Raw genomic sequence first — 72089 nt, 5'->3', positions numbered from 1 at the left:
CTTTATAATAAATGCCTTTGTTTCTGGATACCAAGGTTTCTAAAATAAAGATTAGTTTTATATCTTTCCTTGAGGAAATTCAGAGTCTATTGTAAGAGATGTATATTTGTAATGGTATGAAGAATGTGTATTTTTAATTGCATGACAATTTTTTAGCCTACAGAAGGATGTTAATTTATTATAGTTATTTAGGAATTTTGTCTATTGTTTATGGGCAAAATGTACTGTTGAGAGTTTCAAAACTAAGAAGCACATAAGATTACCCAAGAATGGTAGTAAAGTTTAGAATAATAGTCTGGGGCAAAACTGAAAACAAGAATGTAGGAAAATGTAAACACTGTTTAGAAATTATTGGTGAGGGGTAATTAGTGTATTTACCTTCATGTAAAACAGAAATTATATGATTATAATTTACTTAATGAAAGAAAAAAGAGAACCCCTGAGTGCTGGAGAACTTGGGACTACTTCAATAATCTATCCCCACAATTTTTGGCTTCAAAAAATGAATGCAGAAGCAACAAAGGAATACATTAATCATGACAATTTGATTGTAAATAATTAAGAATCCAATTCAAAGTTAGTTTTTTTATAGAAAGGTAATTATTGACTCATAAAACCAAAGAACATTTATGAATTCGACTTTAGACACAGCTTGATCAAGGAGTTAAAACAACCTTTCCCACACGCCTCACAACTTTTCTTTTATCTTTCAGTTAGGCTTTCTCCACATAAGGGCAATGATTGGCTCCAGATGAATACTCTACCTGTTTAACAACTCTAGCAGAAAGAGTTCCCCTTCTTCTTCAAACTGGGACAGAAATCTTGGATTGAGTTTGGTTAGCCTGAATTAGCTCACTTGAAATGCTGAATGAATCACTGTGGCAGGAAAGATTTTGTTTTTAATCAATTAGGCCAATGTTCATTGCTTATACTATTTCCAAAATATTGGATTAGTCCTGTCCAGAACCACACAAACTCAAATGGATGGACTGGTGTTGACTCATCAAAAGAAGAATACTATTACTGAAAAGAGGGTGACAGACCAAAAAGACATACATGTTCAACTTTAAATAACTGAGAAAGGAGACTGAGAGGACAAAAGAAAGGAAGAGAGATGAAATAGATGAAGGAGGGAGGAGGAGAAGGACCAAAAGGAGAAGGAAACAGGAGCACAGAGAATGAAAAATGAGGAAGAAAGAAAAATAGTAGAGACGAGATAGCAGAGGGCAGAGAGGATAAGATTCATATGATGGAAAGGTGTATAGGGACTAATTAGAGGAGCTGTGCACATACAGGGACTGCAAACAAGACAATATTCAGAAGCTTTATATGAGCATTCCAGATTGAAAAGAACGGAGTCCTATGTATGGCCTTACAAGCAGACTTTTTCTGTGACTATAATACACCTGATCTGATCCTGTGTTGAGAGAATCACATGTTTCAAGGCCTTTCATATTTTTGTTAGATGCAAGTGTCTTTTCAAAATTTTCTTCAGAGCCTCTTTTACTTCCTTATTCCTCAGGCTATAGATGATGGGATTCAACATTGGGGTTATCACTCCATAGGACAGTACAATGATTTCATCAGATACTTTGGTGTTGTTTGACTTGGGCTTTGTGTACATAAAAAGGGCTGACCCATAGAATAAGATCACCACAGTCAGGTGGGCTGAACAGGTAGAAAAGGCTTTTTTTCTCCCCTCAGCAGAATCAATTCTTAGGATGGAAGAGAGAATGAAAATATAGGACACAAAAATTAACAGCAGAGGAACCACCAGTATAATAATACTTGCCACTGTCATAATAAGCACATTCATTGATATATCTGAGCACACAAGTTTTAGAAGAGCCAGGATCTCACAGGTAAGATGATCAATAACATTGTTACCACAGAAAGGCAACACCATTGTCATGACTGTTTGCACTAAGGAGTTCAGGTAGCCTATAGCCCAGGACCACGCAGCCAAGTGCATGTATAACACCTTGTTCATGATGATGGGGTACCTCAGTGGGTTGCAGATGGCTACATACCTGTCATAGGCCATCACAGCCAGGAGGATACATTCAGTGGAGCCCAAGCCAAGGGAGATAACCATCTGCAGGGCACAACCAAGAAAGGAGATGGATATTCTCTCTGACATAAACATAACAAGCATTGGTGGAATGAATGATGATGTGTAACAGATGTCTAAGAATGAAAGATTTCCAAGAAAGAAGTACATAGGGGTATGGAGGCGAGGATCCAGGATGGTGATGATAATGAGGAGACTGTTTCCTAGTAGGATAATCTTGTACATGATGAGGCAGAGCACAAAGAGAAAATGCTGGAGTTCTGGGTATTGAGAAAGCCCCACCAGAAGGAATTCAGTCACTGCAGAATAATTCCCCATCTTCATGTGTCCTTGTCATCTACAGAGTTCATATGAGGACATGACTCAGGGAAATCTGAATTTTTGATGTAGATATATCTATTCATTTCTCTTCCATTATTTATGTATTTATTTATTTTGATTTTTTAGAACATGGCCTGTAATCAGTAACAGCAGGGATAGTATATTAATTTTACTAATGATGAAAGAGACACTGAAAGATAGGTAATACTATGTAGCAGCAAACAGTAGCAGAGATTTGGAATCGTGGTGAGAAGTGCCAAGCTTTCCGATGAACACATAATCTTAGGGCAAACTTCATTGAAATCTGGACATATAAAAATCTTCTTATTATCAATATTTTGAAATGATACCATTCTAATAAAGCTCATTTTAATTTAAAGTACCATGTGGATTTTGTGCCATCCCACTTAGCTTTAGTGTTATCCATTTTAAGTAGCTTAACTATTTGAGTTTCAACTAGCTAAGCTACTAGTCTCAGATAGGAGAAAGGGGGATTTTATTATTTCTTTGGTAGGTTTGTGTGAGAATTAAATTAGATAACATCCATTAGGTGGCAGGAACAGTAGACCATTTCAACATGTCATCTAAAACTATATGTAAGAATACAACATAATAAAATATAACAATATTAAACATATATTTCTATATTCATAACTGTTAAAAATGACAATTTTTATGTCTACATGTTTTTCTTAGAAGGAAAAGTTGATTTAAAAAATGAGGATTTAAGTTGTGAATTATAATTGATGAACATGAATATTTTCTGATCTGTGTGACATGTCATCAATTAAGATTCTGATAATCACTGGAGTGTGGTTTCTAGGAATTTGTAGGCACTAAAGAGTCTGGGCTGCCATTATGCACAGATTTTCTTTTCTTTTCTTTTTTTCTTTTCTTTCTCTCTCTCTCTCTCTTTTTTTTTTTAAGGGAGGATACCAGAGATTGAACCCCGGGGCACTTAACCAGTGAGCCACATTCCCAGCACTTTTTATTTTTTATTTTGGACAGGGACTTGCTAATTGCTGAGGATGGCTTTGAACTTGTAACTTTTCTGCCTCAGCCTTTTGTGCTGTTGGGAATACAGTTGTGCACCACTGCACCCAACTATGCACAGATTTTCTAGGGCCTATAATTCACCGTCCTTCACTTTAAGTCACAAAACATTACCTTTCCTCCTAACTTTTACACATTTCCAGTTGATTTTAAGTATCTAAATTCTCCATTCTTTTTTCTCTACCACTTACCTTTTAGTTGCATATTTTATTTTTTTCTAGACATATTCCTATAATTTCATATCTATTACTTCATTTTTTATATTTGATACTTTGGAATGCATCCCTGGATCTTCCAAATTATTTTTATTTTTAGCCATAAAGTTTACATAAGTGACTAGACTGATTTTGGCTAACATTTATTGAGCACTTTGTTGTAAGCATATTACACTAATGTAAGTTCATTGACTGTATTAACTTACTTAAACTCAGGGCAACTCTATAATTAGTACCATTTTAAACTCATATTTGATGTGGAGCAAACAAAGATACACAAATTGAAGTAACTTTCACAAGGTCACAGATATAATAGATGATCAAATTAGAATTGAATATTTTAGTCCTGGTTCTAGAATCAACCCTCTTAACCACCAGACCAGACTATATGTCAGAGATTCCTATACTGATTTTAAGCAACAGAAACTATTAGAAAAATGTGTTACATTTATATAGGAATCATCACAGTTTGTTTTATTCTGACCTTAAGTATTATGACAGAAAGCTCTGAAGGATGGATTATAGCCTCCTTAATTTTCCACATATAGGGAGGAATTTCACAATTATGAGGATTAGCATAATCAGGAATAATGGCCTGAGAACCCTTACCATTTTATTTGCCTCTAGCAATCACACGCCTGGAATTCTTAGCATTTGGCTTTCCTCTCAAAATCAGTATATATACTTCAAGAACTTCAGTTATCTCAATTTTGGCCTTTTGTTTTCTTCTCTGAATATTGTATTCTTTCAATTTTCTTCACAAATTAACTTTTTCCACATTTTTTATTGGTGTATTATAGTAATACATAATAATAGATTTGCTCATATTTGGACATGCACACAATATAGCAATATAATTTGGCCAAAGTTTTGGCCTTTTCTATCTTTTTCCTCCCAATTCATGTTTTTTGAAATTCTGTCTACTTATAACTTTAAACTATATCATTAGAACTTAGTTGTGTTCCAATTGTTTCATACTTACTTTTAAGATGCTTAAACATGAGTGTAAACCTATTATATAAAGGATTTCACCTTTTATTATTTTATCCCTTCACTGTTGTAGTTGTTTTCTATGGATTGTCATAATAGAAAGAAAAAAAAATTATTTCTGATCATATCCATCCCATAACTATAGATTTCCTTTTGTCTTATTTGTACCCCAAGAGTTTGAAGATGTAGATGAAGGACTTACAGCTTGGCTGGTCACAGATAACAAGACTGTCTTCCTACAAGGGAACACAGGGCTGGAAAAATAGTTTCATCTTCATTTTTTTTCTTTACATTTATCTTCTTTTTAGAGAGTATCCCTTGGACAGTGATTTTTTGGTGAGGCTAAAAAAAATTATAGTACCAATATCAGTATATTGGAGAATAATCCCTTCTTCCTATACCTTTCCTTTCCTATTGGCCACATGGACTTATTCCACAAAGGAAAGAGTTAAGACAGCTGTTTTATTTTGTTGTAAGGGATTAGTGGAAGAAGAGAGGGAGGATGGGGAAGAGGGAAAGAAGAAAAGTAGAAAAAGTGGTTATTATTTACTATTTAATAAAATACACTAAACATTTGTATTCAGGAGTGAGGTTCTTGGATAAAAATGGTTTTTCTTTTGCTCTATTCAAAAAACTTGCAGGTACTTGTGCATATTTTTTTTTTCAAAATCAAGGATGAATAAGAGAAAGAAAATACAGTCATGTTGTCAAAAACATAGTTAACCCATCATAAAAAGTCTATCTTGACTCCCTCAGTTTTCTTTCCTCCTCTCAGTTCTGATTTTTCTCCTCCCATGATGGTGTCCAGTAAGGAGTTACTGGGTAGGTTTGCCTTCAAATAATCTGCATCGGTATCCTCATAAAAGTTACATCGACAGAGGGATAGAGTCTAAGGAAAACAATGTGCTGCCTATGCAACACAGCTTAAAAGACCTACAGCTCATCCTCCAATCATTCTTTGGTCCCTTTGAGGTAACAATTCTGAAACCACTAGTGACACTTCCAGTGCTCTGCAACGACCAATCTGAGATTCTTTTAGTTATCCTCAAGCACAATAGCCATTTATCTTTATGCATTTGTACTGTTTTCTTAAACTGGAAGGACTTCTTTCAATTCAGATATTATATTTTCTAGGAAACTTTCTCACCTCCTGTTATGAGGGTTATGCTTCTGCTATGTGCTGTCACCCAACCCTGTGCTTCCTGCTCTCACAGCATACTTCATTTACTTATTTGTTCAACACACACCATGCCATTTATACTATGATATATAGTGGGTTCCAATGTGATACTTTCAAAATGGGCACTGAATGAAGAATAAGTATTGTGATTTTAAGAAACAAATAATTTATATGCTATCTAACATTTTAATGTGAAAAATTATTGCAAATTATTTTATCAAATTAAAATATCAATTTTACCCAAATGTATTAGAGCCAAGAAAGTGTTGGTCAATCCAATTTATGAACATATTTACAAAGAATATAAAGTACACCCAACTATACAATAAAGTGATGTTAATTACTTTTTTTAATTCTTGGAATTCCACTTTAATTTCTGAAAATTTGTCAATATAATATATGAAGTGATTTGGTTACAAAAGTAAAATACATTGGTATCTAACTAGGTGTTCAAGAGCATTTAATAGAGCACAGTATTCATTCTTCATACAAACTTTTGGTAATCTAGACTTAGGATGATAAATCATTAAGATGATAAAAATCATCTCTCTCAGACTGTCAGTCAATATAATTTCAAGTGTTGAGATGCTGGAGGTATTTTTTTAGAAGTCATTAAAATGTATTATTTGAGTTTTTAATTGAAAGTTCTAACAAATGGGAAAATAAAAATATTTGTCACTTATTTTTATTATATCATAGTTTAAATTAAATTATGCTTTATTAATTGCTATATTATTTCCTCTAAGATAGTGAAATTCTGGCATATAATGGCCATGGTATTAAGAATGAAAAGACACAAGTCCCATGTTATATCACCAATGCAAACTGTAGTCTGAGAGAAGTGTTAAAAAAAAATGGAGGACAATGTCATGACATATTGCCTGAGAAAGGAAGTGTCTCAAAAGCACCTAAATCATTGCAATTTGGTACCCAAAACTGCAGTTTTATTAAAAAAAAAAAAAGCTGCCTAAAGAAATTATCCCTGGGGCTGTGGCTGTAGCTCCTTGGCAAAGTGCTTGTCTAGTACTTGATCCTTAGCACCACATAAAAATAAACAAATAAAATAAAAGCATTGTCCATCTACAGTTACAAAAATAATTAAAAAGGAAAAAAAAGAAATTATACTGTGTTGATTGAGGTTTTCTCTGGGACAAGAAACTTGGAGCATTAACAATTTAATCTCCATATTTTCCAAATAATTCTTAATCAGTCTATATTTAATTATTATAAATATAAAATATGTACTATTTCCTAATTTTAATAATAATTTTAATAAATATAAAATATGTACTATGCTATATTTAATAAATATAAAATATATACTATTTCCTAATTTTTAAAGGAAGGGAATAGTAGAATTGACACAAGAACTTTCACACCAGTGTTATTTCAAACCCAAGTAGGAAATAACACAGTCAATGGTCAGGAAATTGGAGAGAAACTTTTTGTTGCTTTATGTCATATAGAGAAATACAACATTTAGTGTTCTGATTTCAACCAGTAAATCTCACACAGATACCCACTGTTAGCATACAGCCTGACATAGCCTCAATTATTGTAAAAGGATTCCATTTAGAATCTCAACATCATGTATATCCACAAGACTGGGATCCTAATTAGAATAAGATATACTCCATGTTTGTATAAATATGTCAAAATAGAGTCTACTGTCATGTATCTAAAAAGAACAAATAACACACACACACACACACACACACACAGGAATGTGATCTAGTTCAACAGTGCTCATAGGAGGCACTGTAAATCATCCTGTAGTATCTCTCTCTCTCTCTCTCTCTCTCTCTCTCTCTCTCTCTCTCTCTCTCTCTCTTACACACACACACACGCACACACACACACACACAAACACATGCAGAGATACTTGGTGGGCAAATGTAGGCATAATAAAAAAAAAGTAGGCATCGGGAAAGATCAAGGGCTTCTCTTACTATCTTTTCTTTCTGTCAGAAAGCAGTAAATTTTGGTTATTTGTCCTCCACATTTTATTCATCTCTCCAAATACTTGGACATAGATTGGTTCTCAGCATTGTGCATCATTTGTGGAAAGAAAGCAAACTGTTGATCATGAAGCATTCACTCTTTTTCTCTGCATGTTTGCATGTTTATCAAGAAAGAATAGTAGTTGGAAAAGGATACGTACTCACCCAGACTCTCTGATTTTAACCCATAGAATGTTTGAACAGTATATGACAACAGTCATCTTGCTTAATCCAAGTTTTCCTAATGTTTACAAAGTGCCTTTGTTCCTTACAGTATGAAAGATCACTGGCAGGAGGCTCCTAATGCTCATCTAAATAAATGACTTCCTAGGAGCCCTAAAAGGGGTTGATAATAATCAGTACTGGGTGAGTTAGAATTTAGCCCTTTTTTTTTTAGTCTTAAAATTATTCTGTTTTTTAATTAACATCATCATGTGAGTACAAAATGCATCCCTCCCCGACAGGAATATCGTGGATGGTTTAAACTCTTACATTGTTGGAACTTCTATCTGTGCCATAGGCTCTCTGGGATTGATTAGCACATGCAACTCATTCAGTTATTTCTAAGGCTCTGCCATGTAAGCCTATTTTGTCTGATCCTCTTCTTTGTTCTTATTGTTAGTTATGTATCTTTATGGAGAAGGACAATGTTTTAATAAAAAGAGCAGTTGACTTAGAGTCAGGATTCCTAGAGTTCAGTTTGTGATTTACCAGTGATACAAACTTGCATGTCATGAGTGTCATGAAAAATAAGATAATAGTACACTCATTGTACTGATAAGATGATTAACATAACATACCTGAAAGATTTTGGCACAAAGGGAGTGCACAGTACATAGTATGTCAGTTCACTCTGAACTCCTAAACTGCCATTTTTAAATTTTCCAAGGTAAGCAAAAATAATTTAAATATGTTCATAAACATTCAAGGTATTTTCTTTATCAAATAATTATATCCCATGTTCTTTTCACTATTTTATTAAAAACTTACCAAATACAATAAATCATTCAGAATTCTTAACTGTTACATCCTCTTTGCTTTCTGAAAATAGCTTTTCCCAACTTTGCTTTAATCTACCTCATTTACACATTAGTGTAGGGTTCTCAAGTTCTCCACATAGAATAAATTACCTGGTTTATTGGGACTACAATCTTCAAAACAAGTAAGACAGTATAGACATAAACATGGATATCTCTAATATTCACATCCTCTAGTATATCATTAAATTTTTCTATTTATGCATTAAAGTATGAACATGCTTTATGGCTTCATGCTGAAGTGTGAAGGCAAGAATTAAGTAGCTGAGACTGTTCCTGTTTTGTTATATTTTTTTAGATGTTGATGGGCCTTTAGTTTATTTATTTATATGCAGTGCTGAGAATTGAATCCAGAGCCTCACAAATGCTAGGCAAGTGCTCTACCGCTGAGCCACAACTCCAGCCCCTGTTCCTCTTTTTAGTATTTTTAACCTTAGCTATCTTCTCTTTGAGCTGTACTCATGTGTAGAATCCATACAGAAGAATCCTACACCTCCAGATGAATGCTAGTAGTTGGAGTCAGTGGGAGGCAGATCAAAAGTAAAGCTTTTATCTCTAATACAAACTCATGTCATATATTTGAGTTTGTAGTAAGTCAATCTGCCACCTAAGTACTCTCTTACCTCTGGGTTCTAAGTATTTTCAGGGGGGGTTACTGGTGCCTCTGACAGCCAATTTAAGTCCATCTTTGTTTTCTTCTAGGAGACTCTATATTCCCACAAGTGATTTAAAGTTGAATCTTTTAAACTTCCTAATGGTAGCCAATTGTAGAATACTAAGGACAATGAATCAAAGACATAATCATGTCTTACTCATTAAAGAGCATTTTTTTCTTTTTTAATTAATTTTTTTATGATTTTAGAAATAATACATATTCATTGTGGAAAACTGGTTTATTCAGAAAAGGCCAAAGAGAAAAATGAAAGTCATCCATAATTTTAGATATAAGTATTGAAATTTTAGCATATTTTCATGAATATACTTTATATAGTATGAAGCATTATTGATAGCATATTCTACTTGCCATATTATATCCTTGAATATACTTCATATAGTATGAAGCATTATTGATAGCATATTCTACTTGCTATATTATATTCTTGTGGTTAAAATTCATGTATTTTATATATTTTTGATTTTATTTATTATGGTACTGAGGATTGAACCTAGGGGCACCCTACCACTGAGTTATATCCCAACTCCTCTTATTTTTTTATTTTGAGACAGGGACTCATTAAGTTGCTGAGAGTGGCCTCAATCTTGTCTTCTCCTACTTCAGTCTCCCAAGTAGCTGGGTTTTGGCTCATGCTATTTTTAAGCAGGGTTTTAATGAATCATATCATTGAAAAATGTATATATAAAGGAGGAAAACATATGTAATTAGTGGAAGTAAAACAATTTCCTGTTGAATTTCTTGGTACTTTCTACTCGTCTTTGGCATTTTTAAGCTAACTACAAGGTTTGAGAGCATTATTCTTATTTCCTGTTAATAAAAGCTAATTCCCATTATCAGAAATCTTTGTAATGCCCTTTTTAAAGAATGTAAAATGAATGCTATACATTTTTGTAGAATGTAAAATGTGCTATACATTTTTATCTTGTTGGTGTGAAATAAGCATAAGAGTGTATTAACCAAAGCTGTGGACATGTATCCTCCAGGGAATGAACAAGAAACTCTGCCATGGCTCCCTGGCAGCATCCTCTTCCTCTCTTTACTGTCTTTTAACTTCATGCTATGCCACCTCCAGATTTTAATATTTTAATTCTACCCCACTTATATTCTTCTGGTACCTCCACAATCATGTAGGCCTTAATTAAGAGAACAATTACTCTAGAGGACTTTAGCTCATTTATACAAATTTCCATATATATATGAAAAATGGGAATAGAACCCATAATTTGAAAGAGAAGCAATCAAATACAATTTAGTGGCATTGTATGCATTTCATATTTCCATTATTTCACTTCCGTTTGCCTTTAAACTTTAATGGACATACTACCTATGTGGTAGGACCTTTGCTCAATTTTGATGCCAAATACTCATTGTTATACGGATATACAAAAATGATAAACACAAGTCCTTGTCATAAAAATTAGTAGAGAATCATCAATAAGCAGAACACAATCTAAAATGAAACTATTAGAAAAGTCATAGTATTTTTGGAGATTCAAAATATTGCCTCTAAATGTAGCACTTCTGAGAATAAAAGTGAATATTATTAATAAAATAACATCATAACTATTCAAGATTAAGTAGAGCATATGTGCAAAGAAAAAAGTAGTGACTTAAAGGAAGAAATTGTTACCATATCTGGTCATGAGAATCAGGAAATATTTGACATAGAATAGGCTCAGTGACAAAGTTTTGGTGTCAGCAAAGATTCCTTTGTATGCAACTTAGGGAAAAGGCAACCTCAAGGTGTATTCTAAAGTAAAGCATTTATTAACTCACTTAAGAACTCCATAGCTTGATAGTTTCAAGACTCAGAGAGGTCATCAAGGACCCAAATCTTTTCCTGTTTTAATTTCCTCTCTTCCTTGGTTATTGCTACTGTGCTGGCAGTGACAGAAATCAAAGCCTCATACTACAAGAGTCAGGAACATAGATCATGTCCCTGCTTATTGCTCTTCTGAAAGGTGAGAAGCATTCCCATAAATTCCATCCTATTCATTCTCATTCTAATTTTCCAAAACTGGATCATATGCCTATCTAGAGGTAGGCATAAATAACATCAGTCACAAAAGGAAGTAGGATTTACCATAATAGTTTGAAATAAACATGCTTCTTCTGTCCCCACCATTCCTGAGCATAATGCTGACAGTTAAATATAAATCTTGGTTTTGTTATCAAGAAAGAAAAGAGATTTCTATTGTGTAGGCAATTGTGTCACTCAGCATTCTGGCAGGAAACAGATCATATGCTCTTTACTCCTCTTTTAATATTGGGTAACTACTGTTATTTTACTTGCACTTTTTTTTACATTTATTTATTATTTATTATTTTTGATTTTTTAAATTTGTTTTAATTAGTTATGAATAACAGTACAATGATCTTGACATATCATACATTTGAATCAAATGGGATATAATATCTCATTTTTCTGAGTTTATAGGTTGTAGAATCACATTGGTCATGCATTCACATATATACACACAGTAATAATAATGTCTATTTCATTCTACTATCCTTCCTATCTCCCCAACCCCTCCCCTCCCCTCCCATCACTTCTCTCTACCTAATCTAGGGTAACGCTATTCTTTTTTTTCTCACATCTTCATACTTGTATTTTGTTTAACAATGAGGCTCTCCTTTCACCATCCATACAATTCCCTTTCTCCCTCCCTTTCCCACCCACCCCTCTTCCCTATGTAGAGGTAATCTTCTTCCCATGCTCTTCCTATCTTCCCCATTTTGAATCACCCTCCTTATATCAGAGAAGACATTCGGCATTTGTTTTTTTTTTTTTGGGGGGGGGGATTGGCTAACTTCACTTAGCATAATCTGCTCTAATGCCATGCATTCCCTGCAAATGCCATGATCTTATTATTTTTTAGTGCTGAGTAATATTCCATTGTGTAAATATGCCACATTTTTTTTTATCCATTCATCCATTGAAGGGCATCTAGGTTGGCTCCACAGTATAGCTATTGTGAACTGTGCTGCTATAAACATTGATGTGGCTGTATCCTTGTAGTATGCTGTTTTTAGGTCTTTTGGGTGTTGTCTGAGAAGAGGAATAGCTGGGTCAAATGGTGGTTTCATTCCCAGTTTTCCAAGGAATCTCCATACTGCTTTCCAAATTGGCTGCACCAATTTACAGTCCCACCAGCAGTGTGTGAGTGTACCTTTTTCCCGCATCCTCGCCAGCACTTGTTGTTGTTTGTTTTCATCATGGCTGCCATTCTTACTGGAGTGAGATGGTATCTTAGAGTAGTTTTAATTTGCATTTCTCTGATGGCTAGAGATGATAAGCATTTTTTCGTATATTTGTTGATTGATTATATATCCTATTCTGAGAAGTGTCTGTTCAGGTCCTTGGCCCATTTGTTGATTGTGTTATTTGTTTTTTTGATGTTTAGCTTTTTAAGTTCTTTGTATACCCTAGAGATTAGCACTCTATCTGATGTATGAGGGGTAAAAATTTGTTCCTAGGATGTAGGCTCCCTATTCACCTCACATATTATTTCTCATACTGAGAAGAAACTTTTTAGTTTGAATTCATCCCATTTGTTGATTCTTGGTTTTAACTCTTGTGCTATAGGTGTCTTATTAAGGAAATTGGGGCCTAGCCCCACGTAATGGAGATTAGGGCCAACTTTTTCTTCTATTAGACACAGAGTCTCTGGTTTAATTCCTAGATCCTTGATCCATTTTGAGTTAACTTTTGTGCATGGCAAGAGATAGGGATTCAATTTCATATTGTTGCATATGGATTTCCAGTTTTCCCAACAACATTTGTTGACGATGCTATCTTTTCTCCAGACTTGCACTTTTTTTAACGTCATCTTGACTTTGTCATTAAACTTCCAGTGCTTTTAAAAAATTATGTGTTGTAGTTTTCACTTCCAGAATTTTCTTTTGGTCCTTTTTATAGTTAGTATTTTTTTCGAAGGTTTCTTGTTTGTTTATTCATGTGAGCTATTGAAAAATTTTAATGAATAGTTATAATGTCTACTTGAAAATTCTTACCTGTTTATTGCATCCTTTGAGTTATCTCATGATCCCTCTTCATTCATTTATTATCTTTTTCTTGAGTATGTCTAGTAATTTTGCATTATATCTTGAACATTGTGAATGATACATTGTAGAAATTCTGGATATTATTTTTCTTTTATTTTTAAAAGTGTTTTTATTAGTGAACTATATTTATACATAATATTGGGGAATCACTTACTCATACATGCATTGAATATAATTTGCTCTATTTCAGTCCCCAATACTTCCTCTTTCCTGCCTTTTGCACCCCTTGTTCCCCTTCCTCTGTTCTACTGTTTTTTAAAAATTTTTATTTATTTTTTCATCATTGCTACCTAGATATACATAAATTTGAAATTCACTGGTATATTCATTATGGACATTTCATAATTTAGTCAATATAATTTTTCAGTTCCTCCCTTTCTATCCCTCTTAAGTCCCCCTATATTCCCTTCCTCTATTCCACTGTGCTCTCTTCTATTTTTATGGGATCCCCTAACCATTCTACCTTTCATATACAAGAGAAAACATGTGACCCTTGATTTTCTGAGTCTTTTTATTTTGCCTAGCATGATGTATACTCCATTTCCATCTAAAGATGCCACTGATCCCACACTGGTGTTGAATTAAGCTTGCTATTCTATATCTTCACATTCCATTTTTCTCTTTCCATTGCTGTATATTTTGTATTTTCTGTAACAATATTATTTCAAGTTCTTCTGGCTTTGAGGATCTGGGTTGAGAAACAGTTCAAATCCCAATTGATTTCTTTCCAAATGTGACTAGTTATTATTCTCTTGCTGCTTAAAATTTCTGTCCTTATCCTGTATATTAAGTACTTTAAATTATAATGTGTCTTAGGACCTTTTGTGGTTTTGCCTACTTGGGCTTCTATATGACTCTTATATTTGAACTTCTATCTTATTCCTAAGGCTTATAAAATATCCTGATAGTATGTCTTTGAAAATGTGTATTCCTCTAGTTTGCATATCAGTGCCTTCTTCTATCCAATGATTCTTATATTTATTCTCCATAATATCTCAGATTTCTTATGTATCCTGGTCATAATCTCTTAACATATTTTATTTATTGTTGATTTTTCTGTTTTTTAAATTTTTGTTTATTCTAATTTGTTATAAATGACAGTAAAATGTGACTCAATTAATATTACACAAATAGAGCACAATTTTTCATGTCTCTGGTTGATTCTTGATTTTAATTCTTACGCTATAGGAGTCTTATTAAGGAAGTCAGGGCCTAATCTGACATGATGGAGATTTGGGCCTACTTTTTCTTCTATTAGATGCAGTCTCTGGTCTAATTCCTAGGTTCTTGATCCACTTTGAGTATTGTGTATAGTGAGAGATAGGGGTTTAATTTCATTTTGTTGCATATGGATTTCCAGTTTTCCAAGCACCATTTGTTGAAGAAGCTATCTTTCTCCAATATATGTTTTTGGTGCCTTTGTCTAATATAAGATAACTGTATTTATGTAGGTTTGTTTCTGTGTCCGCTATTCTGTGACATTGGTCTACAAGTCTATTTTGGTGCCAATACCATGCTGTTTTTGTTACTATTGCTCTGTAGTATAGTTTAAGGCTTGGTATAGTGATGCCACCTGCTTCACTCTTCTTACTAAGGTTTGCTTTAACTATTCTGGGTCTCTTATTTTTCCAGATGAATTTCATGATTGCCTTTTCTATTTCTATGAAGAATGTCATTGGGATTTTGATTGGGATTGCATTAAATCTGTATAGGGCTTTTGGTAGTATGGTCATTTTCACAATATTAATTCTGCCTATCCAAGAACAAGGGAGATTCTTCCATCTACTAAGGTCTTCTTTAATTTCTTTCTTTAGCATTCCGTAGTTTTCCTTGTAGAGGTCTTTCACCTCTTTCGTTAAGTTGATTCCCAAGTATTTTATTTTATTGAGGCTATTGTAAATGGAGTATTTTTCCTCATTTCTCTTTCAGAGGATTTGTCACTGATATACAGAAATGCCTTTGATTTATGCGTGTTGATTTTATATCCTGCTACTTTGCTGAATTCATTTACTAGTTCTAGAAGTTTTCTGGTGAAATTTTTGGGTCTTTTCTGTATAGAAATTATATCATTGGCAAATAGTGCTAATTTGAGTTCTTCTTTTCCTATCCATATCCTTTTAATATGTTTTTGTATTTAATTTTTCAGAATTTTATTGAGAATTTTTGCATCTATGTTCTCTAGATATATTGGTGTGAAGTTTTCTTTTTTTGATATGTCTTTGTCTGGTTTTGGAATCAGGGTGATATTGGCCTCATAAATGAGTTTGGAAGTGTTCCCTCTTTTTCTATTCCATGTGAGTGGTATGTTTTTTCCCAACCTTTTACCTTCAGTCTGTGGATATTTTTTTCATATGAGATGTGTCTCTTGGAGGCAGCATATTGTTGGGTCTTTATTTTAAATTCAATCTGCCAGTCTATGTCTTTTGATTGGTGAGTTTAAGCCATTAGCATTCAGGATTATTATTGAGACATGATTTGTATTCCTAGCCAGTTTTGTTTATTTTGGGGATTTAACTTGACTTTGTATCTCCTTTGATTAGTTTTTCCTTTAGTGTAATACCTCTCTCTGCTGATTTTCATTGTTGTTTTTCATTTCCTCCTCATGGAATATCAGTCCAATATGAAAAGTAATATATATAATATCAAAATTAAAATTAGAATTATTTATGAAATCCATGCCCATGTGGGGAGATTTCTAATTGAGTTTTCCTGATTTGATTCTTCTCAAGATTTGAGACATTTAGAAGATAACCACTTCTTGACTTTTCCTCTAACTTTTCTTGGGTTGGGGTTAGTGATCATACCAGCTTACCTCTGATACAGTTCTAGGGAGGATCTTTCCAATCTTTGGTGTGTCTCAGTACCTACTAACTTTCTGTTGGGTCAATGGAGACAGTCCCTGATTGTGACTTTAGTGGCCAAGTTATTTCCTTTTAGGGAGTGCAGGCTTATGTTCCCTTCTGAAGAGAATGTCCATGTCTCCGGGCTGTCACACCCAATGTGGGCTACCTGAGGCATATTTTGGAGTGTGAAGGGGATGGAAATTCTAAGGTAGAGGTATTATAATCTGTTTGATGTGGTGGTGGCTGGTTTGTGGATGAGTGCTGTTCCTTCTTGAGTGCAGAGGTCATAGGTTAATGGCTTGTATCTGGGCACACTGGGTGGTGGTTGTTGGCTGTGGGATGCTTCTTCCTAAGCCCATTTGTGTGGTATACTGCTGTTGTGTATAGGCACAGGTTCTCTGCTGGCTGTTTGGGGTTATCTTTGGAATTGACTTCTACAGATCTGTACCTTTGAATGATAAATGAATTAATGGCACCTCTGGGATTCACAGCTGTGGATCTTCCTAGAGGTGCTGGGGCACTGGAGTTACTTTCTATTGCTGGGGTTTTCTCTCCAACTAATGCTTATTCATCAGTTCAGGAGACCAAGTCTGCATTCTTGGAAGATGCTGCAGCTGCTGGCTGTTTCTATTAGGTGTGAGGGCACAAGATGCAGGGCTGAGGGGTGCCACTGATTGCTGTGGATGCTGTGCATCCATTGCTTCCATAGGGGTTCTTTAAATTGACATAGAGCTTAGTGGCTGACTGGTCAGCTGTTTTTTCAGTGCTTCATTTCTGGACTATAGAGAAATTGAGGCTTGCTGCCTGGATCCACTCCATCATCTTCCTTTTTTTCAGTATTTTCATGGTAGCATCTTTTTTTTTTTTTTTTTTTTTTTAAAGAGAGACTGAGAGAGGAGAGAGAGAGATAGAGAGAAAGAATTTTTAATATTTATTTCTTAGTTCTCGGCGGACACAACATCTTTGTTGGTATGTGGTGCTGAGGATCGAACCCGGGCCGCACGCATGCCAGGCGAGCGCGCTACCGCTTGAGCCACATCCCCAGCCCATCATGGTAGCATCTTGTCCTTTGGTTTGTGCAAAGAATTGCTGCAGAGGTACTGCATGGTACATTCTTGTGAGCACATTAAAATATTTATATTAAGTTGATTTTTGTAAGTGGTAAGAGATATATAGGGGTCTAGTTTCATTCTTCCATATGTGGCTATCCAGCACTGTTTATCAAAATTATTATCCTGGGGCCAGGGTTGTGGATCAGTGGCAGAGTGCTTGCCTAGCATGCATGAGGCACTGGGTTCAATCACTTGCACCATATAAAAATAAAAACAAATAAAATAAAAGTATTGTGTCCATCTGTAACTAAAAAGAAGAAAAAAGAAATGATTATTCTTTCTTCAGAGCATATTTTTAGCCTCTGGTTTGAAAATTGTTATGGTTTGGATGTGAGTTGTCCTTGTGTGAGACAGTGAAGAAATGAATGTGGGACTGGTAAGACTTTTAGCCAAATAGTGATTTAATCCCCTCATAGGCATTAACTGAATGGTAGCTGAAGTGGTATGGTATAGCTGGAGGAGGTGGGAATCAGGGTGTGGCTTTGGTGTATGTATTTTATCTGGAGAGTCGAGTCTCTCTCTGCCTCCTGGTCACCATGATGTGAGCTGCTTCCCTTGGCCATCATCTCCTGCCATGGTGTTCAGCCTCACCCCAAGCCCACAGGAATGAAGCTGGCCTTCTGTGGACTAAGGCCTCTGAAACTGTGAGGCCTCAAATAAACTTTTCCTCCTTTAAAATTGTTCTGGTTAGGTCCTTTAGTCACAACAGCAAAAAAGCTGACTAAAACAAAAATTATTTGGCTTCAATTCTAGGTTTTAATTCTAAGCTCTCTATTCTGTTCTCTTGCTCTCAGTGTCTGCTTTTCTACCAGCATCATGTTGTTTTTATTACTACAGCTTTGTGATATATTTTGAAGTCAAGTAGTTTAATGTCTCCTGCTTTGTTCTGTTTTGTTTAAGATGGCTGTTGCTTTTAGTTTTTTTTTTTTTTTTTTTTTTTTGTGTGTGTGTGTGTGTGGTATAAAAAAAGTTGCTAGAAATGAGAGTAGAATGGTTGATCATCAGAACCTGGACAGATTAGAGTGATGGGGTGGGGAAAGGTTGATGAGTGGGAAATTAATTATAATTAGATAGAAATAAGTAATTATGATGTGCTATTTCACAGTAGGATGACTGTAGATAGTGGTAACATATTGTATAATTTAAAAACCTAGAAATAAGATTTTAAATATTTTCACTATAATTTATAAACTTTTGAGGAAACAGATAAGTTTAACCTGGGATATAAACATTATGCAATGTGCCCATGTATTGAAATATCACTTGGTACCTCATAAATATGCACAATTTTTATGTTTTAGTTAAAAATAATAATAAAAAAGAATTCCACCATTCCAGGCTACCATGGGTAATCTCAAAGGGAACAGACTAAAGGTAAGTCTTGCTTAAATGTTCTACCTTGAATTTGTATCAATAGCAAACAATATAGGTTTACTCTGACATTTGAGCCCTAAAACTTTCCAGAGAACTAAATGGAGACTCCAGTAGAGAATATAAACCCTTCTTTGCTTTCTTCAAAGAGACTTTTGTAATCCCAGAAGTGATTTAAAGTGGCATTTCTCATCTGTGTGGGAAGTAGTAGGTCCTAAAAGTTTAACAATACTGTCTCAGAGAACTAATTGTATCCTATTTATTAAGCAATAGCTTATTTTTTAAAAAATAAACTAAATTTTTCTAATTCAATAATACATATTAATTGAAGAAAATCTGGGAAGTTTGGGAAAGCCTAAATGAAGAAATCAAATTCATCCATAATTCGTCATGGTAACTATTATTAGTTTAATATGTTCATAGGCATATGGTAAATAATAGGAAAAAACTGTAATTCTCCTATTGTATTTTCAACACAGAACACTCTGTCAACAATTTACTTCTGACATGAGATAACCAGATATGAATTTTCTCCACATCAAGCAATTTTCTGACTTCACTGGATTGTCCTACAATTTATTTCAATTCTGAACTACCTACATGGAGTTTGCATCAGATCCCACAGGTAAGGGGCTCAGTGCCACAAGATTGTCCCCTACTTCAGATGCCAAAAGCAAATCTGAGCCTCAGGGACTTCTGACCAACTGGCTTCATGTTGAAAGTTCCTTTAGGTATTATGTTTTTTTGAGTTCTTAATATATCCTGGAGGTTAGTTCTCTATCTGTTGTGCATATGGTAAAAATTTGCTCCCATTGGGTAAGCTCTGTCTCTACCTCATTGATTGTTTCTTTGGATGACCTTTAATTTATTGATTTCTGATTTATTGATGATTAAATATTTTGATTTATTGATTCTTGATTTTATTTCTTGCACTTTAGGAGTCTTGTTAAGGAAATTGGGGCCTAAACTGGCATGATGAAGATTTTGGCCTTTACAGTGGCCACATCAACCTACTTAATTCTTCTGTTAATTGAACATTGTTTAGAGTGAAAAATTCTCAACAGTTGCATTATGAGCCAGTATACTGAGCATGTCTTTGCATAAAGTTAACAACTCTGAGAATTGATTTCCAAATTTTATTTATTGAAGAAAGTCATAACATCTTTCATGGCATATGTTGCTTTTCTATGTTGTATTTCTTCCTCAATGACATTTAAAAATATTTTTCACTGACAAAAAATGAATCATGTTGTCAAATTTTATTCTCTTCTTTTTAACACTACAAATAGTGATTCCATTTAATCTCAGAATTTGAAACAAAAAGTATATTTTGTAATATCCATGTAAAAGAATTGAATTTTCATGAGTTAACATTCATTTCAACAGATAGTCAAGGCAAATGTTATTAATTATAATAACATTTAGTTAATAATTATTTCAAGTCAGAATTTATTTTCCTGTTCTAAAGTAAACTATGGTTTTCTCAGCCATTGAAATTGTTGCATTTCTATTACTTGTTGTGCCAGGCCATTGTGATCTTAAGTAAAGGAAAGGTTGGATAAGTTTGGGGCCTTGTGTATACACTTGAAGAGAGACATGGATAAGCAAAATTAAAATGACTGTACTTATAGTTATGTCTGTTTAGAGGAACCAATGATACCAGAATGATGCTTATGGGATCTGGGACTCTAGTACTGAAGGTCAAAGTAAAGATAATTGGCAATTATTGAGAGCAAAGTATCATTTTGAACCAAGTGTCACAGATTTCTGACATATCTCTCCATTAAATATTGTCCATTCTAATTTCTATCTCTTGACCATTTTACCTGGGTAGTAGTCATTTGCTCTTCCCAGAGAGTGTGAGCTGGAAGAATTATTGCTGGTTTGCAAGTTATACAATTAAATTGTACTAGCTACTTTGTTTTAATTGCTTCTGAGGGACTTTATCCCAAAATTACTAGGAAGTGAACTTTAAATTACTTTGGGGATTAGAAACATTCTCAAAGCAGCAAACATTTTCAGTTGCTTTGGTGTTCCATTGGCTGATCCTTTAAAGGATCCTCTAGTAGTAAAGAAGACTGTGAAGAGCCCCGGCTTTCATCATTACTGGAAGTCGTTTCTGTTTTGCCCCTGGTTAATTGTTTTTTCCAATGCCAGCAACTTGATTTTAATGAGAACTGGGAAGTAGATAGTTCTTATTTATTCTGCTGAAATTATTGAAGTGGAAATCATGAGACTAGCAATCTTGTAAAAATGCAGGACTTCTGGTTTTGGCATTTTAATATAGAAACACTCCATATTCCAATGTAATGGGGACACAAATAATTATAGAAAATTGCTATATTAAGAATTTTCAAGTGGCCTTACTGTCATAAGTATTGCTAAATATGCAGAGAGAAGACCCCAGCTCTGCTGTTAGAGCAGAGGAAGCTGACATCTTTGCAAAGAGGAGGTAATACGCATTTTCTCCTACCCGAAGGTAAAAGAGTAAATCTCTTGTTACTGAAATTTTGTAATTTGTACATTTATGATTGTAGCTTGAGACTGGGCACTAGTGTTTTCCTGAGGTCAATTTATTATTCATTATGTGCATCAGGCAGGACAATATAATGTTTTACAGATACTTCCTGAGTGTTACTCAAAGACAGAAAGAAAAATCGTTCTACCTAACAGTGTTTCTTGTTTTGTTTACCAACATGCTGTAGTTAATATTCTTAGTATGTTGCAGGTACTTATAGTTCCCCCAAATGAAAAACAACCAAAAGTCCTTTTTCAAAAAATACGTCTTCTTTACTATTTGTCCTTTGAGCTCCAAAACTTTTCTGAAACTGAGGTTTAATTACCTTTGGAGCAGGATTTACATATGCTGCTTTGTTTTAATAACTGAAGAGCAGTGATTTTTGTTAAGGATATCATATTGGTTATTCAGAAAAAAACTGTTATGACATACATGATTTTTAAAATGGTCAAATGCTTGTTGGCCAATATTATTTGATACATTTTAGATTTATTTCGAATTATTTGGTCAAAATACTAATGTGACATTACATTAAAGTAATTTTAAATTCATAATGCAAATGAGTTGCATAATTCTAACCCAGTTGCATGTATTCTTAATCTAGTCTCTAAGAAGGACATTTAATTTAGAGCTAAACCTCTTTTATGAGATATGAAAGTCTAACTGATCTTAACTTCAAGGATAGTAATGTATTCTTGTGTTATTTGTATATTCAATTATAGGTCTTTATTGCCCATGAGGGAATCCACTTAAGAATGTAAACAGTTCTTACAGACACTGCTGTAGCAGATCACATGCATTCCAGCCAGTATAGAATTCCTGTCGGTGAAAGAAAATATTAACATGGGAAAATACAATCAATCTTCTGTGACAGAATTTGTCCTGCTGGGGCTTACAGGTTACCCAGAGCTTGAGGCCATTTACTTTGTGCTGGTACTTTGCATGTATCTGGTGATCCTGTTGGGAAATGGAGTCATCATCACTGTTAGTGTCTGTGACTCCCACTTGCACACCCCCATGTACTTTTTCCTCAGTAACTTGTCATTCTTGGACATCTGCTACACTAGTTCTTCTATTCCCTTATTTCTCAGCAGCTTCTTAACTTCAAAGAAAACCATCTCCTTCTCTGGATGTGGAGTGCAAATGTTTCTCTCCTTTGCTATGGGAGCCACAGAGTGTGTCCTTTTAAGTATGATGGCATTTGATCGCTATGTGGCCATCTGTAACCCTCTGAGATACCCCATCATTATGAGCAAGACTTCTTATGTGCCCATGGCTGCTGGGTCCTGGATCGCAGGGGGTGTCAATTCTGTGTTGCAGACTTCACTTGCAATGAAGCTTCCTTTCTGTGGTGATAATGTCATTAATCATTTTACTTGTGAAATCTTGGCGGTATTAAAATTGGCCTGTGCTGATATATCCATTAATATTATTAGCATGGTTGTTGCTAATGTGATTTTCCTTGTGGCCCCAGTACTTTTTATTTTTATATCATATGTTTTCATTCTCTCCACCATCCTGAGGATTCCTTCTGCAGAGGGAAAACGGAAGGCCTTTTCCACGTGCTCCGCCCACCTAACAGTGGTTATTATATTCTATGGGACCATCCTGTTCATGTATGCAAAACCCAAGGCTAAAGACTCTTCAGGGGCTGACAAAGAACAAGTCACAGACAAAATCATTTCGCTCTTCTATGGAGTGGTGACACCCATGCTCAATCCCCTCATCTATAGTTTGAGGAACAAAGATGTGAAGGCAGCTGTGAAGAATATACTGTGTCGCAAACGTTTTTTGGAAGGAATGTAAATGCTACTCCATTTTTTTTTAATTGTTTTACTCTAAATGCAGGGGTAATTTTTACTTGGTGGTTCCAAAATAAATATAAGGACTAGTGGTACCACTAATTTTTTAAATTCTTAATTTTTTTGTACCTGATATTTAAATGAAAGAGAAATGTAGGGCTAACCTTTTTCCCTTCACAATAGGTTGAAGAAGAGGAGATACAGAAATTTATGAATAAAAAATTCTCATCCAAATCACCCTCTTTCTCATGGATAATGAAGTTTAGTTTAACTCTGAAATGATGAGTTCTATAATCTTATGTATAGGGAAATAACATTTTAATAACAATCTCTTTTATGTGAATCAGTTTTATAGTCACATCATTCTTAGAAAATCTAGTAGGAGGGGGTCTTGTTAAGGGTCAGAGTACTATATAAATTCAACATAAAGTGACCCATAATGAGATAGATATGGTCATATAGAGGGGATGGAGGAACACTTGAGTATTGGGTACCTGGACTGGACATATGTCATTTTCATTGAAAAATATGAAGCTATATCACCTAGGTCTGATTTCCTTTTGGTTACTATCTGGCAAGCACCCCACCTACCATGAAAAGACACCTGGGGCAATGTCACCTTTTGTTTATCCAGCTGATAGTGAATTTTGGTCTATCTTGTGTTTAAATCAGTGAGCAGTGGTATCTTCAAATAAGAAACATTGTTATTATCTTTTAACATTGTTATTGTTTAATGGCTGAAAAATTAGTTTCTAAAGAATTTGACAAGGTTCTCTAAGAACACAGTGGTGATTTATTAATGATAATTTAGTATAGTTTAACAAATTAGCTATTTCTGCAGTTACATGAATTTCCTGTAGAATAGGAGCTTTCCTTTCATTCATTCAGTTATTTGTTACTTATTTAATCAACCAGTATTTATTGATACCTATATTTTCTCAGGCATTGTGCTAACTATTGAAAAAAATAACACAACTAAACAACCTGCAAAAACAAACAAACAAACAAACAAAAATAGAACACGAGGAACACTTTTTTTTGTTTTTGTTTTTGTTTTTTGGAATATAGACTAACATTAATTGGGGACAAAAATATATAAAAAAAATTTACCTCTCCCCAGTTGGGTCTTGGGTCTTGGTTGGGCTGAGCAGAGTAATGGGTAGACTTGGAGCAATTAATTAATTTATTGAAGTGCTGAAATCAAACCCATTGAGTTACACTCCCAGCCCTACTGGGAGTAATTTAAACGTGCTCATATGCTATGTTCATATGAAAGTATTTGAACCATCTTTGAGAAAGAAAGAAAGGGGTTCAGTGAGAAAGAGGGGACAGTGGAGTGAGGAAGAAAGCAGTGCATACTAGAGATTTCAAAGACAAGAGAATGAGATACTGCAAAAATAGAATTAGGGAAAAAGGAAAAGAATAACTAAATAGAATTTTTGGGAAGTTTAGATGCTGATTTTGTGTGGTCCTACCTCATTAAGTCTTAATAATCTCAATAAAGATGAACAATATTCTTTAAGACATTTTGTGATGGATTCAGTTTCTTTTTGCAGTTTCAACATTCTAAGACTGGCTATAGATGAGCATAATTTGGGTATGTAACAGACTTAAGGGGGAGTGGTTCTCAATTACAGTGTAGCATGTGAAGAATTTTTGAAGGGAGTATGTAAAATTTCCCTTGAAGTGGGGATTGTGTCCCAGGAAGGAAAGGGCGACTTATGCTTAGCTGAGTTGGGAAATATCTCAAAAGACATTTCAGAAGGACAAGAAAGTAAAAGAGAAATTGTTATAAAGCATCAGAACACTTGTTTTGCCTCATATGCATGCTGACATTTCTCTGAAGGAGAATTAATACGTTGATTCTGAATTTTGTTTTTGAATCAGGATTTTTCATATGCTGCAAACTGAATTTCCTTCGAAAGAAACATTTACTCCGAAATATTTTTAGAAAATAACATTTTCTAAAAGGTCAACCTACAATATTTGGAAATATTTTAAAGATTTTTATTAAATTTTGAATATGAGTTTGTAGTAACATTGGGGCAAAATACAAACCAAGAAAAGTGATGATATATTAAGCAACAATAGCATATATTGCATTTCACTAGTCACCCACAGTCAAGGTTTTATGAAGAGAAAATATTTAGAATAAATTTACATATTGCTTATGAATCAGAGTCAGTGATTTTTATATTTTTCTGCCAATTGATTATCAGAGAATATTGTACACTTCTATGCTTTTTGTCTTGCCCAGACTATATGACCTTTTCAGTTTGTTTTAATCAGTCTTTTCTTACCTGTTTCCTCCTATGTTTTAAGGTAAGCTGATATTTTACCAGCAGTGTTTGGAATTGTGATTTTGGGGATGGAATGATATATAATATCCACTTTTCTTATTTCAAATACCTGGACTTGTATTTTTTTTTTATTTTTTTAAGAGAGAGGGAAAGAGAGAGAGAGAGAGAGAGAGAGAGAGAGAGAGAGAGAGAGAGAGAGAATTTTTTAATATTTATTTTTCAGTTCTCGGCGGACACAACATCTTTGTTTGTATGTGGTGCTGAGGATCGAACCCGGGCAGCATGCATGCCATGTGAGCGCATTACCACTTGAGCCACATCCCCAGACCTGGACTTGTATTTTTACTATCCTTTTTCAATTTTAATTAATTAGTTCATTCAACAGTTAATTACTGCCAACCATTTATTTAACTTGGCATTGGACTTTTTATAATGAAGAGTTAGCCATGGTTCCGACATTGAGAAGATTTCAGGAGCTAACAAAGGATTATAGCATAAAAGAAAAACTATGGTAGTAAAGGTAAGGTCAGAGCAGTACAGAGTAAGGAATAACCAACTCGAGGGCAATATTAGAAGGCTTTGCAGAGATTGTGACATTCTACCTGTCCCTTCTGACATTGCTAAGATTTCACTAGGGAAGGAAAGTGACAACACAGAGGAAATAGCATTTGTTATTATTGTCCTTAGGTGTGAAAGAACATGGAGTAATTATAAAACTACATGGTGAATGAACACAGTATGTGTGAAAGTAATGGGAACAAACATGGTCATGAAAAGAAGATGAAATACTTAGCCAGAAATGTAGATTGGAACTAGATAAAGTCCCTGGGTAAAATATAAAAACAATGGTAAATAAGTCAATGTATCAAAGGTTTTCCAAATGGAAGAGGCCAACAAATGTAATTTGCTCAGAAGCCATATGTGTTGGATTTTCTTGGATAAGATTAATTTCATTTTTTTAAGTCTTGACCTTGTAAGTTTACTTGTTTGTACTACTTAGACAACTTATTTCTACATTTTGTGAGATCATTTTCAAAAAGTGATGTAGTTAGATTAATACTAAAATTTCTAACTCAGGCATTGTTTCCACACATATCTTCCTTTCTTTGCTCTGTTTATATTTAAAAATTTGCCTCAAAATATGTCAGCTTATTTTATTCATGAACTCAAAGGTGTCAGTTTCTCATCATTTCTTCCAGCACCATTGTCCACTCATCAGTTTTCTTCATATACCCCAGCACCTCTATATTCCTTAGGTTACAGATAATAGAATTGAACATGAGAGTAACTACACAATAGACCAAGTCTATTAGTTTGTCTGAAGGAGATTTTTGTATGTTCGCTTCATTTATACAAAACATATTTCATAAAACACAATCCCCTCTCTCATGTGGACTGAGCATGCAGAAGAAACCTTTTTACTTCTTCCAGCTGAATTGATTTCAGTATAGCATAGGTGGTAAAAATATAGAAAGCAGAAATTAGCAGTAATGGAGTAACTGAAAACATTCTATTGCCCAACACATACTATCATTCTAGGAAATACATGTGCACACTAGTTTCATTAAAGATACTATTTCAGAAAAATGATCAATGAATGACATTTCTTCCACAAAAGGACATTTGTAATGTTAGTACATTTATGCCAGTTTGTTGAAAAAGCCTAATCCATGAAGAAAAGCTGCCTTCTAAATACAAGGACTCTTATTTATGATGATGGGAAAACTCAGATATTTGCAGATGAACACATAGCAGTCATAAGCCATCACTGCCAGAAGCACAGTATGGACCCCATGAACTGGAAACAGACACATATTACATCCCGTGAAAGAGTCTTTTTCTCTGATAAGAAGTTTATCAGTATTGCAGAGACAACAGGGATGAAACCTAGATGTTCAGAAAGGAGGGGTTATATACTTAGGTAGGAGGAAGCAGAAAACCTAGATGCTGTTCCAGGGAAGGAGTATATGATTCCAATTACATCACTAAACATATGACAGAAAAAAAAATATTTAATTCTGGGTATTCAGAAAGAATGAGTTCAGGATGAACTCAATTTCAATTGTCCAACTTTTTTTTTTCATTTTATTTTTCAAATCCAGAGTAATTCAGAAAAGGAAACAGCGTGTGAATTAAATGAGTGATTCCATATCATGTGAATTGGTAATTGAAGTAGGAGGTCAGTCCTATAACTATGCTCTCACTACCTGGAACAGTGATAAAAACAGAGATTAGTTCATGAGGTTCTCCTAACTTATGAAGCAATTGAGCTGCTTTTGTAGCTTGCTAAATGTACAACTTCTGTATTCTATTTTCAGAGATTGTGATGCATGAGATTTAAAAGAGGGAAGAACCCTTTGTATTTTTATGTTATGCTTTTGTTGGTGCATTTTAGTTATAAATAATAGTGTGATTTACAATAAATCCCATTTACTGTAATATATTTGTACATGCACATAACATAATTTGGTAAATTTCACCTCCCAGTACCCCTTCTTTCCCTCTCACCTTCTATCCCTCAATTTCCTTCTTTTATTATCTGTTTTTGTTGATTTGATTGATCCATTGCACTTTGAGAATAAATATTTTTAGAGAAGGCATGTCTTAATATGTTAAAAAATATTTATTTTATATCATACCAATCATTAACAAAACCATTGATTTAGGGGTTTATAGTTTACAATATTTTCATGTTTTACTCATTTTATCAATGCTGGAATTCTGTGAAGAAAATGAAATCCAGAGAGGTGAAGTTTACTTAAAATCATAGTGAGTAGGCTGCTATTAAAAATGTTTTTTTCTGATTTTAAATCTCGTGTATTTTTAGTGCATTGTAGTTATACACAATAATATGCTTAATTTTGACATATTTATAAATGCATATAACAGTTTTCTCCATTTAATACCTGGTACCACCCCATTTCTTCCCATCTTCCCTTACCCTGATCCCATTCCTCTACTCTATTTATTTATAATTGATGCATTATAGTTCTATATAAAATTATAATGAATTGTGGTATATGCATGCACTTTTTACAATCTAGTCGACTTAATTTTTTCCCCTTTTCCTCTCCTTCTCCTTTCCCCTTAGTCCTTCCTTCTACTCTATTGATTTTCCTTCTGTTTTCATAAGGTCTATCTTTTTAAACTCCTTTTTTCCCCTCTAACTTTTGCATATGAAAAAAAACTTTTGACCATTGATCTTCTGAGTCTGGCTTATTTCACTTACCATAATGTTCTGTATTTTCATCCATTTAACAGAAAATGTCATAATTTCATTCCTTTTTATGGTAGAGTAGAACACCATTGTGTTTATCCATTCATCTACTGATGGCCACTTAAGCTGATTCCATAACTTGGCTATTATGGATTGTGCTGCTATAAACGTTGGTATGTATGTATCACTATATTATGCTGATTTGAATTCTTGTGGATAAATACCAAGGGGTAGAATAACTAGGTTGCTGCCCCTGACTCACACAGGCAGCTGAACTAAGGTTGCTCGTGTGAATTTCTAGGGACACCAAATAAAACACAGACACACACTTTACCTTTAAACAAGCTTCAGGATGGCTTCTCTGCTCTTGGCCTCAGGCTCCCCAAATAGGAGAGCAAGAGAAAGTCATGAGAGGCTGGCAAGAGACAGTGAGCACATTCGGAAGTGGGCTTTTATTGGGAGCACCCTTGTTCTTAGAAAGTTTCATCCAAAAAAGGCCAGAAGGGGCAGGGTTACAAGGGACAGGTGAGTGTAATTCAGCCCAAGGGGCATTGCCTACATCTGAAGACACACCCTCAACTTCCTGAACCAGGACAACGTCCAGATGACTATGAAACATAGTGATGGTCAAAGCCTCTGACTTCAGGATAGAAGGCACGAGTCATTCAGAGTGGCTCCCCACACTAGGTCATAGAGTGGTTCCATTCCTAGTTTTTTGAGGAATCGCTCTATTACTTTCTAAAGTGGTTGTAATAATTTGCAGTCCCATTGACACTGTGTAAGTGTACCTTCCATGCACCCCTGATCCTTGACAGCAATTGTCATTATTCATCTTCTTCATGATTGCCATTCTAACTCAAGTGAGTTGAAACCTTAGTGTAGGTTTGATCTGCATCTCCCTAATTGCCTAGGATGTTGAAGATGTTTTAACATATTTGTTGGCCATTTATTTCTTCTTTTGAGAAATATCTCTTTAGATATTTCACTCATTTATTGATTTGATTATTTATTTTGAGTTCTTTTTATATTCTGCTTATTAATTCCCTATTGGAGAAGTAGCTGGCAAAGATTTTCTCCCATTCTGTAGGTTCTCTTTTCATGCTCTTTTTCCTGTGCTGTGGAGAAGCTTTTTGTTTTAATACATGCATTTTTTTATTATTAGACTTTATTGTTATCCAACAATTATGGATGGTGCCTAAGGGCTGGGAATCAGGCAACTTTTAAAATAATATTCTCCAGGTGATTCTAAAGGGCAACTCAGAGAAAAAACCATGGATATGCTTGAGTGATTCTTAAACTTTAAAATTTCTAGCAATCACTTGGGGAATCTTTGAAAATAATTCTGATTCAGTGGGTCTGATGTGAGTCCTGAGATCTTCATTTATTAACATGCTCCTAGGTGATGTTGATGCTGCTTGTCTTCAGAACATGATTGCATAGCAAGGCCTTTCAGTCTCCTTTACCTTGGAAAGCATCATTGGTATGTTATGTGGATGGCAATTTGTATTCCAAGTGAAAGAACATTCTGGTGGCACTTGGAGGTGAGACTACTGTGTGGTTTATTTTGGTTTTGTGTTGTCTTGATTCAAGGAATAGAAGCAATCACATTGCTCTCCATGGAGCCTGCATTCTCTTCCTGTCCAAGAAAGTCATTCTTTGTGCTCTTGATGAATTGTAGTTAGAGCCGTCATTTTCCTAAGGAAGGAATTTTGGTTTAGGTCAAGTACCTGAGATGTGCACCCACCAGTAAGGAGCAAATGGTCTTAGTCTTTAAAAACTTAATTGGTAAATTTTAGCAGCTGACCTTCCTGTTTATAGTAAATGAATCGTAGAATTGTATTCTACCTCAGCTACAAAATTTAGTCCTAGATAAATAAATTAACTTATTCAATGGATGATTAATGAATCAGAATCTTCAAACAATAGTTTTGGTTATTGTGTAGGATTTGCTATGTTGGTCATTTGTCAGCAGGTTGTGCTACTCCCTAATTAAATCATGGTCCACATAAAAGATGATTTCTTATCCTAGTGGTTCTTGAAAGGACTCTTATCTAATTTAAGTTTTATTTAACTATTCAGGCTTTAAAAACAGAGCAGTGAAGAATGGAAAGGCCAAGATTCACTCCTATTTGGTACTGTTTGTGACTGGAATTTGATTGACTGTAAGTCACAATCAGCCTACTATTAGTGTACCCAAAACACTGAGGCTTTGAGTGAGCATCAATAGTTGGGTTTGTACTGAAGCTATTAAGAGAAGGTGTGAGTCAAGTGGGATTTCTTTTCATGTAATTTCTCCAGAATGTTTGGTCCTATTTACTTTCAGAAAACAATTATTTTATGCTGATAAGGTTGTACATTTGGCACTCTAACATCCTTGAAGTAAATGCTGCCAAAAGATTTTATGTGAAAACATCCCTATGGGATCCACCCATCTCTTTAGGTGCTTTTGAGAAAAAGATAATTAACTGCATAGAGGCCATTAACTGTATTTCTTTTGCAATGCTAGAATAACTCTGTTAAGAACCAATTGATTGATTCCAAATGTTTGACCTTTCAAAAGAGCATAGTGTTGAATATCTTTTTGCTAGAAACCTTCTCTATATTTACGTTTACTTCTCTAAGATGGATTCACAAAATTTGTTTGGATAAAGAGAACAAAAAAATCTTAGACTAGGGATAGTTACTAATAAATGATTTCCCATAGGCTTTAGGGTGTTAGATAACTTTGCTATCATTGCATGTTACCCTTCTATATTCATTTGATGATGGAGAATTATGAAATTGTCATAGTACATTCACTTAATGGACTATTTGTAATTACTAAATAGATTTTTTGAAGAATTTATATTATTGAAAAAATACTTATACTAGTATAGTTATATAAAAGAAAGATAAAAACAGAATTCTGCATTTTTATCCAGAACAAGATTTATCAAAAAAATTACCATGGTATCTTTTCTAAAATTTCTTGACTTGAAAATTAATACAGATACATTTAGATAGAACAAAACAATTCCAAATAAAAGAAACAAATGAAGATGATACCTAATTACATTAGAAAAATTGATTTGGTAAATAATGTAAAAACCTTAATGTAAATGATTAGGCAATTTCTTCACATCTGTGGATATAACACACTGAGGCTGTGTTGTACTTCAGAGTCATTGATGTTTCCCACATCCTAGATTGTGGCAGAAAGGATAGTATACTTTAAAATACTTGTTATCGAGGGGCAAATTTGCTTTATAACATTATCACGTGTGTCTAGCTAAATGAGAGGTTGATAAAAGTATAAGTTTTATTTAACTATTTAGGCTTTATAAACAGATCAGTGAAAACTGGATAGGCCAGGTTTCACTCCTATTCGATACTGATAAAGAACAATTAAAACTTTGCCAAAAAACTTGATTTTTAAAAGTAAAATAGATTCTAAAAAAGAAAACCACAATAATTGGTTGTTGTTCTGTTCCTAAGAAGAAAGGTCAACCATAAGGTGGCGAGACTTGAGAAGATGGCCAGGAATCAATTCGTGTGATCAGGATGATCAATAAACATTACCAACAATGAGGAACATTCAGTTTTAACTTATTTTTTCTTATGTGCTGTGATTTTAGTGTTTTGTGGTTAACAAATTATTTTCATTATTTGAGTGGAGTAATTCAATGAAAGAGGATCATTTCTGCAGGAGTAGAGATCAGATGGCCAAGGGGCGCAGAGTGTCTGGAACTTACACATATTTACCATTGCCAAAGTATTAATTATTAATTATGCCAATGTGATTAATATAGGTGATACATATATCCCATTAGGTGAATTTTTTGGAATACCCAATTAGAATGAAGTTACAAATTAGCTTTTAAAACACTATAAAAAACTGAATAGCTTGATATCTTTTAGGTTTTCATCTTACAGTTCAAAAATTTCTTAATTTGCTGTGAATTTCAAAATGCCACCTACATTTACAATCTGTTTCAGAGCCAAATAAAATAATTTTAATATTGTTAGTATAGTAAAACCATTTTCTTCTTTTATTAATTTATCAAATATGACTTAGGTACAGCTAGGTGTGGTGGCACACACCTGTAATCACAGAGGTTGGGAGGCTAAGGCAAGGGAGGATTGTGAGTTTACATATATATATGTAAATTAAATAAATTAACATATATAAAAGTTTTATAGCAATGCATAAAATATGTAAGCTATTATTATTATTAATAACCAAGAATTAATAAAGAATTCATGTAGCCTAATAACTTCCATTTACCAATAGGGAATAATAAGATAGATGAATAAAGTGATTAAAATGCATTTGGAATAAGAATCTAAGGAGTATATAGAAACTTGGGAATGGGGTAATGAATGTCCTCAAGACTTCTTATTGGTTATTTAAAATACAGTAATGTGAGCAATATAATTAAGTCTTTAGGGTATTATTCTTGAAGTTTCAAAAAGTTTTGAATATGTTTCCCCTGAAGCAATTTAAAATTTTGGCTTAGAAAATTGCAGAAGTCCCTAAGAGCATGAAATATTTAAATTGCCTTCCTGTGCCTAAAAAGATTCTTCAGAGGATTTACTGGGCCTTCACCATGTGCCCCATTCTCAGACTGAACTAGTGAATATTTGTTCTCCCTTCCCTTTTGAACTAGTGAAATTAAACTATACTTCCTTTGGAAACACATTTGACTGTAATGTACAGAAAATTTTGAAATAATTTGGAAATGGTAACTTTGTCATCAATATTTTCCAAATTCTATGTCCTGTGACATTTGGCTCTCCAAAGGTAACACTTTTTTTTTTTTTTTAGAAACCCATCAGCCTCATAGAAAATTTTGTAGACTAGCCTGAAAATCAAAGATCAAGGAAAAATTTAACTATGTGTGGCAGCCTGACCAGGTAAGACTATCCCTTTAGAGATAATTGCTGAAAAAATACTAATAACTAACAAATAAAAGAGTCAGTCTTTATGAACTGAGTTGAAAGAACACATATGTTGTGAGGCTGGATTATTTTCTACTAGAAATAGTGTGTAGGGAATAGGAATAAAGATTCCAAGAGAAAGGTCTTAAATAATAGGTAGAAAATTGGGGTAAAAAGGAAAAACAACCAAAAGAATAATTGTAAATCCAAAGCAATATGAACTTCAAAAACAGATGGTTGCTTAGGTCTAACGGGGAATAAAGATTTATTTGGTCAGAATATATTTTCTACTCCTTGCTTCACTACAAGTGTCTACACTTCAAATAGTATCATTTTCTTTGATTCTATGAGGTCACAATAGTCTGCAGATCTGAACTCTTGATCAAAATATAAAGCAGTTTGTTTTCACCAAGGTTTGATTTTGTAGCTTTTTACCTCTTAGCACAAATTGGGCTTTGTTGGGTTCACTTTAGCAAATGTTTGTCCATAGTAACCATGAGTCAATGTTTTACATTGTTCCTGTCCTAGAACCTTTACATGGGCAGTTTGTTTGGAATGTGTCATTTCTTGTTCTCGAATACATCATTGGATTTGTGAAAAAAGAAAATGAAGAGAAACAATGAGTCATTATCTAACAGGAAGAAATTCTGACTTATGTTTGCATAAATATTTGGAAGCTTGTTTTGAGTATTTCATTTTGTTGTTGTTAGTAATGCATTTCTATGATAATTTTAGATATTATATTTGTACTACACATACAATTAGATTTTAGATGAATGAATTGCAATAGTCTTTATTTTCAAATGTCAGTCTGTGAGTTCCTTGTTTCAAACTGCAGTGGACATTTGTTATAATAGTATAAGATTATTCATTGCAAAGTGAGTAAACTTTTGCTATAGTGTGCATCCATCTCAAATCATAGATGTGATGAAAATAGTAGGTTGGATTGGTTAAGGAGAGATGCCTGGTAAAGCCTAACTGATAAATAATATTTGAAGATACTCTTGTAGAAGGATGATGGAAGAACAAGTCACCAGAAGATGAAGGAAACCAAAATAGTACTTGTCATGTGCTACGTGCTTTACATACATTACTTAATTTATTTTCTGAAGGTCCTCATAATGAGGCTATTAAAATATCCTATTATGCATGAGGATATGGAGACTCTGGGAAGTAAATTACCCAAGACCATGGGACTAATGACTGGCTAAGATAGTACTTAAATGCATGTTTTGTTTTCTACTAGGAAAAGTGGACCTGACATGATAATAAGTTGTATGGTGGCAGTGTTTAGAAGAATGATTCTTAAAGTAAAATTGCATCTCAGCCACCATGTATCAAGGAGTAGGAATTTGGGTGGTGTTCTCTATAACATAGAATTAAGAAGGCAAATCTTGGCTTGATATAAAAAAGAAATATTCATATTTAGTGTATAAAATAATCTCAAAGCATAAAGTGTAAAAAGGATGAAAATAAGGGAAAAGTAGAGTGAAAGAAAAAGACTCTAATAATGGCTAAAGGCAGAGCAGTGTGGGTAGTTAGAAGAGGATTGAAATAGGGTGAAAGCCCTTAATTCAGACTTTGCTTTTGTGTAAAGTTTCATTAAGAAGGGGAAATGTTCTGTGTTGAGTGCCTGTTTGATTCCAGAAGTTACTTTTTGTTTTGTGAATTGATTGGAGCACTTTCAATGGATTCTGTGCTGAACAAGGATATAACTGGAAATTCGTATGTGTTTATGCATGTGTATAGGTGCATTAGGAAGGGGCTATTTTTGAGAAAAAATTCATAGAGTTGGCTCATGATCTTCTGAGGAAGGATTTGGAGGTGATGAACACCATTCCTAATTCTTGGGTGATATAATGGGGATTTTAGTAAAAACATTCAAAGTGAGAAGTTTATAGAATTGCCCTGTTGGAAGATATTTTCTTTGTGAAGAAGTTATTTTTTAAAAAATTCTTTGAGGGATGTGGGGATAAGAAAGAAAGTAGAATGAAACAGACATTATTACTTTATGCATGTATGTGACTCTATGACCAATGTGATTCTACAATATGTATACTCAGAAGAATGAGAAATTATGTCTCATCTATGCATGATATATCAAAGTATACAAGTGCATTCTACTCTCATATATAACTAATTAAAACAAATAAAAAAATTTAAAAAAGAAGAAGAAAAGTCCTTACTATAAAAAAATAAAATAAAAAATTCTTTGAATTCTTACAGGTGAAAGACAGATGATAAAATGGAATGGGAAAACCAAACCATTCAGGTGGAGTTTTTTCTGAAGGGACTTTCTGGTTACCCAAGGCTTGAGGTACTCTTTTTTGTACTCATCTTATTAATGTATGTGGTCATCCTTATGGGCAATGGAACCCTCATCATACTCTCCATCCTCGACTCTCGCCTCCACACCCCTATGTACTTCTTCCTGGGGAACCTCTCCTTCTTGGACATCTGCTACACTAGCACCTCAATACCTTCCACTCTGGTGAGCTTCCTCACAGAAAGAAAGACCATTTCCTTCTCTGGCTGTGCAGTGCAGATGTTCCTTGGCTTGGCCATGGGGACAACAGAGTGTGTGCTCCTGGGAATGATGGCCTTTGACCGCTATGTGGCCATCTGCAATCCCCTGAGGTATCTCATCATCATGAACAAGAATTCCTATGTGACCATGGCAGCTGGCTCCTGGCTTTCAGGGGTTGTCAACTCTGCAGTGCAAACTGCATTTGTGGTACGGTTGCCTTTCTGCAGGAATAATGTCATCAATCATTTTTCTTGTGAAATTCTGGCTGTCATGAAGTTGGCCTGTGCTGACATCTCAGGTAATGAGTTCATCATGCTTGTGGCCACAACTTTGTTCACTTTAATGCCGCTGCTCTTGATTGTCGTATCTTACTCATTAATCGTTTCCAGCATCCTCAAGATTCGTTCCTCTGAGGGGAGAAGCAAAGCCTTCTCTACCTGCTCAGCACACCTGACTGTGGTGATAATATTCTATGGTACCATTCTTTTCATGTACATGAAACCCAAGTCTAAAGACGCACTTAATTCAGATGGTCTGGATGCAACAGACAAACTTATATCCATGTTCTATGGGGTGATGACTCCCATGATGAATCCTTTAATCTATAGTCTTAGGAACAAGGATGTGAAGGAGGCATTAAAAAATTTACTGAGCAGAAGATTAATTTGCAAGTGAATGGAATATATATTGTGCTGTGAACTAATTGGACATTGTTAAAACTTGAGAATTACATTGGAATTTTGGTTACTTTTACTTTATCTTTGCTGTTTTGTGTATCATGTTAAAATTATTAGATGCTCATAAAGAATTTTCATTGTATAAGACAGTAAGGTAAGACATAGAGAGAGATCACCTGCCATCAAGAGATGGGTACTTGCAAACTTTTTGAACAGTTTCTTCATATTCTGTATTTTTTTTGCAGTATCAAGGTAGAAAATTGTGTACCTTTTTTATGTTCTTTTTTTGCATACATACATTATTTCATAGGCAACAATTCATCAAATCATTAAAAATAAACAAAGCTCTCTATTGTGAAAAAAAGCCAAAGAAAAAATTCCCCAAAATGCTTCACTCATATTTTCTATTGGAGAGCTTCTATTGCAGTTTTACATCAATCTACAAATTTTCTTAGACCACCACATGCTAACATGCTATTTATTTGGCAATCTATATTTAATTTAAACCCAAAGTTGCTTTTCCATTGAGCTACATTATTAGTTCATTTTATTTTATGTTTTTAAATTGTTTTTTAAAGAGAGAGAGAGAGAGAGAGAGAGAGAGAGAGAATTTTTTCATATTTATTTATTTTTTTAGTTTTTGGCGGACATAACATCTTTGTTTGTATGTGGTGCTGAGGATCGAACCCGGGCTGCATGCATGCCAGGCGAGCGCGCTACCGCTTGAGCCACATCCCCAGCCCTCATATTATTTTTATTTTGTGACAGGGTCCTACCAAATTGCTGAGGCTAGCTGCACTTTGTCATCCTCCTCCCTCAGCCTTCCAAGTCACTGGGAATACAGCTGTGTGCCATTCAACCCAGTTCAAGTGCTGTTTTTTTTTTTTTTTCCCCAACATTTAATGTTGGAAAATGATGTTTGGAACAAACTTATGCCTAAGGCAGCATAAAAGTAAATTGTGAAATAATGATTTTTTGCAGACAGTTGATTTTTACAGATATATGCATAGTCTTCATTATTCAAAGAGCTTTGCATGTACCTAGCGCCCTTTGTGGTCTTAAGTAACTATCCTTAATCCAGAAAGTCTGACAAATTGAGAAACTGCAAACTTTATAAAAGTCTGCAGAATGTTAAGAATTGACAAAAGGAAGATTTAGAATTGGCAAGTCTGGTTGGGTTTAGTGTGATCCCGAGCAACTAATTATGTCATACAATTAAGAAAAGAGAAACACCTTAGAAAGTAAAGTGAGAAAGGATTCTGAAAAAGAAAGAGTCTTTGGACCTGAGAATAGAACATGAGTAGTAACTGAAATTTATTAAGCTGCAATTTTTCTCCAGGAAGTTTACTAGGGCATAAAAGCATTAACAGATATTGGAAAAGAACTGACATGGAATTGAATACTAGACCCTAGGTCAGGTCAAAAAATAGCCCAGACCTTGGTGATGAGACTGCAAATGGACTGGGCCTAGAACTCCTAGAGACAATATGCAAAGTATCTTTATATTGAGAATGTGACTGTATTGAAATTTTAGCAATCCCATTTAGTGTGTAATATTGCAATTTAGAATAATTTTCAAACATATCATTATGTCCTATGGTAATGATACAGTGTATTATTGGGAAAAAAGAAAGGAGAAAGTCTATGAATCTTAGGAGCAAGAATTCTTCAGCTTAAGTATTATTTATTGATTATATTTATCTATAAATGTTATTGAAAAAAAATTTGAACAGGCTTTAAAATTTTAAGATGCACTTAAGGATATAAAATAAACAGCTTATCCCTGTTGATAAGTTATCCATTTCTTTTTTCTGGAATTAACAAACTTTATATTTACAGAGATATGTGTGGGGGAAAATATATATATATATATATATATATATATATATATATATATATATATGTAATCTTTCTTACACCAACAATGGAGTGCCATATAAATTGTTCTTAATATTACTTTTCTACCTATTATTTCTTGAATATCTTTCCTTATCAGTGTACAGAAAAAAGCCTCATTTCTTTTGAGAGTAGAATAGTGTCCCACTGTTTCTATGTTCCTTTCTTGTAGAAATTTAAATTGTTTCCACATCTGTCATTATAAACAATATTTTAATTAATCAATTTGTAAGTTAATCACTTTGCAGGTAATGCCAGTACATCTGTATGATAATTACTGAAAAGTAAACCTATTGTCAAAATTGTATGTATTCACTTGTGATCTTGATAAATATTGCCACCTGGAGATGGTAGGAAATTTCTGATTGGAAGTTCCCTGAGATTTTGGCAATCTTTCTTAAACATCCTTTTCATCTAACATCTGTTTATTTATCCATATGTACATGTAACAATATATATGTAAACAATGTGTAAATAATGTATATAAGTACAAATTACCAAGTAGTATAACTATATGTCAATTAATAAGGAGTTACAATCTATATACATATGTATATAATTATTATTTATATGTTTATAATTTATTTTATACATTAGTTGTACATAAGATTTAACTATATGTTGTACATGATATGTTATTATATATTATTTTATCCACATATATTCTTAGATGTAGAATTTATGGTTGAGTCATATACTTTTACCTGAAATATAAAAAGAAATATTTGATGATATTATACTGTAATCTGAAAAAAGCCCCTGATAATGAACTCTAATTAAACCAATATATAAATATAGCCCTCAAGACTGGGAACAAAAAACAGGAGAGGTACTAATAGTGATCAATGAATAAGCACATTAATAGATATATTGATCAAGACTATTCAAGTTTCCATCATATAAGGCTGAAGAGATGAATCGTACATAAACTTCAAACACTTTTATATTATCTCAATAAAATTTGGGAAATTGGAGATTAATATGGAAATTAGGGAGTTGAACTATTCTCTTAGTTTCATCTTCCTTTTGGTTTGAAGGATTTAAGGGTATCAGAGAGCACCCTACTAGAAAGGAACTTCATCTCTATGAGAAAAATGGTTGGATCCTGTCAATCAAGCTATGAGAGTAAAGACAGAGAAGAGAACTATTTTTGGAATGAAAATATAGCATAAATATATAAATTAATTTAAAAAATAGTCCTGCCAACATCAACAACCAGTAGAATGTGAAAAAAAAGAGAATGTTGTAATCCAAAACAAGGAATGAAAAATAAGTATGATGGAAAGAAGAAAATGAACCACATTAATAATTATGTTAAAATGAACACGATAGATATTTTTATAAATTACAGAAACTTAAAAGTAGCTGGTACGGTGGCACATGTCTATAATCCCAGTATCTTGGGAGGCTGAGGCAAGGAGGATTGTGAGTTCAAAGCCAGCTTCAGGAAAAGTGAGGCACTAAGCAACTCATGTGAGACCTTGTCTCTAAATAAAGTACAAAATAGAGCTGAGGATTTGCCTCAGTGGTCCATCGCCCCTGAGTTCAATCTCTGTTACCCAAAAACAAAAACAAAAATATGACTTTCAGTAGATTAACATATATAAAGTTTTATAACAATGCATGAATATTTGTAAGTAATTATTATTAATAATAACTAAGAATTAATAAAGAATGAATGTAGCTTAGTAACTTCCATTTACCAATAGGAGATAGTAAGATGAATAGTGTCTGGACAAAGTCATTAGAATGCATTTGGAACAGGAATCTGAGAAGTACATAGCAAGTTAGGAAAGGGGTAATGTATGTCCTCAAGTCTTATGATTGGTTAATTAAAATACAGTAATGAACCCAATATAATTAAGTCTTTAGGGTATTATTCTTGAAGTTTCAAAAAGTTTTGAATATCTTTCCCCTGAAGCAATTTAAAATTTTGGCTTAGAAAATTGCAGAAGTCCCTAAGAGCAAGAAATATTTAAATTGTGTTCCTGAGTCTTTAGAGAATTTACTGGGTCTGTAGAATGTGCCCCATTCTCAGACTGAAGTAGTGAATATTTGTTCTCCTTTCCTTTTGAAATAGTGAAACTAAACTATACTTCCTTTGGAAACACATTTGACTGTAATGTACATAAAATTTTGAAATAATTTGGAAATGGTACCTTTGTCATCAATGTTTCCCAAACATTGGCTCCCCAACAGTAACACCTTTTTTTAAGAAATCCATCAGCCTTGTAGAAAATTTTGTAGACTAGCCTGAAAATCAAAGATCAAGGAACAATTTGCTATGTGTGGCAGTCTGATCAGGTAAGTCTACCTTCCCTTTATAGGTAATAGCTGAAAATATACTAATAACTAACAAATAAAAGAGTCAGACTTTATGAACTGAGTTGAAAGAAGTCATGTGTTGTGGGGATGGATTATTTCCTAATGGCAGTAGTGTATAAAGAATAGGAATAAAGATTCCAAGAGAAAGGTTAGAAAATAGTTAGAAATCTGGAGGGAGGAAGGAAAAACAATCAAAAGAATAGTTGTAAATCCAAAGCAATATGAACTTCAAAAACAGATGGTTGCTTAGGTCTAACGGGGAATAAAGATTTATTTGGTCAGAATGCATTTCCTACTCCTTGCTTCACTACAAGTGTCTACACTTCAAATAGTATCATTTTTTTGGTTCTGTGAGGTCACAATAGTCTGCAGATCTGAACTCTTGATCAAAATGTAAAGCAGGTTGTTTTCACCAAAGTTTGATTTTGTAGCTATTTACCTCTTAGCACCAATTGGGCTTTGTTTGGTTCACTTTAGCAAATGTTTGTCCATAGTAATCATGAGTAGACAATGTTTTACCCTGTTCCTGTCTTGGAACCTTTACATGGGCAGGCTGTTAGGAATTTATTTGAATACAGCTTTGGATTTGTGAAAAATGAAAATGAAGAGGAACAATGAGTCATTATCATTTTTTACAAATTTCTTCCTAACAGGAAGAAATTCTGACTTATGTTTGCATAAATATTTGGAAGCTTGTTTTGAGTATTTCATTTTTTGTTGTTAGTGATGCATTTCTATGATAATTTTAGATATTATATTTGTATTACATTTACATTTAGATTTTAGATGAATGAATTGCAATAGCCTTTATTATCAAATGTCAGTCTGTGAGTTCCTTGTTTCAAACTGCCGTGGACATTTGTTATAATAGTATAAGATTATTCATTGCAAAGTGAGTAAACTTTTGCTATAGTGTGCATCCATCTCAAATCATAGATGTGATGAAAAATAGTAGATTGCATTGGTTAAGGAGAGATGCCTGGTAAAGCCTAACTGATAAATAATATTTGAAGATACTCTTGTAGAAGGATGATGGAAAAACAAGTCACCAGAAGATGAAGGAAACCAAAATAGTACTTGCCATGTGCTACGTGCTTTACAGACATTACCTAATTTATTTTCTGAAGGTCCTCATAATGAGGCTATTAAAATCTACCTGTTATGCATGGGAATATGGAGACTCTGGGAAGTAAATTACCTAAGACCATGGGACTAATGACTGGCTAAGATAGTATTTAAATGCATGTTTTTTCTACTAGGAAAAGTGGACCTGACATGATAATAAGTTGTATGGTGGCAGTGTTTAGAAGACTGATTCTTAAAGTAAAATTGCTTCTCAGCCACCATGTATCAAGGAGTAGGAATTTGGGTGGTGTTCTCTATAACATAGAATTAAGAAGGCAAATCTTGGCTTGAGATAAAAAAGAAATATTCATATTTAGTGTATAAAATAATCTCAAAGCATAAAGTGTAAAAAGGATGAAAATAAGGGAAAAGTAGACTGAAAGAAAAAGACTCTAATAATGGCTAAAGGCAGAGCAGTGTGGGTAGTTAGAAGAGGAGGGAAATAGGGTGAAAGCCCTTAATTCAGACTTTGCTCTTGTGTAAAGTTTCATTAAGAAGGGGAAATGTCCTGTGTTAAGTGCCTGTTTGATTCCAGAAGTTACTTTTTGTTTTGTGAATTGATTGGAGCACTTTCAATGGATTCTGTGCTGAACAAGGATATAATTGGAAAATTGTGTGTGTTTATGCATGTGTACAGGAGCATTAGGAGGGGCCTATTTTTGAGAAAAAAATTCATAGAGTTGGCTCATGGCCTTCTGAGGAAGGACTTTAGAGGTGACAAACACCTTTCATAATTCTTGCGTGATAAAACTGGATAGTTCCCTGAAAACATTCAAACTGTGAACTGTTATGGAACTGCCATGTTAAAAGTTACCTTCTTAATTATAGGGTTTCTTTTGGGTCCTTTTCTATTAGACTTTTATAGCAATTCATTTAAATGGCAATTAATGGATGTTTACTTTACAGAATTAGCAGTCATAGACTGGGAGTCAATATATGCAAATCACATACATGATAAAGCACACATTCAGAACATGTAAAGAACTCTGAAAATTCAACAGAAATTTTTTAAAAATCATTTGAAACAGGCAAAAGATATGAACAGATCCTTTACCAAAGAGAATATAAGGATGCCAAAAAAATGACCATGGAAATATGTTCAACATCATTAGTCATTAGGAAATGCAAATTAAAACCATGATGAAATATAACTACATACCTATTAAAATGAATTTCTAAAACCTGTTGACAATACTAAATGTTCATGGAGATGGGATGGCACATTGCTGGTTGCAATGCAAAAGTGACACAGCTGCTCTGGTAAACTACATTTATTGCAAATTTAAATGTGTACTTTCTATATCTGTATTATCCCCCTACTGGATATTTACCATAAAAATAATGGAACCTGGTGTTCATTAAAAAATTGAAGCAAAAATACTTACATTACTCTAATTATAACTGCCCCAAACTGGAGACAGCTCAAATGTTCTTTAAAAGATAAATGGATAGACAACTATAATACACCCATTCAATGGAATTCTTATTTAGCCCTAACAACTTGAATGAATATTAGAGGCTTTAAGCTAGGTGAGAGAAGCTCAACTTGGTTCCATGTCATTTGTAGGACATTCTGGATAAAGTGAAACTATGGGGCCGGAAATCACATCAGTGGTTAACAGGGTTTGTGAGTATGTGGAAGAAGTAAGTAGAAAAGAAATTGTATGAAAGATTTTGGGGAGGTTATAAAAGAGTTCTGTGATATGGTTATGGTGGTAGTTACTTGATTCTATACATGTTTAAAATTCTTAAAGTTGTACATAAAAAGGTAAAAAGTCAGTTTATTTTTAACTGAATGATAGTTTTAAAAAGTTAGGATAGAAAAATCATTCTATCTCTTTCACTGCTATTCCACCCTAAAAAGACATTGCATTTTGACAAGAATATTAGGCTTAAAGCAATCCTTAGCAAGAAGAGTGAAGCAAGAGGCATCACAATACCAGACCTTAAACTATACTACAGAGCTATAGTAACAACATCTGCGTGGTATTGGCACCAAAACAGACATGTAGACAAGTGGTACAGAATAGAAGACACAGAGACAAACACATATAAATACAGTTATCTCATACTAGACAAAGGTGCAAAAAGCATAAATTGGAGAAAAGATAGTTTCTTCAACAAATGGTGGTGAGGGAATTGAAAATCCATATGCAGTAAGATGAAACTAACACCTTATTTCTTACCATGAACAAAAATCTCAACTCAAAGTGGATCAAGGACCTAGGAATTAGACCAGAGACCCTATGCCTAAAATAAGAAAATGTAGGTCCAAATTTTCATCATGTTGGATTAGACCCTGATTTCCTTAACAAGACTCCTAAAATGCAAGAAATAAAATCAAGAATCAATAAATGGGATGGATTCAAACAAAAAGCTTCTTCTCAGCAAAGGAAATAATGAGGTGAAGAGAGACCCTACATTTGGGGAGCAAATTTTTGCCACACGCACATGAGATCAAGCACTAATCTCCAGGATATATAAACAACTCAAAAAACTTAACACCAAAAAATAAATAAATAAATAAAACCAACAACACACACACAAACAAACAAAACAACCCAATCAATAAATGGGCTAAGGAACTGAACAGACACTTCTCAGGAGATTTACAATTGATCAACAAATATATGGAAAAATGTTCAATATCTCTAGTAATTAGATAAATGCAAATCAAAACTACTCTAATATTTCATATCTCTCCAGTCAGAATGGCAGTTATCAAGAATCCAAGCAACAAAAGATGTTGGCGAGGATGTGGGGGGAAAGCACACTCATTCATTGCTGGTAGGACAGCAAATTTGTACAACCAATCTAGAAAGCAGTATGGAGATTCCTTAGAAAACTTGGAATGGAACACCATATGACCCAGCTATCCCACTCCTCAGTCTATATCCTCAAGCTTAAAAACAGCATACTGCAGTAATTCAGCCACTTCAATGTTTATAGCAGCACAATGCACAATTTCAAGTATAAGAGCAACCTAGATGCCCTTCAATAGATGAATGGTTAAAGAAACATATACACAATGAATATTACTCAGCCCTAAGAGAGAATAAAATTATGGCATTTGCAGGTAAATGGATGGAGTTGGAGAGTATCATGTTAAGCAAAGTAACCAGGGGCTGAATGTTTTCTCTGACAAGTGAATGCTAATCCATAAGGAGGGTGGTGCATGGAATAAGTGGAGGAACTTCGGATAAGGCAAAGGGAAGGACATGGCAAAGGGGTAGAAAACATAGTGGAATCAGATGGACATCATTACCCTAGATACATGTATGATTGCATAAACGATGTGACTCTACTTCATGCACAACCAGAGAAGTGAAAAATTCTGGTCCATTAGTGTACACTGAATTGAAGAACTTTCTACTGTCATGTATAACTGATTAGAACTAATAAATTTTAAAAAAGAGAAAAAAGAAGATTAGGCTTTACACAAGAATTGCACCCTGTTTCGCCCCACTATTGACAACTAGGCACTAATATGATTGGGTTCATTTCTGACAATTCTCTCTTCAGTTTGATTCACTTCTTTTAATATTTTAATACTTATGGGTTATTACCGAGTTCTGATCTGGAGCCACACTGCCTTTCTAAGTAATTTACCTCATCTCTGATATGACACATTGTGTATTATTTTTATGGTCTATAGAAAAATGTCAGCTAAATATGTGCCACAGGAAGGTAGGCTTGAACTTGAACACAGGCTTTGCTAAGCATCTGATGTATGACTTCAGGCTTAACTTCCCTATGTTAGGTTTTACTATCCATAAAAGAATAATATTGTGAGGTTTCAATGACATAATCTATGATAAAGATTACTATGAAAAACAAACCTAGCCCAGAATAAATAATCAATATAATTGTTTCTCCCTCATACTCGTCCTCTTACATTATTTTTTTTCTGTTTATTTTTCTTCTATTTCTGATTTTATTTCTATTTCCTCTCACTGGGTTTATTATAATTTTTCATATTTGTGCATTGGTATACTTAGGCTTATTATAGTGGAATAGTTACTATTTAAAAAATGCTTTGAATTCTTACAGGTGAAATAGAGATGATAAAATGGAATGGGAAAACCAAACCATTCTGGTGGAATTTTTTCTAAAGGGACTTTCTGGTTACCCAAGGCTTGAGGTCCTCTTTTTTGTACTCATCTTATTAATGTATGTGGTCATCCTTATGGGCAATGGAACCCTCATCATACTCTCCATCCTCGACTCTCGCCTCCACACCCCTATGTACTTCTTCCTGGGGAACCTCTCCTTCTTGGACATCTGCTACACTAGCACCTCAATACCTTCCACTCTGGTGAGCTTCCTCACAGAAAGAAAGGCCATTTCCTTCTCTGGCTGTGCAGTGCAGATGTTCCTTGGCTTGGCCATGGGGACAACAGAGTGTGTGCTCCTGGGAATGATGGCCTTTGACCGCTATGTGGCCATCTGCAATCCCCTGAGGTATCTCATCATCATGAACAAGAATTCCTATGTGACCATGGCAGCTGGCTCCTGGCTTTCAGGGGTTGTCAACTCTGCAGTGCAAACTGCATTTGTGGTACGGTTGCCTTTCTGCAGGAATAATGTCATCAATCATTTTTCTTGTGAAATTCTGGCTGTCATGAAGTTGGCCTGTGCTGACATCTCAGGTAATGAGTTCATCATGCTTGTGGCCACGACGTTGTTCATTTTGATGCCACTGCTCTTCATTGTTATGTCTTACTCATTAATCGTTTCCAGCATCCTCAAGATTCGTTCCTCTGAGGGGAGAAGCAAAGCCTTCTCTACCTGCTCAGCACACCTGACTGTGGTGATTATATTCTATGGTACCATTCTCTTCATGTACATGAAACCCAAGTCTAAAGACGCACTTAATTCAGATGGTCTGGATGCAACAGACAAACTTATATCCATGTTCTATGGGGTGATGACTCCCATGATGAATCCTTTAATCTATAGTCTTAGGAACAAGGATGTCAAGGAGGCATTAAAAAATTTATTGAGCAGAATATTAATTTGCAAGTGAATGTATATATTGTGCTGTGAACTAATTGGACATTGTTAAAACTTGAGAATTACATTGGAATTTTGGTTACTTTAACTTTGCTGTTTTGTGTATTATGTTAAATTATTAGATGCTCATAAAGAGTTTTCATGGTACAAAACAGTAACATAAGACATAGAGAGAGGTCACCTGCCATCAAGATATGGGTACTTGCAAACTTTTTGTTTTCTTCACATTCTGTAGGTTTTTGCAGTATCAAGGTAGGAAGTTGTGTACCTTTTTATGTTCTTTTTTGTGCATAAATACAGTATTTAATAGGCAAATAATTCATCAAATCCTTAAAAATTAACATAGCTCTCTATTGTGAAAAAAGCCCCAGAGAAAATCCCCAAATGCTTCACTCATATTTTCTATTAGGGAGCTTCTATTGCAGTTTTGCATTAATCTGCAAATCTACTTTAGCCATCACATGCTATTTATTTATTTACTTATTTGGCACTGAGTATATAATTTAACTCAGAGGCAGTTTACCATTGAGCTACATCCCAAGATTTATTTTTTATTTTTTATTTTGAGACAGGGTCTTACTGAGGCTAGCCACAACCTTGCAAGAGTATGTTGAAATATTTAAACCTTCAGTTCAAGTAGTTCTTCTAGTTGATAAGTTTATTTCTTGTTCTTCCAGTAATTTACCTCTAAACCAGAGGTTGCTTTATAGACTGTAAAATTAATAGCTCGTTGTGTCTCTTATACTTATAGCCAGACTTCACATATCCTCATTAGTAACTTAACCTCCAAAAAGGCAGTTACCAGTAAGTAACCACTTTGTCACAGAAATTTATTGACTCCTGATATGCCCCAAAACACAATGTGTGGATATGATTACTAGGTGTGAAAAAATGATTACTAAGATTAAGTGTAATTCAATTCCTCTTGTTCAGATAAAGTGTCATTACATTTCTTTAGTTTAACATTAGGAAGAAAACTAATATTTAGCAATAAATTTTAGGAACAGGTCAAATTAAATTTTCCCTGAAAACAAAGGTTGAAATACTGCTCATTGTGGAGATACACAAGATCCTAAAGATCTGCTTCAGGGTTTAGAAGGCAATTTAAATATTCTGCTATTAAAGACTATTCTGAACATCTGTGCACAGCTTTAAATTGCCTCATAGATGAAATATGAACAAAAGTTATGAAACTTCAGAAATAATGCCCTGAAGAGCTAACTACAAGAGGTCTATGACTCTATTTCAACTCTAAAATCAGAAGGAAGTCCATGTATTTTCATCAAAATTTCCTCAGCTGAATTCTTTCAGTCTTTCCTTCCCTCTGTCTCCAAACCCCACACAAATATTTTGAAAGTATAATTATTGACTGTATGAAAATAAAATTTTCATTCACTTTATAGATTTAGTTTAGAGTGAAAGTTAATATTTCGAACACTTATTTGCATTAATTGTAAAAGTAATACACAGTGTTGAAATAATGAACAATTAAAAAAATAGAAGGAATGGAAGAAAGTAAAGGAAGGCAGGGCGGGAGAGAGGGAGGGGAAAAAAGGTAAGCAAAGAAGTTATCCTCTAGCAACACACAAAGGTAAACAACAAATAGTGTTTATATATATTCAATATTATAATTATATAGCTTAGTAATAACCACAGCTCAAAAAGATCACCAAGGTCACAGATCTCATCAGACAACAGACAAGACATGAACAGGGGTAATCTCATTAAAAAGAAGAGCTTGGATGCTCTAATAAGATTTGGATAGCATTAGAGCAGATTATGCTCAGTGAAGTTAGCCAATCTCAAAAAACCCAAATAGTCTTTGAAACCCTAGAACAATTAGACAAAAGAAATAAGTTAAAGTGAATAGGAAAAGAAAAGCTCAAACTATCCCTATTTGCCAACGACATGATTCTATATTTAGAAGGCCCAAGAAACTCGCCCAGAAAGAATTTTGAACTCAGAAATGAATTCAACAAAGTGGCAGGATATAAAATTAACACATCTAAATCAATTGCATTCCTACATGTTAGTGATGAATCAGCCAAAAGAGAAACTAGGAAAACTGTCCCATTCACAATAGCTATCCCATTCACACATAACAAAAACAAAACAAAACATTCCAAAACCAAACCAAAACAAACAAACAAACAAACAAAACTTGGGAATTAACCTAACAAAACAGGTGAAAGACCTCTACAATGAAAACTGCAGAACACTAAAAAAGAAATTGAAGAAGACCTTAGAAAATAGAAAAATCTCCCATATTCTGGGTTAGGCAGAATTAACATTGTCAAAATGGCCAAGGTACAAAAAGCAATATACAGACTTGATGTAAATTCTATTAAAATTCCAATGGTGTTCTTCATACAAATAGAAAAAGTAGTCATCTTATTCATTTGGAAAAATAAGTGACCCAGAATAGCCAAAGCAATTCTTAGTGAGAAAAGTGATAGAGGAGGCATCCCAATACCAGACCTTAAATTATAGGACAGAGCTGTAGTAACAAAATGGTATTGGAACCAAAACAGACATGAAGACCAAAGGAATAGAATAGAAGACACAGAGACATACCCACATAAATTTAATTATCTCATTCTAGACAAAGGCTCCATAAACATACACTAGAGAAAAGATAGCCTCTTCAACAAATGGTCCTGGAAAGTTGGAAATCCATATATAGTAGATTGAAATTGAACCCATGTCTCTTACCTACATAAAACTCAACTCAAAGTAGATCAAGGACCTAGGCATTAGATCAGAGACCCTGTACCTATTAAAAGAAAAGTTGGCTCAACTCTCCAATGTGTCAGCTTAGGAGCCAAATTCTTCAATAAGACTCCTAAAATGCAAGAATCAATAAATGGGATCACATCAAACTTAAAAGCTTCTTTACAGCAAAGGAAAAAATCAAAAACATTAACAGAAAGCCTGCGGAATGGGAGAAAATCTTTGCCACCTGCACATCAGATAGAACATTAATCTCCAGGATATATAAAGATCTCAAGAAAACTTAACACCAAAACCAAACAAACAAACAACCCAATCAATAAATGGGCAAAGGAACTGAACAAACCACTTCACTGAAAAAGAGAGATGAGTGATCAAAATATATGAAAAAATGTTCAGCATCTCTAGCAATTAGAGAAATGCAAATTAAAACTACACTGAGGCTGTGGGGAGAAATGTTCACTTATACATTGCTGTTGGGACTGCAAGTTGAAGCTGGTACAATCACTGTGGAAAGCAGTCTATACAGAAGATTCCTTAGAAAACTTGGAATGGAATGACCATTTGATCCAATTATCGCACTCCTAGATTTGTATCCAAAGGACTTAAAATCAGCATACAGTGACACAGCCACATCAATGTTTATAGAAGCTCAGTTCACAATAGCCAAGCCATGGAACAAACCTAGGTACCCTTTAACAGATGAATGGGTAAAGAAAATGTAGTATATAGACTCAGCCATAAAGAAGAATGAAATTATGGCATTCACCAGTAAATAGATGGAACTGGAAAATGTGCTAAGTGAAATAAGCCAGTCCCCCAAAACCAAAGGCTGAATGCTTACTTTGATATGTGGATGCTAACTCACAAGAAGGAAGGGTAGTGAGGGGAAGATAGAAGTTCATTGGATTAGACAAAGGAGAATGAAGGAGAGGAAGTGGGGATGGGAATAGGAAAAGCAGTACAACGAACTGAACTTATGAATGAATCAAAATGAATGCTCATAAGTGAATAGACAACCATAAATGAATAGACAACTCCACATCATGCACACCCACAAGAATGGGATCTTAACTGGAATGGGTCATACTTTATATATGTATAATATGTCAAAATACTCTCTACTGTTACTTATATCTAAAAACAACAAACAAAAAGAACTTTAAAAGTGATTTTTAAGTCAAACTCTCTTATTTATAAGTAGTACTTGAAACAAAGAAAAAGTTTAAACTAAAAAAATGTAGAGAGGTAAACAGAAGGAATCTAAAAGAAAGTTCTAGTGTAATATTAATGTAATAAGAATGGAAATTAACTTTAAAGTATCAAATAAGATTGATATGCCAATCAGTGATAACTGTCATAATTCATAAAGAAGATATTTCAGTCATAAAGCCATATACACATCAACACAGAAGCTAAACTCATTTTAAAAAATGATTCTAGATTTACAAGAAGAATTGAATTACAAATATTTATCCAGAATTGATTAAATTAGGGTGGCAGAAAATTAGAATTATTGAAAAGATTGTGATATTACAAAATAAACTTATCATATGTATACATGTTGTGTGTATGTATGTAAAATTACATATGTTTCTGAAAGAGAAATCACATTTTTTGTTAGCATTTACAAAATAGCATAAAATGAGAGTTGCCTATGTATGTGTTCTTTTCTCGTGATGAGACATTTCTGTTCCATTTTTTAACTTTTAGAACATATATCATGTAATAGACTGTCAAAAAGTTCATAAGTAGAGAATTATAAGTCCCATTTTCTTATAATAAAACAAATTATAGGTTCCCCAAAGATCATTTTGTGTATTCTTTCATGAGATAATTAGTAAGCTGCAGCTATAGAGACACAGAAGACACTCAGGAAAACAAAGTTTATTGTACTTACAGGTCCTAGAGACAAAAGAGTGACACATCATGCAAGACACATAAGGAAGACACCAGCATGGTCAGGAGGCAGTAGATAGGAGAAAAGGGAAGGTTGATGTCACAGCCTTTATTAAGATTTCCATAGAAAAGTCAAGATTTCCTGTTCAGGGCAGGGTGAACAGCACAGACAACTTCAATAATCTCTTCAGCCTTTGGTGCCAAGGGGAAATCCCTAGTTGTCTGGCACCTGGTCCTAGGATGACTGAGGCAGAGGGATATTGCCTCCTGGGTGTATGGGACAGATAGAGGAGTAATGGCTCTAAACTGGTTAGTTTGAAAGGCATGTTCCCAGCTGGGCCCATTACTATGTCCGAGAATTGGCTAGACACTGGAGGGTCTCCAGTCAGAAAGCTTTTCTTTAAGATGTCAAACATCTTAAACATGATGAAAAGAAAAATTTAAAAACGTGTTTACAACGTGATACTCAATTCAATTCATTCCTGTTGCTTAATATTTCCTTAGCACTGTTCTAGACACAGTTGAATTGGTGAACAGAACAAACACGCGTGCCCTCCTAGAGCTTCCACCTGATCCAGGAAGCCAAAATACATAAAAACAAAACAAAACCAAAGTTAATATTGAGCATTAGCTACACTGGAATAACTAATGTCTAAGAAATTTATAAATGCTGGATAAATTAAACAATTGTTAATGAATTTTACTATTTTTAAGGAAGTCAGGATATGAAGAGTTAAGATTCTAGAGAAAAAGGAAGATCATTTAAGTGAGTTAAATATTCTGTGCTCCTCTTCTTCCTTCCTGTGGATTTACTGTTTCTTAACTGTGCCTCCTAATGGGTGAAAGGCTGATGATAAGAGGGATAAAAGTGAAAATAGATTTTGAAAATGTCTGAAAAGCTAAAATTTGGATTTTTGGATCTGCCAACACATGCTGTCCTTGAGAGCCCAAATCCTTTAATTGAAGAAGGGTACAGGTGAGTGATCTCCAAGTTGTCACTGGTTTTCCTATATAAAACATTTGCTGACTTCTTAGGGTAGTCAGAGTAAGAGGTCAGAAATTGAGCAAAAAAAATGACTAAAAAATATCATGAGATTTTAGCAATCTAATAGTGCTTTTGAGTTGAACATTGGAGTCTGGGACCCATGAAGGAGAAAGCTTGTTGATAAAATCTCCAGGGTCTTTGTTGGGGTCATGAGGGAAAAAAATTTAAAAAGGAAGTAACTTAGATTTCATATAAACCTTACCAAGTCTGAAGTCCAAAAAAATTGTTTTAATCCATTTTTGACATAAGGAAATCTTCCCTAGTGTAGGTTTCTTCTGAAAAACACTATGAATCCTCTTCCAGCAAATAAAACATTGCCCAAAGACTGACTATCTATCTATCTATCTATCTATCTATCTATCTATCTATTTATCTATCTATCCACACACGCTTATATGTCAAATTATATGTATATGTAATTTGACATTTAATAAAAAATTGTAAGAAATGTTAAGAAACAGAACCTGGAGACAAGAATGGACAATTAAATGTCCCCAGATGATCCAAATATAAGTGCTATCACACATAGTCTCCAAAATAACTGATGCTACATGTCCCTGAACATATATAACCAGATGATAAGTGGAACACATGTATCCAGAGAACTAGAAAGTATGTTGAAAAAGAAAATGAAACTTATAGAGCTGAAAACTACAATGACTGGAATTAAGAACTAAATAGATGGATTGATCAGTAGATTAAACGAGTTTGCAGAAAGGCTTAACAGGTTAGAAGGCAGGTCTACAGAAAGAATACAAATATGTATGAAGAGAAAAAAGGAAGGAAAATAAAAGACTCTAAACACTGTAGGTGGCACAGTAGAAAAATCTAGCATAAATATAACTGGATACTCAAGAGAGAGAGGAGAAAGAAGATAGAAGAAAGGGGTTAGAAGAAGAAAATGACTAATACTGAATAATTTCCTGAAACTTAGAAAGATATCAAGCCACAGAATCAAGGAAATCTGTAATGTCAAGAAGCGTAAATAAAAAGAAAGGAACATATAAGAGTTTCAGCATAAAATCATGGAAACCAACAATCAAGAGAAAAAAAAAAAAAAACAGCCAAAGGAAAAAACAAACACCTATTTCCTCATGAACCTATTTTCATGCGATGATTAGTAAGCTGCAGCTACAAAAGTAGATACAGAAGAGGTTCAGGAAAACAAAGTTTATTGTACTCACAGGTCCTAGAGACAAAAAGAATGACACTTTATACAAGGCCACATAGGGAGGGCAATGGGATGGTCAGGAAGAAAAGGGAAGGTAAGGGTAAGGTGGAGGCCACATCTTCCTCAAAGAAGCAGCAAAGAAACAGAGAGGTGACTTTTCATCATAAACAAGGGGTACCAGAATATAAAAAAGAGTTAAAAGAAAATGTTGAAGGAAAATAATGTTGAAGTGAAAATATTCTTTGAAAATGAAAACAAAATTAAAACAGTTCCAGACCAACTCCTCCCCTAAATTCATACATACACAAAATTCATGTCTGGCAAGCTTGTCTTGAAAGAAATCTCAAAGGGATAACTGTTCATGGGAAAAGGAAATGACCTCAGTTAGAAGCAAATGGTGAGGAATGATAAATAGAGGATGGGTGGATATACGGATCAATCTACATGAATGTCAAGTGTAACAAACATCAATTATACTAATTGCTTCTTTTAAATTATATGCAGAATTAAAACTTAAAAAATTAGGAATCTAAAACTTCAAACTAGAGTGGTTAAGCAAAGGTAACAGTCTGGATTTTTTTTTTTTTTTTTATGAAACGAAAACAGCATACATTACCATCTTACAAGCCAGAGATGCAGATTTTTACCTCTACAGTTAGCATCCCTGAAGAAAATATAAGATTAAGTAAAGGAGAAATAAAACATTGCTCCAAAGAAAGCAAGATAGATAAAGGATAACATCAAATCTGTGGGACCAATCATAGTACCAAACCATAAGAACATATGAAGAGGGCTGGGGATGTGGCTCAAGCAGTAGCGCGCTGGCCTGGCATGCATGCGGCCCGGGTTCGATTCCCAACACCACATACAAACAAAGGTGTTGTGTCCGACAAAAACTAAAAAATAAATATTAAAAAAAATTCTCTTTCTCTCTTTAGGAAAAAAAAACATATGAACAGTTCTAATAGCATATGTGCAAGACATTTAAAAAAAATCCAGCTGAACAATACTGAGACCAAATGGAAGGCTAATTTTTTTCATGAGCTGGAAGAGTCTATTCTGTCTAATTTGATGTATAGTTTCAAGGAAAAATCAAAATTCTAGCAGTTTTATTGTGAAAACTGAAAAGAGGATGCTAAAATATATGAATGCCAACACCTGCCAAACTTGTGTAATGAGGAACAAATTTAGAGGACCAGAAACCAAAATAACTTACAGAGCTGTATTTAATAAAGGAGTGTTAGTACAAGGACAGAAAAACAGCAGTAAAACAGAACAAGATGCCCCAAACATACTTATACATATATTATCAACCAATTTATGTTAAAAAGTGACATTGCAATGTACTAAGGAAAGGATCATTTTAATAAATTGTGTTTGTCAAATACTATCCATATGGTGAAAAATAAATCTTGACCCTTGTCTCATACCATACATGAAAATCAATTTCATGTGGATTATAGATCTCAATATAAAAATGGTGAAAATGTAAAAGAGGATACTTATATTTATTAGAATATTCTGATATGGATAAAAATGGCATAGATGAATAAAACTAATTCTTTCAAGGCCTGGGTACATCAATATAGGATAGGGAAAGAAAGCATTACTGCAGATCATATTTACATTGCTACAGGGGTATAGCACGATAAACAACAAAAAACTTCAGTAACATACAACAGTAAACATTTATGAGATTACATTTGACTTGGATCAGAGTCAGGTGACCTCAACTGAGTTATCTTTCTATATCAGTTCAGCTGTAAATTGACTCTTGGATTGTTCCTGGGTTCATTCATTCTTATGGTAATCAGTTGAGTGTTGGCTGACCAAGCACGGCCTTGGCTGTGGCCACTGGGCCAACTCAATTCTGCTCAATGTTATTTAATCCTCCAGTTGGCTAGCTTGAGCATATTCTCATGACAATGCAGAGATGCAAGAGAGCAGGCCCACTTCATTGTTTGCGTGCTTCACAAGTATCTGCTTGCATTATGTTTGCTAATGCCCCAGTAATCAAATCAAGTCATCGGCCTAGGTCCAAAATCAGAGTAGGCAGGCTCAAGAAGGGATGAAGAATTTGAATCACTAATTCAATTTATATACTTCAATTGTATAAGATCTCATGTCTAATCTGTAGCAGAACTGGGATGCAGTCCAGTTTTCTTTTATACTAACTCCTATACTCATTGTAATGCAGCACTCTTTCAAGGTAAATATTATATATAATGTTATATAATATTTATAAAATCAATACTCTCCTAGGCACTTAAGTCTATTGAAGGGACATTTGACAGCAATAAATTATCTTATTGCTCAATGCTTTCTTCATTTTGAAATGACAAATGTTTAATGAGATAGTTATGCTAATTATTCAAATTTAATCATTACATATTGTATACACAGCATATATAATATACATATATGATGTTTCTGTACCCCATAAATATGTACAATTGTTGAATAATTATTTGTTAATTGAAAACAACTTAATAAGCTGTAAATACTAAATCCTTATGGAGTGTGTTCTATTACTCAGATAACTGTGATATTTTGAAAGTTTTCTGAAATCAGTGTGTCTGATTTCAGCCACTGGCCCCAATGGCTTGAAATAATTTAAAAAATTTTACCAATATTTTTGTTTTCTCATTGAGTTAATGGAATTTGGAATCATAACCTGGAGAACTACAGAGTTTCTTAACTTCTTTTGCTTCACAGTATTTGTTTGTGTCTTTCTTTCCTTTCTTCTTTTTAAGGTATATTTTACTTTTAAAATTTTTTATTTATTTGTTTTATGCCAGAGCATGAAAACTGGGTGCTGAGTGGGTAACATCAATAGAAAAATCTCTGGTGGAAATGGAGGTGGGTACTGACCATGATGGACTTCAGTGACCAGAAATATCTAATTTTCACCCTTTGGATATAATCAGTAATATATTTCATGTTTTCTCAGGCTTTAGGGGTTGTAATTTTGGCAGATTGTGAAGGTACTAAGTTTTGTTTGAGTCAATGTGGCCCAGCACTGGAACATACAGGCAATTCTGGTTATGGAAAGCGGGGAAATCATGAATCCTTTATAGTTCACTGAAATGTTAGAGATGCCATGGAAGTGGGATGGAGGATGGAGAAGTTTTAAAATTTAAATTTATTTTAATTGATACATAAAATATAAAATTTATATATTTATGGGGTACCATGTGATGTTTCCAAATGTGTTTCTATTGTGTTATGTTCAAATCAGGATAAACATATCTATGTATTCAAACATCATATCTTTGTGTTAAGAATGTTTGAAATCCATTCATGAGTTTCTGAAAGCTTTCTGGTGGAGGTTTTTTTTGGGGGGGTTCTTCTGTATTCAAAATCATATCATCAGAAAACAGTGATAGTTTTAGTTTTGTTCTATTTGTATCCCTTTAATTTCTTTCTTTTGCCTGATTGCTCTGGCTTGGTTTCCAAGGACTATGTTAAATAGGAGTGATGAAGGAGGGGATTCCTGTCTTGTCCCAGTTTTTACAGGGAATGCTTTCATTTTTTCTCCATTTAGAATGATGTTGGCCTTGGGTTTAACATATATAGCTTTTACAATGTTGAGGTATGGTCCTACTATCCCTAGTTTTTCTCGTGTTTTGAGCATGAATGAAAGGTATATTTTGCCAAAGGCTTTTTTCTGCATCTATTGAGATAACCATATGATTCTTGTCTTTAAGTCTATTGCTGTGATGAACTATGTTTACTGATTATCATTTGTTGAACCAAGCTTCCATCCTTGGGATGACCCACTTGATTGTGGTGCACTATTTTTTAAATATGTTTTTGTATGTGGTTTGCCAATATTTTATCCATATTTTTTGCATCTATGTTCATGAGGAGTTTGGGTATGAAGTTTTCTTTCCTTGATGTGTCTTTTTTTGGCTTTGGTATCAGGATGATACTATCATAGAATGAATTTGGAAGTTTTTCACCTTTTATATTTCAGGGAGTATATTTTAGAGGAGTATTGTTTTAAATTCTTCTTTGAAGGTCTGGTAGGACTTGGCTGGGAATCCATCTGGTTCTGGGCTTCTCTTTGTTAGTAGGCTTTTAATGGCATCTTCAATTTAATTACTTAAAAATGATCTGTTTAAGTTTTCTATTTCCTCCTGATTCAATTTGAGAAGGTCATATGTCCCTATAAGTTTGTTGATGTCTTCATGACTTCATAAATGAATTTAGCAAAGCAGCAGGATATAAAATTAACATCCATAAATTAATAAATTCCTATACACCAAGGATGAATCAACTGAAAGAGAAATTAGGAAAACTGTACCATTCACAATAGCCTAAAAAATAAAACACTTGGGAATTAATCTAACAAAACAGGTGAAAAAACTCTACAATGAAAACTACAGAACACTAAAAATGAAACTGAAGAAGACCTTAGAAAATGGAAAGCTCTCCCATACTCTTGGGTAGACAGAATTAATATTGTCAAAATGGTCACACTTCCAAAAGTACTAGGCAGATTTGATGCAATTCCTATTAAAATTCCAATGATGTTCTTTATACAAATAGAAAAATCAGTCATGATATTCATTTGGAAAAATAAGAGGTCCAGAAGCAATCCTTGGTGAGAAAAGTGGAGCAGGAGACTTCACAATACCTGATCTTAAATTATACTACAGGGCTGTAGTAACAAAAACAGCATGGTATTAGCACCAAAATAGACATGAAGACCAATGGAAAAGAATAAAAGACACAGAGACAAATACACATAAATACAGTTATCTTATCCTAGACAAAGGCACCATAAACATATATTGGAGAAAAGATAGCCTCTTCAACAAATGGTCTTGGGAAAACTGGAAATCCATATACAGTAAATTGAAATTGAACACCTATCTCTCACCTGTACAAAACTTAACTCAATGTGGATCGAAGACCTAGACATTAGACCTGAGACCTTGCTCCTACTAGAAAAAAAATCAGCCTAAATCTACATCACACTGGCTTAGGAACTGAATTCCTCAACAAGACTTTTAAAATGCAAGAAGTAAAACCAAGAATCAAAAAAAATTATCAAGCATCAAAGTGAAAAATTCTTCACAGCAAAGGAAAAAAAATCAAGAACATTAACAGAAAGCCTGCAGAATGGGAGAAAATATTTGCCACCTCCACATCAGATAGAGCATTAATCTCCAGGATATATAAAGAACCCAAAAAACTAAACCCCCCCCCCAAATAACACAATCAGTAAATTGGCAAAGAACCTGAACAGGCACTTCACAGAAGAAGAGATATAAATGAACAACATGAAAAATGTTCAACATCTTTAGCAATTAGAGAAATGCAAATTAAAACTACACTGAGATTCCATCTCACTCTCATGGGAATATCAATTATCAAGAATACAAGTTCAAAAAATGTTGGTGAGGATATGGGGAAAAAGGTACATTCATACATTGCTGGTGGGATTGCAAATTGGTACAGTCTGGAAAGTAGTATGAAGATTCCTCAGGAAACTTGGAATGAAACCACGCTTGACTCAGTCATCCCACTCCTCAGTGTATACATCAAGGACTTATAAAAATCAGCACACTACAATGACGTAGCCACTTCAATGTTTATAACACCCAATTCACAATAGCTAAGCTATGGAACCAACCTAGATGCCCTTCAACAGGTGAATGGATTAAGAAAATGTTTTATATATACACAATGGAACATTATTAAGCCCTAAAGAAGAATAAAATTATGACATTTTGCTAATAAATGGATGGAACTGGAGACTATCATGCTAAGTGAAATAAGCCAATCCCCCAAATCCAAAGGCCAAATGTTCTCTCTGATGTGTGGATGCTAACACTCAATACTGGGGGTGGGGAATAAAAGTTCATTGAATTAAACAAAGAGGAATGAAGGGAAGGGATGGGAGATGAGAATAGGAAAAACAATAGAATAAATTGGAACCGAGCCTTCCTATGTTCATATATGAATATACAACCTGTGAAACTCCACATTATGTGCTGCCAAAATAATGGGATCCTAAATAGAATGTTGTACTCCATGTAGGTATTATATGTCAAAATATGCTCTACTTTCATGTATATCTAAAAAGAACAACAAAAAAGGGAATGTTTGAAATCCTTATAACTGTTCAAAATAGAGCCATTATCTATAGCCATTCTACCATGCAATATCACACCAGAACTTCTTATACCCATCTTACTATAATTTAGTGCCCACTGATCAATGTCTCCCCATCCCAATACTAGCTCTAAGAATCACCTATATAGAATCAAGTAACAGTTTTTTCTCCTATTTCATAAATTGTCTGTGTATCCAAATTGGCCACTCAATGTATCCCTCATGATGTCTCATGGTTCCTTAAATTCAACAGGCTTACTTCCTACAAATTTCTCAAATTCCTTCTCTTTCTCCATACTCCATCTTGCACAATTTTGAAGTCTTCATAAAAATATTCATGAAAGATAAGATTGGAGGTGAGAGGGAAGGAAATTTTAGGTTACAAATTATATATTAAAGTTATAGCAATATAGAATGGTAATGCAAAAATGAGGAACCACAGCTGGTCTATATTTCAGAGCAGAAATTGTGTGTGGAGATGGGAGGTATAGTGTTGGGAGATGAGCTTGGAGAAGTAGAGAACAGAGAGAATGCAAGCCTGTGTACTTGATACTGTGTTTCAACTCTGTCTTGTACAATGGGGTTTTTAAACATCTCCATATGTGATCAGTTGTGAGATATGTTGTAAATAATTTGATTCAAATATTAATATAGTGAATTTTAAAAGCGATTTTATTTCTAATAAAGCAGAGTCAAGATCATTTCCATATTCAAAAGTGCCTTCTTGAGAATAAAAATTGGGTCATATGATAGTGACTGGGCTATTGCCTGCTTCCCTAGTCTTTTCTGATATTGGTCAGTATACAGAATGTTCGTCTGTCATATTAGGTAGTCTGCATGTTTATGAAGTCACTTCTTATTTCAACTTAAATGAAACAGCTCTTTGCATAGCTAACTCTCTCTGGTCCTAATTAAATCCAATAAATTTTTGGATTAAAATAAGTTTTAGAAAAATTTCCGAAGCAACTGCCTGTAACATAGAGTTACATTTCTTAGTTTGTATTTGTCTAGTATCACAACACATAATTACATCATAATATTATAATTATTTATTTACTTGACTGTGTCCTATATTTCCTTGTTCGTTGCCCAAGAGAAGATTTTGTGTAATTCAGCTATAGATATTCAGCACCCTAGAGTGTATTCAATAAATATTGGATGAATGAGTTAATAATTAATGTGATATTGCCAGGACAATGATCCCCATAAAGCACTTCTAGTAAAAATTCCTTGAAAGTTCATGAGGTTTAAATTTTTAAATATATAAAATATACACTTCTCTATTCACTACTCCGGATTCAGGCTGGATAATCACTTCAAAATGTTTTTTTCCTGGTATTTTTCCACTGCCCCACAGTTGAGGTCTGATAATGTACCTGAGCACCTTGCTGGGCAGTGTAACTTTGATTTCCATTACTATCCTGGATTCCCACCTGCACATCCCCATGTACCTCTTCCTCAGCTCCTAGGCAACCTTTCCTTTCTGGGCATCTGGTTCACATCTTCTGCTCTCATTCCAATTCTCACAACTTTGTTTCATGGAAAAATATCATCTTGTTCTCAGGATGTGCTCCTCAGATGTACTTCTCTCTTGCCATGGGCTCCACTGAATGTGTGCTCCTCTCCTTGATGGCTGATGACTGGTACCTGGCCATTTGCAACCCCCAGAGATACCCTCTCATCATGAACAAGAGGGTCTGTGTGCAGATTGCAGCTGGCTGCTGGGTGACAGGCTGCCTCGATGCCCTGGTGGAAACAGTGCTTGTGCTGCAGCTGTCTCTCTATGATCACAATATCATCAATCATTTTGCCTGTGAAATTCTGGCTGGCCTGAAACTCGCTTGGTTAGACACTTCCATGGTACAGTTAATTATGCTGGTGATCAGCGTGCTTCTTCTTCCTATGCCAATGCTGCTCATTTGTATTTCTTTCTCTTTCTCTTTTCTTTGGGGGTAGGATGAGGAACTAGGGATTAAGCCCAAAGGTGCTTAACCACTGATCCACATCCCCAGTCCTTTTTATTTTTTATTTTGAGACAGGATCTTACTAAGTTGCTTAGGACCTTGCTAAGTTTCTGGGGATTGCTTTGAACTTGCAATCCTCCTGCCTCAGCCTCCTGAGCTGCTGGGATTACAGGTGTGCTCCACTGAGCCTGGCCTTTTTTATCTCAGATATTTGTCCTCTCCAACATCCTGACAATCATCTCAGTGGACTGCCTAGGTGAAGCCTTTTCAATTTGTGCGGCCCACCTGATTGTGGTGGTTCTGTTTTATGGGGCAGCTCTCTGTATGTACCTAAAACCCTTGGCTGTAAATTCACAGGAAATAGGTAAATATATGGTTTTATTCTCTATGGTTTTGACTCCCATGTCAAAATGCAGTCATTTTCAGGAGAAAAACAGCTGTGAAAAATTATTTATTAAAACTGTCTTTGTGTTCTCTTAATCCCTGGTGATAAATAAAATTGATAAAAATTAGTATAAAGGGGGTTTGAGGGTCAAGGTACCGCCAAAACATTGGCATAATTGGAGAAGACACTTATTTATTGATTTTATATATTTTTAGTTGCCAATGGACTTTTATTTTATTTTATTTATTTATATGTGGTGCTGAGAATTGAATTTAGTGCCTCACATATGCCAGGAAAGCACTCTACCACTAAGCTCTGACCCCAGTCCCCAAAAGACAATTAAAATAAGATGTGCAATTTCCTTAGTCCCTTGTTTGACTATTAAAACTCTTAGATGATGTAAAGCCATCATATATACCTCTATTTGAAACTTTTATATAATCTAATAATAAGAAATTCTTTTTTGTTTTGTTATAAAGAATAACAAATTAACTTTAAATATTGTTAGTAACTGTTGATTCATTCAAACTTTTACACATGTAGTATGCAAATGTAATTACTTTAGTAGGTTATTGACTGATTTATAATTAACCTGCTTTTCAGAATGGCTGAATTTAATGGAAACAACCATGTATTCTATGAATGGGTGGCTATGTTTTATATGTGTGAATTGTTTTTTCCTGGGATGGATATGTGTGATGTGAATGCCTTGGGGTAGAGGAGGGCCTATCAAGAAAACAAAATCAGAGTTCAGCAGTATGTTGTTGATCTCAAGTTGACATTATATTATAGATAATGCTTTGAACATTATTGAATTTAACAATGCTTTGAACTAAGACATCATTAATCAAGCAATAAAGCCCTGATCATGTATTTCCACAGATAAAAATACTGACATGCATCTACAAACAATAACGGGCAGAAGAGTGAACAAGATGAGAGGGTTGTAACCTGCAAAACAAGGATTAGGAGGATATTTTATTATTTTATCGTTTTATTTTAAGCTTAGGTCAAGAGCTTGACTGTTTCAAGTTTCTGGAAGAAATACCATGTGTAGCCTCTTTGAACTGAAAAGGTACAAGTTCCTTTGGGAAAACCTTTGTTGAGAGAGCTTTTATTTATTCATTCAAAAAATATTTAATGAAACTTCTTTATGTGTTGGTCTATGATGCTAAGGTATAGAAGAGGCATTTTGTGAGATGAAAGTCTGGACATATATCTGTCTGTCTTTCTGTCATGGTGATATGAAAATATTAGAAAGTTTTCATAGACATATGATCTTTAAATTGAGCTATAAAGGAGTAACAGATTTTGGTATGCTGAAAAATGAGTAAAACTTACTTTTGTTTGTTAGCAAATTCACAAAGGGAAGATCTTTTTAAGACTACTAACATTTATTTAGGGATAAATGTGAAATGACTTCTTGAGGCCAGATTGTTGAGTTTTGTAATATAGACAATGCAAGTTTAGGTTTTATTTTGTGGATAATAAAAGCTAGTGGAGATTTTGTTGCACTCTAGTGCATAGATAAAATCGTGTTCTTGGGTTACAAAGACTGATCTTGTGATGAAGACTGCTTTTATGGTAGTATGGAATATCTGTCAAAAACAGGAGAGATAAGTTAGTGTAACATTGCAAGAGTCCAAAAAGGGCTAATGAATAGTTAAACAAATCAAAATCTCACAGTTTTGGATGCTGATGGCCTGTGAACAAGTTCTTGGCAAGGCTATGATCCTTCAGCAGGTGCAAGGGAAGGAAGGGACTGTTCCAGGCCTCTCTCTTTGTTTTTGTAGTCCTTTGAGTTACAGAAAATCCATTATGATTTCAGATGACAGTTTTTTTGTTTGTTTGTTTGTTTTTTAGTTCTGGGGATTGAACCCAGGGTATCATAATCTGACATAATGGTGAGGAAGAAGTAAAATATGATTTCTATTACTGTGAACTTCATGATACTATATTTTTAAAATAATTCCTAAATGCCTTTTTAAAATTTAATTTAATTTTTTAATTTATATATGACAACAGAATTCATTACAATTCTTACTACATATATAGAGCACAATTTTTCATATCTCTGGTTGTATACATAGTATATTCACATCGATTCGTGTCTTCTTACCTTTACTTTGAATAATAATGATCAACACATTCCACCATCATTAATTACCCTATGCCCCCTCCTTTCTCCTCCAACCCCTCTGCCCTATCTAGAGTTCGTCTGTTCCTCCCACATTCCTGTTCCCTATCCCACTATGAATCAGCCTCCTTATATCAAAGAAAACATCCAGCATTTGTTTTTTGGGGATTGGCTAACTTCTATGATACTATCTTTAATGGTTAGTTTTATGGAATGGCATTCCTCTCAGGCCATTTCAATGAATCATATTAAAGTCTAGGGAAAAATTTATTCAATGAATCATATTAGAGTCTAGGGAATAAATTTATTTTATACATATATATATATATATATATGTATGTACAAACACATATGCATATCTATTGATAGGCATAATAATTTCCATAGTTTTATCTGCTATAGTTTCTCTATTATCTTTCTCCAAAAGAGAAAAACCATGCATTTACACTGATACTATTAATTCTAAGTCAATACCACAGTTTTCTTCCTTTCTGTATTTGTACCTCCTCCTCTGACAGTGAGAAACCTGTCATTACTCCTACTATGTTTACTTGTTGCTCATTTGAGTCTCTCTGTGCAACTGACTTCCCATTTTCTTTTGCATCCCCATGAGGATGTCCTTCACATTCTGCTCTGCCAACACTGAACTCAGTCTCGGCTTGCTTGTGTTTTGACACTTCAGTCAAGGTTGTCCCACTTCACTCTTATCTGGTTCTGACTGCCTTGACTGACTGGAACAAGTAAGGGTCTCTCCTCAATACCGTTGTGTTACTAAAGCCCTTGCTAAGTGGTCTTTGAGCATGGAGACCCTCAGCGTCCAGCTCAGGCTGGGACACTGTGCCAAGCAGCTCAAATTTATTCCATAAAAACATATGACATGATATATTTTATAAAATACAACTATATATTATTACTCAGTAACCATTTTGAAGGTTTTTTTAAGTGAAAGGAAAACATTTAAAATGAGACAATACACTGCTTCCAAAAGAATGAAATTGTCAATTTCCTTGAAGAACTTATACAATTGATTTATTTTTTTAAGCAGTTGCTAAATAAAGAAAAATACACACTTTGACTTTTGTCTTACCCAGCCCAGATGACCTCTTCAGTATGTTTTATTCAACATTTTATCTTTCCCTATATTTAAAGATTACTTGATACTTTATGTTAACTTTTAAAAGTATAATTTTTTGAAAGAAATAATATCTAAAGTCTAGTTCTCTGAACTCTTTGTGTTAAATCTGGTACTTAGATTACATTTACTGTCCTTTTAAAATTTTAATTGATTCATTTAATAGTTAATTACTGTCAACTGCTTTTAATTAATTGACATTGGACTTCATACAGGGCACAGTGGGCCATTGTTCGGTCTTTGGGAGGATTTCAGAAACTAACAAATGATTATAACATGAAGGGAAAGTCACTGTAGTGAAGAGAAGAGTCAGGGCAGCATAAAATAGGAAATAAGTTTTGGATATTGTTGCAGAGGATATGACACAGCCTATCTTTTCTGAGATGTCCAGTATTTTATGGGGGAAGGAGAACTGTGAAAATGCAGATGAAATACTATGTGCACTTGTCTTTAGATGTGAAAGAAGATGATGTAATTGGGTAACTACAAAGTAAAGGGTACCTAACATAGGGGTTTGTGTGGGACATTAACAGGGAAAGAGAAGGTGAAATATAATGTTTAAATATAATGTTTAAATTAAGACCAGGGTCAGATCAAATCACTGGATAAAATAAAAAGCAAGAGTAAAACAAAACAAAAAGCATTAGTTTTCTAAAAAAGAAGGCTGAAAAAATGTGGCTTAATTCTTAAGTAAACATATGGGCTGGATTTGCTCATGATGATGGAGTACCATAGGGAGTTGCAGATTCCCAAGTCACTGTCAACAGACCATCACTCTAAGAGCAAGAGAAAAAACACATCTGCTAGGAGCCACAGCAAAAGTATTATGATACATGGCACCTTTAGTTTAGGTGACTGCCAGCTAGCCATTGAGATGATATGATTATGTTAAGCTTTACATTCATATGGAAATTGGACTCCTGCTGTTCACCTTGGCCTGTTACTTGACTCACATTATGGGACTCCCGGAGAGTTCCCATAGGTTGGGGAAGTATAGTAGGAGGGAATTTCCGGGGGAGGTCCGGACCCCCGGTTCCGGTGGAGACCGGCTTGTTAGCAGGGCGCACACGGGGACTGGCGGCTTTTTTAAAAATAAAGCTTTGTTCCTGCTTGAGCAGCTTGTGTTTCTGTGCCCAGCCGGGTTGCGGCAGCTTGCTTTTCTGTGTCCAGCCGGCTTGCAGCACACATCTACCGAAAAGCTTAATTAAATTTTTTTTATTGTCTTCAAATATCTATTCTTACTTCTCAGACCAATTATTCCTGTATTTTATGAGATCAGCCATTTTCATAAAGTAATATAATTAGATTATTAATCACATTTCTTTCTAATTGCAATTCTATGACTCAAGAGGCAATCTTCATTTCTTTTGCTTATACTCATAATCATTGCTTTGAATTTATGATCTTACTTTGTACCTAAGCTCAAAAGTGTCAGTGTGTCATTATTTTCTCCAGAACCAGTGCCTACTCATTAATTTTCTCATAGCTCCATGCACCTCTGCATTCCTCAGGCTATAGATGATAGGATTGAGCATGGGGGTGACAACACCATAGAAGAGGGTAATCAGCTTGTTAAAAGCAGAGTCTTTTGACTTTGGCTTCATGTACGTGAAGAGTATTGTCCCATAAAACAAAATTACCACTGTCATATGGGCTGAGCAGGTAGAAAAGGCTTTTTTTCTTCCTTCAACTGAATTGATTCTTAGTACAGTAGAAAGGATGAAAATGTATGAGATACATATCAGCAATAATGGAGAAAACAAAAATATTATATTGCCCAACATTATAACAATCTCATTCAAGGAAATATCTGTGCAAGCCAGTTTGACCAAGGCCAGTATTTCACAAACAAAATGATTAATGATATTTTTCCCACAGAAAGGCAACCGTACTGCAAGAACAGTTTCTATCAATGAGTTGAGAAGTCCTAAACTCCAGGAGAGAGCTGCCATCTGAATACAGAGTGCCTTGCTCATGATGATGGAGTACCTCAGTGGGTTACAGATTGCCACATAACGGTCATAGGCCATCACTGCTAAGAGAACACACTCTGTGGATCCCATAGTGTAGGAGACAGACATTTGAATAACACATCTAGTGAAAGAGATCGTTTTTTTCTCTGATAGGAAGTGTATCAGCATTGAGGGGATAAAGGAGGATGTGTACCAAATATCTAGGAAGGAAAGATTACCCAGGAAAAAGTACATGGGCACATGGAGGCGGGAATCCAGAAGAGTTAGGATGATCAAGGTGCTGTTCCCCAGAAGGATTACCAGGTACATCACCAAGCACAACACAAAAAGAAGTTTTTCAATTCTTGGGTATTCAGAAAGTCCCTGCAGAATAAACTCAATCTCTGTCCAGTTGGTCCTTTCCATTTTACTTTCCTATATCTGGAGTTTAACAAGTCTGTATAGGATTATCATATGAAGTGAGAGTTAATAGGGGCAGGAGGAGGGGCAACAGGTGTATCAGTACCAATCGAAGTGGTGGTAATCGCTGTGATTTTAGCTTTTGGGAAGAATTCTTCTTCTAGTTCATAAATCAGTTAATTGAAGACACATGAGGATTACATTGGTAGCTTATTAAAAATGCAGGCTTCTGTATTCCATTTCCTGAGATTGTGATGCATGAGGATGGAGGCAGAGAAGAATCGTTTGCATTTTTAATATGCACCTGTTATTTCTGATGCAGTTGATCCACAGACCCCACTCTGAAGTTAATATTTTGGGGAGAGTATGCTTCAATCTGTTCAACAAAGATTCATTTACTTGATTTTATACCATGCCAGTCATTAAAAATACTGTTGGTTTAAGATTCAATAAGTTACAAATATTCATACTTATTACTTATTTTATCATTGCTATTGGTCTCTGGGGAAAATACAGCTAAGAGAAAAACTTATTGAAAGTTATACTGAGTGAACTGCTATGTAAATATTCATTTTCTGATTTTAAGTCCATTTTATAAAACTATAATATATTGTCCTCCCAATAGTTTAAAAGTTGACAAAGGGGAGGAAATTAGCCATTTGGAAAATAATGCTCTTCAGGTGATTTTTTTTAAGGTGAAACTAAGGAAGAGATCCACTTATCAAATGGAGTATTTCCAAACTTTAGTATTCATATGTGTCACCTGGGGAATCTTTTAACTGATTCTGATTCAGTGTATTTGAGGTAGGTCCTGTGATCTCCATTTATTAACATGTTCCCAGGTGATGTTCATGTTGCTTGTCTACAGAACACACCTGAGTAGCAAGCCCTTTTGGACCCTCTTTCTCTAATACCATCAGCTGTGTGTAAGCAGCTGGATAACAAGCACTGCTAAAACTGAGCACTCTGGTAAGACTTCTATCTGGTTAATGATAATCGATTCTGTGTTTTTTAGACTTTAGATGTACAGATAACCAAATCGCACATTGATTGAAATCAAATTGGCTTTTATTTCTGCCCATATGAAATATGTTCTTTTTATACTTGTCAAATTTGCAGCTAGGTCCAATATTTTCCTAAAGAAGGAATTTTTGGTTCAGCCTAAGCATCTGAGTTGTACTCCAAAGAACATGAAGCAAATGACTTCAATTTGAAAAAAATTAAAAACTAGTTATTAGCAGATCACCTTCTTTATAATAAACAAGGCATAGAAATACCATCTTCAAAATACTTGATTATCCTCATGATATTCTACCTAGCTTTGAAATATATCTTAGAAAGTAAAAAATTTTAATGGGTGAGTTTTCACTTAGTGTTTTCAAAACCTGGCTGTTTCTGGTAGGGAATTGTCTCAGATTGTGCTGCTTTCTTTCAGTTACAATGGTTGGGCAATTTAATCACCAGAAAGGATGTTTGTATTTGTGTTGACATTGCAATGAGGTCTCTCCTCCAATTCAAGCTACAACTTACTTTAAGCACATACATTATAAAGAGGGTAGGAAGTGTTGGGTAGGACAGCATATACTTCTTTTAGAAGTAAGATTGGAATTTGATTGATGGTATCTGCAAATATCAACCTACTCTGAATGCCCATGAAATTCTGACAGAGGTTTTGACAGAGTATTAATTGTCTGGCAATGGAATGAGTTTTTGCAAGGAATTAAGTAGAATGTCCTCTCTTTTCTAAGAACATCTCCTAAAATTTGACTCCTATTTAAAAATTAATTTAAAAAATAATTATAGTAAACATTTAGTATTCTAGCAGTCCTGAGATTATTAGGGCAATAAAAATTTCACTTGTAAATATTTGTAAAAGAAATCATTGGTCTGCTTTGATGGTTTCAATGGCGGGGGGATAATAATAGTATAGAGAAATGATTTGCATTACTCTTGCAATGCTAGGATAGCTTTTAAGAAGTAACATTTAACAAACATTCTGTTGAATAGAATTGATCCTAATTTCTTCTACTGCATTTAAATTTACTTCTCTAAAATGGATTCTTAGAATCTGTTTGGGAACAGGAATTGAAGACTGTTAAGACTCTGGATTGTTTCTAATAAATCACTTTTCTCATTATTTGTAGCATTAGATAAATTAATTTTTACCAGACCTTTGCTATTGTTGGATATTCTCTCTCTCTCTCTTTCTAAAAAGTTAGGAGGATTGAACCCAGTGACGCTTAACCACTAAGCCACATCCCCAGTCCTTTTTAAAATTTTATTTAGAGACAGGGTCTCACTAAATTGTTAGGGCCTTGTTAAATTGTTAAGGCTGACTTTGAACTCAAGATCTTCTGCCTCAGCCTCCTCAACTGCTGAGATTACAGGCACATGCCATCATGCCCACCTGGATATTACCTCTTAAAATATCTATTTTTGTATTTTCCTAACTCTAGGAGAATTGTTACATAAATTAAAGTTCATTTATGTTATGGGCCACATTATCACTTATTTATGACATTTGTTTGAACTTTGTATTAATACAAAGCTAGTTTAGTTTAAGTTAAAATGATTAAGTAAAAACAGAAACTAAATGACAATATAAAGTATTGTTTACAAAACACAATCTTAGACCAAGATAGCTTAGGATACAAAGGCTAGAAATAAACATCTAAAAAGCTAATAGTTATCTTAGTATTTTTCCACTTTTCTGAAATATCTAGAATTTTAAAATAAATATGCATAAAGTAAAAATATATCAGAGGAATACACGGAAGCAAGTTTATAATTGTGCTTGAAAAACTAACTCAGAGTACAAAATGAAAAAGAATTTAACATTAGAGTGATTGTCTTAGATGTCTAGACCAAGAGAAATCTATTGAGATTTCAACAATTAAGTAAAAATTTTTTGCATATTGAGGTTGAATTATATTGGTGTTCTTTTTCCAGTTATCCAAAGAAGCCCATATGTCTTTGTACTAAAGCATTTGTAATCCATATCCTCAGAATCTTCCAGGTAACAGTCTTCATTGTTTTCAGGGGGTACATCCAAGATAAAGGATTGAGTTTCTCAACTTAAATCACATGATCTCAAAAAGGTCTACAGACCATTGGCGCTTAGATCAGAATTATCACTAGAAGATGAAATTCATATTTGTAAAACACTCTGAACTGGCCTAATCCTGGGCATCCTCTAATCCCTTCTTCCCAAGTCATGATATTTTGTAAAAAATTTCAATGCTTTGCTGCTGTATCTGGGTACTTCTTTAATGTTGTAATAGATCTAAGCAAGGTTTGTGACTTGTATGCAAGCCATCTGTCAAACTATCTTATAGGACTTCTAGCTTTCTATAAGTTGTTTGTTTTGTTTTACTTTAACTACTTGAAGTTCTAGTATTTAAAATGTTAAGATTTTTCAGTTAGCTGTAACCTAAAAGTCAATATGGCAAACAATCTTGTAACCTTCTCTGACATTCTAAATAGATTAATTAAGACAACTGATATTGTGCAAATTTTCATAGTCATGCCAATTCTCAATTTATAGATTTTATAGACTCGAAATGTCAATATACCACGAATAAAGACATTATTTTAGTTCACAAAGGGAAGAGTAATTGACAATAGGTGGGGTCTTAGAATGTCTTTTTCATTTTGTAGAATATTTTTTATAATTTAATCTTTGTAATTTAATTTTTATAATTTAATGACTCAAATGCTACTATGACATTTTATGGATAAGAGAATTATATTGAGATTTCAACAATTAAGTAAAATTTTATTTTTTTTGGTGGTAAGTGCCAGAATTATGGTTTAAACCCATATCTTCATGATTTCCAAGTTACCATTTTTACCACTGTGCTACACACATTGTGTACTTATT

At 34.2% G+C, this 72089-nt stretch overlaps 5 protein-coding genes across 5 annotated transcripts; 3 read left to right on the top strand and 2 right to left on the bottom strand.

Annotated features, from left to right (window-relative positions):
• Positions 1-1450: 1450 nt before the first annotated feature.
• Positions 1451-2395, bottom strand: LOC113175429 (olfactory receptor 13D1-like). Its single transcript, XM_026379692.2, has one exon. It carries the CDS (start codon positions 2393-2395, stop codon positions 1451-1453), a length of 945 nt encoding a protein of 314 aa, XP_026235477.2.
• Positions 2396-22295: 19900 nt separating this feature from the next.
• Positions 22296-23258, top strand: LOC144254587 (olfactory receptor 13C7-like). Its single transcript, XM_077797935.1, has one exon. It carries the CDS (start codon positions 22296-22298, stop codon positions 23256-23258), a length of 963 nt encoding a protein of 320 aa, XP_077654061.1.
• Positions 23259-35933: 12675 nt separating this feature from the next.
• LOC113175251 (olfactory receptor 13C9) lies at positions 35934-36890 on the top strand. The gene has a single exon (XM_026379515.2). It carries the CDS (start codon positions 35934-35936, stop codon positions 36888-36890), a length of 957 nt encoding a protein of 318 aa, XP_026235300.2.
• Positions 36891-46307: 9417 nt separating this feature from the next.
• On the top strand, positions 46308-47264 carry LOC113175215 (olfactory receptor 13C9). The gene has a single exon (XM_026379474.2). It carries the CDS (start codon positions 46308-46310, stop codon positions 47262-47264), a length of 957 nt encoding a protein of 318 aa, XP_026235259.2.
• Positions 47265-62114: 14850 nt separating this feature from the next.
• On the bottom strand, positions 62115-68215 carry LOC113175206 (olfactory receptor 13D1-like). Its single transcript, XM_026379445.2, has 2 exons — positions 67296-68215; position 62115 (listed from the first exon to the last, which is right to left on the bottom strand). Coding segments are annotated over exons 1-2 (921 nt in total).
• Positions 68216-72089: the final 3874 nt, after the last annotated feature.

This window comes from Urocitellus parryii, chromosome 4 (genome assembly GCF_045843805.1).
Source record: "Urocitellus parryii isolate mUroPar1 chromosome 4, mUroPar1.hap1, whole genome shotgun sequence".
Lineage (NCBI taxonomy): Eukaryota > Metazoa > Chordata > Mammalia > Rodentia > Sciuridae > Urocitellus > Urocitellus parryii.
This window is presented reverse-complemented; position numbering and strand designations above follow the sequence as displayed.

Excerpts from the sequence above, each read along its gene's own strand:
- LOC113175429 (XM_026379692.2), bottom strand. The coding sequence starts at position 2,395 with ATGAAGATGGGGAATTATTCTGCAGTGACTGAATTCCTTCTGGTGGGG.
- LOC144254587 (XM_077797935.1), top strand. The coding sequence starts at position 22,296 with ATGGGAAAATACAATCAATCTTCTGTGACAGAATTTGTCCTGCTGGGG.
- LOC113175251 (XM_026379515.2), top strand. The coding sequence starts at position 35,934 with ATGGAATGGGAAAACCAAACCATTCAGGTGGAGTTTTTTCTGAAGGGA.
- LOC113175215 (XM_026379474.2), top strand. The coding sequence starts at position 46,308 with ATGGAATGGGAAAACCAAACCATTCTGGTGGAATTTTTTCTAAAGGGA.
- LOC113175206 (XM_026379445.2), bottom strand. The coding sequence starts at position 68,215 with ATGGAAAGGACCAACTGGACAGAGATTGAGTTTATTCTGCAGGGACTT.